This window comes from Nuphar pumila, chromosome 12, assembly GCF_984573655.1.
Source record: "Nuphar pumila chromosome 12, dmNupPumi1.hap1.1, whole genome shotgun sequence".
NCBI classification, from domain to species: Eukaryota; Viridiplantae; Streptophyta; class Magnoliopsida; order Nymphaeales; family Nymphaeaceae; genus Nuphar; species Nuphar pumila.
This window is the reverse complement of record NC_143260.1, coordinates 89,875,174-89,947,262: the sequence shown is the minus strand read 5'-3', so window position 1 is coordinate 89,947,262 and position 72,089 is coordinate 89,875,174. Positions and strand designations below refer to the sequence as shown.

At 37.9% G+C, this 72,089-nt stretch overlaps 1 protein-coding gene across 1 annotated transcript; it reads right to left on the bottom strand.

Moving 5' to 3' along the window:
• Window positions 1–24,485: 24,485 nt before the first annotated feature.
• On the bottom strand, window positions 24,486–64,653 carry LOC149821166 (beta-glucuronosyltransferase GlcAT14A-like). The gene is made up of 4 exons (XM_089983547.1): window positions 64,175–64,653; window positions 26,380–26,455; window positions 26,177–26,292; window positions 24,486–25,054 (listed from the first exon to the last, which is right to left on the bottom strand). Exons 1-4 carry the CDS (start codon window positions 64,647–64,649, stop codon window positions 24,534–24,536), a joined length of 1,188 nt encoding a protein of 395 aa, XP_089839673.1. The 5' UTR covers window positions 64,650–64,653; the 3' UTR covers window positions 24,486–24,533.
• Between the last annotated feature and the right edge of the window lie 7,436 nt (window positions 64,654–72,089).

Genomic DNA, 72,089 nt, shown 5'->3' with positions numbered 1-72,089 from the left:
AGATCCTCCTGCTTTTACGAGTAGGACAGACCCTGAAGTTGTTGAGTCGTGGTTACGCGAGATAGAGCGTATTTTCCGTGTTCTGGATGTCCCAGAGGAGAAGAAAGTGAGTTTTGGTACTTATCACTTGAAAGACCATGCTAAGAAGTGGTGGGACACTGTCTCTTCGGTCAAGTTCAAGGACATGAATGTTACATGGGACAAATTCGTTGAAGTTTTTAACTCTGCGTATTTTTCGAAGCACGAGCGCAGTAAGAAGATGCAAGAATTTCTGAACTTGCAGCAAGGAATGATGACTTTGTCCGATTATATTACGAGATTTCGTGGTTTGGAATCATATTGTCTGAACATTTACGTTGCAGATCATGATCGAGCAATGAAGTTTGCTTGTGGTTTGAGGCCTACTTTGAGAACTAAAGTGTTCACTAGCGGGCCTAAGTAGCTTAAAGAAGCTATTGAGGTAGCTACTCTGTTGGATGAAGACCAACCCGAGCATCAAGCTCAAGTTTTTGCGATTGTAGCTGAGAAGAAACCTAGTAGTGTGGAGTCCTCGCCACCTACTAGAGGGCGGAAGCGTCAGAAAGTGCAGCAGAATGTCCAGCGGAAACGACCCTAGCGGCCGGAAGTTCAGCGGAAGTGTCGGCAATGTGACGAAGATCACGCTTTTGGAGCTTGTCCTCGTTTCGATGGTAAGTGTTTCAGGTGTGGACAACCCGGGCATGTTGCCAAGTTTTGCCCGAAGAAGTCTTCGACAGACTTGGTTGTTGCTGTATAGGCGTTGTCAGATGAGATCTGACCCTTTTGTTGTTCCTTGTGGTTTTGTGATTTTGCGAACGAAATCCTTTTTAAGGAAGGTAGAATGTAAGACCCACGAATTTTCTGAGAAATTTACTGCTTACTTAGTGTGGATATGTATACTTTTGTTCGTTCATGAGAATATAGCACGTGATTTGATGTGAATTGAATGTGCTTTGTATTTTGGCCTTGTACGCGCGACCCGAAAATCGCGTAGTTTCACTGTGTAAGTAAGAAGTGCCAAATTCTGGACGAATTAGCTTCTGAAATTTTTAGGGTTAATTTATAGTATATTTTTATGGTTTGTCCTCAAATGTGGGACCTATACGACGTAAAAACCTCGTCAGTGCATGTGAATTACGAGTTTCGACCCAAGTTTGGACCTGAGTCGTAATACGCTTAATTCTCGCAATTGAATGAGAATTTTTTTGAGAGGCTTCGAGCATTTAGTATTAATTAAGGTTATATACAGCACTAAATGATTTGTTGGGATTAATTTGATATTTTAAGGCAGTAATTAAGCGTTGTTTTGAAACCTAATGCATTAGCGATTTTGGGTTTGGACCCGGATCACTAGAGGAGGACCCAAATCCATTGGGCGTCCTCCCTAGTGGACTTTTCTGTCCATAGTTGACCAGCTGGTCAGGGTTTGACCAGATGGGTGGCAATTTTGAAATATTTTGCATGGCCTTTGAAAAGAAGGCCACTATTGGCCAGTGTTCTTTCCAAAACCTCATAATGAAGCATTATGAGGGGCGTCTTTTCCTAAGAGGAGCATGGGGTTGGCGCCCCATGGCATTTATGCAAGAGTTTTGAATTATTTCAAATAGCCAAAACCGATTGGCTAGCCTTAACGGCAACCATTGTAATTCCTTCAACTTTTAAAGGCTCTTTCAAAACCTTTTTGATGGCACATTTGAAAACCTTTTTAGAAACTTCAAATGAGAGACATGCATTGGTTGTGGGCTGGCCATGGGGGGCGTGGAGCACCCCAGCCGTCCATCACTCCTCCTTCAATCTCAGTCGTCCATCCAATGAACCCTACATATTTAAGTTTCAACTAAGAGAGAGAAAGGGACCCTTGGACGATTTTTGTTGAGGAGCCTCTCTCTCCTCCCTTGCTCTTCTCCCTTGCTCTTCTCCCCTTCTTCTTCTCCAACGTGTGAGTGTGGGTGAGCACCTAGCTGGAGTTTCCCAACCGTGAGCAGCACCCTTGCAACCTCCTCCATCTTCTAAAGCCTCGTAGGTGAGACACTCCTACACCAACCCATGAAGGTGGATTTCATCTTTGGCATACTTGCAACGCATCCTTTTTGTTTGTTATGAAATGTGTTGCCTTTTAACTCATTTTGGGTTTTTCTCATTTGAAAATGTGTTGGGTTTTACCATTTGAAGTCATTTTGAGTTTTGCTCATTTCCATTGTTTTACATGCAAGGCATTGAACGAAATAGAGGTAAGACGCCATGAGTCAGATTCTTGTTCGTGCTTTTGCATTTGTCGTAGTGTGTTTCATGCTTTCGTTTCAATCTATGGATTTAAAGTGCATGTTGCATTGCATTGAAAAAACTCTTGTATTTGTGGTAAAATGTTTCATGCATTGGGTTTTCCCCATTTTGCCATCTAGCCGGTGTTAGCTTGTTAATGGTTCGGGTTTTTATTTTTTGGATGCATTGAGTGCACAAGCACGCATCGTGGATAGGTTTTAGGTTTTTGCAATGGCTGGAAGCCACTTCTGTGTTATGCGTTTTTCCCAGCTTGTTTGTTGGTTGGTTTGTTGTCAACCAGTGTTTTTCTTTTAAGCATTTTTGGTTGGCTGGGAAGCCCTTGACAGACCTTGCCCAACAGCTGTGCCGACCCTCTTTGGTTTGGGCCATGCTGGCCTGGGTAGGTCAGGCGGAGCCCTTCTTTTTTTGCCCCTCTTCGTCCTGTTGTTGGGCGTCCAGAAATTTCTGGACGCTATGTTGTGTGTGGGTGACCCCCAGGCCGACCACAAATGGGTCAGCCTGGGCGCCCTCCCTTGTTTTGGGTTGACATAACCCTTAGCCGAGCCCACCAGCTTGAGCTGGAGTGGGTCGGGCTCCTTTCTGACCGGACATGGTCTGGACCGAGCAGGTCTAGACCTGTCCCAGTGTTTGCTCCGAACAAGGTTCGATTGGAGGACGTCTCTCTTTCTCCCTACTTCAGTCTTGGCGCGGTCTATGCCAGCGCCCACTCTACACTTAGGTGGGCTGGACTTACTAGTTGGCCTAACATGGTCTGGACTGGGTTCAGTTCAGACCTGCTAGAGGCCCCTAACCGAACCCAATTTCGGTTAAGGGCTCTTTGTTTTGTGCTCAGCTAAAGGTTGGCGTTGTTTGGGTGTGCTGCAGCTTGGCTGCAGCAAGCGGGCGCAGCTGGGTGCAGGCCATGAGCCTGCACTTCTTTGCTTGGTGGCAACAGTGCCACGGGTTGGGCCTGGACGTTGGTCCAGACCCTGCTCTAGCTGGAGCAGACCCGGACCTCCTCCCCCTCGTTGCCTTGACCTGCTTTGGGGGCCTTCCCCTGGACCATTACCGTTGGGCGCTAGTGGTTGGGTCCCAGCAGCATGCTGGTTGCTGCCACATCTCGGCAGCACTGCCCAACCGGGCCTGCTGCATGCGCATGGTGCCCCATCGCACTGACGCGACAGCTAGGATGGTAAGGTAAGTTTTGGTCAACTCCAGCGGAAGTTGGACTTCCTTCTTTTCGCCACACGGTTAGCCTTGTCAGTGAGGTTTCGGGTTGCAGCATAGGCGGCTGCATGTGTGCTTTTGCAGCACGGGGTCCAATACCCCAAATGACGTGGTGGTTTTTACTTGTCGTATCATAAATGAACTGTGCTCATCGACCAAAGCAAATAAAATATTGCGTGCGTCGTTATGTTTTCACAATGAAATGGTAAGAACCAATGGAGCTTGTCCGATGCAATTAAATGTATTTATTTAAGAGTTTTAACACTTGGTTGCAGCACGGCTTTTGATGGTATTAGAGTGGCATGTACACGGCCACACACACTTTAATATGAAAGTGTTTGCACAAATGAAGGATATTACATGCTTTTGCTCATGAAACTTGAATGTACTATCACGTCGGCAATTTACTTGTGATTCCCTAAGCATGCGGGGATCTGGTGGTACAAGTTGGGATTTGGGTCCTTGGAGATTTAAGTATTAACTTGTAATGGTGTTTGATAGACTTGTACACGGCCACACACTTGAGCACGTAAGCTTTTGCTCAAATAAAGGTAGCCACATAGTCACTGTTATTGTGTTTGTTTATGTATTCCCATGATTTGCTCGCACTACTTGAAGGTATTAGTCACTTTGGCAAATGAATGGTTTTCCCTAAGCACAAAGGAGCTCAAGGCACTTGGATGATCGCAGTCTTGTGGGACTTATGCGACTTTGGAACTCCTTAGCAAGCTGGTTGTGGGCGATGGTCCCACTTAGCGAGATGAGCTCGCTCCTGGTTGAAATTTATGGTTTATGAACCTTGGCACAACTTGTGAGTCACGCTTTACGTGACAAATGCTTCTAACTGTCTCATCATAATGTGCTATGGTTTGTACCGTCACTTAGCTAGTTCTTGCACCTATGACATGATACACATACTTATCCATTTGTATCTGTGCACGATTCACGATTTCACATCTGTTTGCATGTCAGAGTCTTTTGTATTGTTACATTAGTAATTTATGTTCTGTGATGCATACCATGCTACAATGTTATAAACTGTGTAGAGTTTTATGTTCCTTGATGTATACCGAACTACTTGATGTGATTTGCTCATGTTTTGTCTAATTGCATCGATTCATGTTAGTTACACCCTCTTGTAGATCCATGTGTAGCTTTGTACACCTTCTTAAGATATTATTGCTCAATTATTGTAGTTAATCACGCTATGTCTTGTATGAATAGCTTGCTTTTGGTTTCCACATATGGTATATCGTGTTGGTTTGTCTCACCAGATCGAAAGAGTACTGACCTCGTTTTATGGGGATACAGGTTTTTACTTTGGCGTGCGATGGAGCTCGGTGTGCTGCAGCGAACTCTGAACCTCACTTGTTGGATCCTGGCAGCTTTAGTTTTGTATAAGGGAATGATTTGTAATTTTGTAAAATGATTAATAAAAGTTGTTTCATTCAAATGTTGTTTCACTCCCGTAGTGGCCGCTCAGGGTTTTTCTGCTTGCTGGCTCCCCTTTCGGTTTCTTCCGCACTTGCGCGCTTGTTTTCAAAAAAAAAAAGTTTACTCAAAATCCAAAGGATTTTCAAGTGGGAAATCTGGGTCCGCTACACTCTGTGTTGACACTTCAATCATTTTTGGGACTCATGAATTACTACCGCTGGTTTATTAAGGGGCATTCTCTAGCATGTGCCCCTCTCACAAATCTACTTTGAAAGGATTGAAGTTGGGATTGATCGGATGCATGTTAGTCAACCTTCGAAGAGCTAAAGAGGGTTGTTACCAATGATCTAGTATTGAGGTTGCCCGACCACACAAAGACGTTTGAAGTCCATACAAACACTTCAGATTTTGCAATTGGTGGAGTGCTCCTGCAGGAAGGGCACCCCATCACTTTTGAGAACCACAAACTGAAGGATATAGAGTGGTGATATTGCATGCATGAGAAAGACATGATGGCGGTTGTGTATTGTTTGCGGGTTTGGCATCACTACCTCTTGGGATCTCAGTTCATCATTAAGATGAACAATATAGCCACTAGTACAGTTGAGTGAGTCGTAGGATTGTTCGTGAAGCACGTTGAGACCAACTAGAAGATTCTAGAAAACATCGCCAGTGACTGCAACTCGCGCTTTACATGGAAGTTCTGGCATTAAATGTTTTGATTGTTAGGGATGGAGTTTCACTTTTTAACGTGCTTCCATCCCCGGACGGATTGCCAGACGGAGAGAACCAACACTCTCCTTGAAGAATATCTGCATCACTTTGTAAGCTCAAATCTGAAAGACTAGGTAAACCTCCTAGATGTCGCTCAATTCTCCCACAACCTACAGAAGTGTAAATCAACTAACCATAGTCTCTTTGAGCTGGTAACGGGTTGACAACCCCAGACATTATACACCATTGCGGTGAACTATAAGGGCAAGGCACCACTTGCCCACCGTTTTGCTCAAGACTGGCAGGATCAAACAGAGTTGGCTAAGGTATTCCTGCACAAAGCTACCAAGAGGATAAAGAAATGGGAGGCTTAGATGTGCCACCTTGCGGAGTACAAAGTTGAATACCTAGCATTGGTCAAGTTGTACATCGAGAGAACTAGGATCTTTCGGGGTCTCTATCAGGGCCTCGTTCGCAAATATGAAGGCCCTTTTCTTATCATCAAGCGAGGAGGAAACCTCGCCTACAAGCTTGAAGTTCCTCTGCACTTTCAAGCACATCTGGTCTTCAATAACCTCAAGTTGTTTCACACCGATAAAGAAGACAACAACCACAACCAGTCGACATGAGCACCAGCACCTCTCCGTACAACTGACACCAAAGAAGTAGAGTACATCATGGATCATCTGTGCAATTGTCAAGGATAGATCAAAGAGTATCTAGTCAAGTGGAAAAGATTGTCATAAGAAGAAGTCAGTTGGGAGAAAGTGAAGAACGTCTACCAGTTTCCCTCAGTTGTGGACGAGTATAAAGCATGGGATCTATCGTCGAGGACGTTGATAGCTTAGGTGGGAGAGAATGTTAGGCTTAAAACTTTTTGTGCAAAGTTTTACCTTATAATAGCCTATTGAAAGCTCTGTGTGACTCTTAAGACTAGAGGTTTTTCTGATAAAATCTTTCTGATATAAGACGGGAATTTATAATATGTTGCATATATATATATATATATATATATATATATATATATATATATATATATATATATATATATATATATATATATGTATGTATGTATGTATTGTGTGCTTCAGTGACGGAAATTCCTTGTGTGACTGCAAGAATTTCTCATAAAATTATGCATACTTGACTACACGAGACCTTAAATCACGTAAGTACAATATATGAATTAGAAGAGCACAATTCTGGATGAATTAACTTCTAAAAATTTAAGGGTAAGTTCATAATATATATTTAGTTTGTCCCCGAATTTGGGACCTATACGACAAAAAAACACTGTCAGTGCATGTGAATTACTAAAATTGCATATCGATAGTATGTTGGTCGTAACGAGAGCATTCTCGCAAACAATGTTAAATGTTTCAAAGGAGCTTTAAACATTGCATGTCAATTAAGAATTTGAAAATGAAAATATGTTGTGACAAAGTCAAATTTTATTTAAAAGCATTAAATAAGCATTATACGTAATATTTAATTATCATTTTGGATCTGGGATCCGACTATAGGCGACCCAGACCCATTGGGTGACCTTTAATATGGATGTTTTTGGTCTTGGTGGACCTGTTGGTCAATGGTTAACCAGCTGGGCGGTGGCAGCATGGTAAGATTTCTTAAACCTTTTGAATCCAAGTCGTGCATTGGCCAAGTGGGTGGCAGCCCATGGCATTCTTGCAAGATTTTTGGTGCAGCCTAAAGGGCGCACATGCATTAGCTGGAAAGGGGCGGCAACTTGGGGCTCCCCTTGTAAATTTTCAAAGTTTTAATGGCTCTTTAACACCCTTTTAAGTGGCATTTTTGAAAGATTTTTTATTCATTTTAAATAGAGGAAAATGTATGGTGGAGTGGGCGGCCATGGGGGGCATGAAAGCACCCCAGCCCTCCATCCAATCCGGATTAATTCTAGCCATTCAATTAAAAACCCTAAGTATTTATACCTTGAAGAAAGAGAGAGAAAGCCCTAAGGGGTGATTCTCTCTCTCTCTCTCTCTCTCTCTCTCTCTCTCTCTCTCTCTCTCTCTCTCTCTCTCTCTCTCTCTCCTTCCCCTAAACCGTGAGAGATGTGGGTGCTAAGCTCCATTTTCGTGGAAGCTCCCAGGCTTCCTCTCCATCATTTTGAAAGCCTTCGGAGGTAAGGTTTCGTTTCATCTTTCATTTTTGCATGTCTGCATTTTTCCCTTAAACGTATATGTATTGTTAGCACCTTCTTTCTTCAAAGGCATATAACCGAAATCCTTTTCTTTCATTTTTATGTTGTCTGTTGGAAGGTATAGCATGGGGGTAGACCATAAAGCCGAACCACCTTGCATCCATGGCATGCAAGGGGTTTCTTTAGTGGATTAGATGATTTTTGCTACTTATAATCTCCTTTTGTTTTTGTTTCTATCTCAATGTTGCGTTTTGGGGTTCTTTTTCCTGTTTCGGGTTTGGAGGTGTGGGAGTGGTCTACCGAGTTGCAGCCACCACTCTTGGTGGAAGGGCTGGCAGTGACCCTGCCCCTTTCCATTTGGTGAGTTCATGTGATGGTTTAGGCTCGCACATAGCCCAAACCCGTCACCTCTCTCTCAGTCTCGCTTTCCTTGGCCCTCTCTCAGCCTGTCTCAGTCTGAACCGAGTATGGTTCAGACTGGACCGGGGTACATTGGTCTAAGCACACGGCTCAGACTGGGGGAGGGGTGGTTTTTGGTGTGTCATGGCCAGCACCGAGTGTTGGACACGCACTCAGTTGGCATTGTGACGTTGGCACCTCTGTGGCAAGCGCTGCCCTACAGCGCCCTGCCTCTCTCTCTCTCTCTCTCTCTCTCTCTCTCTTGGTGCAGCCTGCACCTTTGCTGGTTTGGACATCACGATCTAGACCAATGCTTAGGACCCGAGCAAGGGCTCAGGTCTATACCAAACCCGAGCCAGACATTTCAGCACCTAAACCGAGCTCAGTTCAGGTGGTGCATGTTGAATGCGGATTCGGGCAAGTCTGGACCGAAAGTCCAAACTTGCTGCCGGTTTTCTAGGGACCATCGGGTCCAATGGAGTGGGTTTGGACTTCTATTCAGACCAGCGAACTGCAGGACCCAGAGGTGTGGCAACACCTTGCACGGGTCAGTTGGGAGGTGTCGCTCCCAAAAGCCTTGCCAGGTTCGTCGGCTGTGGTGTTTGGTCAGTGGCCTCGGCCATGAACGTTCAGTTCGCTGTTGGAGCGTGGCCATGGTGCAACCCACCTTGGGTTGTTGCTACAGCTATTTAGAGGTAGCATGCTGTTGGCCTCCATCCTCGTCATTTTTGTGGTATTTCTTATGTCATAGCCTCAATGGCCGTTTGGTTTAGTTGCACATCTCAAAGTACCACGACTTTTGCCATATCATCACTTAGCAAATGTTTTCCCTTGACGTCGTGGTAACGAATATATATATATATATATATATATATATATATATATATATATATATATATATATATATATATATATATATATATATATATATATATATATTCCATATGTGTGATGACATTTCACTTATGTCACTTACACGCAACATAGTTGGCAATTATGTGGTTGGCGAGGTACATGAAGCAAATTAAAGATCATATGCGATGTTACGAATCAAAGAAAAGCAAGAAATTCACGTGTTTAATGTTTTCGCACTTAATTGGGTTTAATTAGAATCATGGGATTAATAAATCAGGCATTATGTTTCCCATTAAGTGTTCATGCTACTCATCACTTGCACATTTCTCGACACACATTGACTTTTGGTTGTGCATTTATGATAACTCTCGATTGCAAATCACATGGGATAATGACATGTAGCATGATGGTTGATTATGTGTTAGATATGCCGATGATTTTTTTGAGTACGCATGTCATAGAGACTCGTGGTTGGTAGAACTCCTTGGCGAGTTAGTGTGGGCGATAGACCCACCTCGTGAGATGAGCTCACTAATGATAACAACATGACATCATACATACTTTTCCTGCTAAGTGCATCTCGTGCTATGTATTTCTAGAAAGGCCTTGCCTTAGATAGTCAGTTGACGAAATGCTCCTTATTGCAATTAAATATTGTCACAGCTACACTTGGCTCCCCTCTTCAAGATATGCTGAACTGCTTCACTACAATGCGCATACATGTATGCATGCACTGTTTAAGTTATTTTACCTGCTTCAGTTATGGTTAAGATTCATTGTACTGTTACTTGGGTTTAACACCTTGTGAGTCAAGCTCACTTGTGCTAGAGATACATAGTTTATATGATGTTTACACATCTCGTAGAGACGCCTTACCTTGGCTAAATGTTTCTAACTGTCTCATCCTGATGCACATTGTTTTGTATTGTTACATTGCTAGTTCTCGTACTTGTCATAACATGCACATATACGCCCACTTGTACATATGCATGGTTCACAATATTTTATCTATTTTGCATGATATATGCTCTTGCACTGTTACTCTGGTTAATTACGATATTGGATACATATCATGTTGTAAATGCTATGATTTGCGTAAATGGATTGTTGTGGATGATTTCTCACCAACTCGCAAGAGTATTGACCCCATTTTATGAGGATACAAGTGTTTTACTTCTCATGGTGCGATGGCGCTCGATGTGCGGCGGAGGACATGAACCCACACTTCTAGAACGTCAAAGATCTTGGCAGTTGGTTTTTGTAAAAAGGGAAATGGTGTATCATCTTGTAAAATGTGGTTAATAAAATATTTCATCTTGTCGTTCTCTGTAATTTGCCCAGAATTCCCAATTGTTTTTTCTTTTTGGTTTTTCTGCTTCGCACAATGTATTTAAAAAAAAAAATTAACCCTAAAAATCTTAAGGATTTTCCAAGCTGGGATTCTGGGGCGTTACACTTACCCACATTTCAAACTCATTTTTTGGATGACATTTTAGTGTTTGGTGATGCTACCGAAGAGGACATGTTAGTAATGTTGGTAATTTTAAGATGCTTTGGAAAAATTTCAGGTTTGAAAATGAATTGGCAAAGTTTTGGTATTCAATCATGATGACAATGATTCAAAGCAAGCTTTAGCTTGCCATACTTTTTATTGTGTGGCAAGTCATTTAACTTTCACATACCTAAGTTTGCCTCTCCACCTTGGTGTATCTAGTGAGTCTCATTGGGGTGGGATGGAAGACCGGATATGAGCAAGAACCCAATCTTGTGCCACTCACCTCTTATTTAAGGAGGGGAGAATCACCTTGGTAAAATTTAGCATCTCTGACATGATCCTACATTTTATTCAAATTTTTAAAATGCCAAGAAAGGTTGAAAAAAGGCTTACAAAAATTTTTACAAATTTTATTTGGAATGAGAGTTTGGAAGGAAAGGTGAAGGCAATGGTGGGGTGGGGTCATATTGCAAAACCATTGATCTTTTGGGGGTTGAGTATTCGGGACATTCGTAAGTTCAACCTGGCTCTTTTTGTTAGATAGTTATGGATGATTTGCAAAAGAGATATTATTCTTTCTACCATTTATGAAGAGAAATATAGTATTTTGAAATGTCCTTGAAGATATAGCAAGAGTTATAGGTGGTAAGGGGGATCGGGTATTTGAAAGGGGTGGACAGAAGTGATAGATATTTTTTGTCAATTCATTAAGGTGAGCATTAGCGATGGGGGGCACACTTTTTTGGCAAGGTGTGTGGTACATTGAGACCTCTTTGCATGACAAATTTTCTCAACTTTATCAAGTTGTCCAGAGGCATTATGCTATAGTAAAAGATTATTATTTACCAAATTCTAATGAATGTGAGTTAACTCTTAGAAGAGATCCATCGAAGGTAGTGCTGAGACAATGGAACTCTCTTATATCTTGTATCAATACCATCTCCTTATCTCAGCTCCCCAATAGATTGGTGTGGAAGCTTACAAAGGATGAAAGGTACTCAACTCCTCCCTCTACTTGTCTATAAATGACCCATCGGTCACTTGGTTGCCCAACTATGTGCTATGGAGGACTGGTGTTATCATTGCAAAATTTTACTTTTGCAAGTCAAACTGATCTTTGAAAAAAAAATTTGAAAATAACTCGCCTTTGTTTTAAAATACAGGATGATTCTGAAGAATGGGACTCGCATGTCGGTACGAGGTTCAACCGTTCCTAGCACCATAACCAGAGGTAATCAAACCAAGGATTAATCATGTGTTTTGCTTTTCTGAACTTGTCTAAATCAATGTTCTATTTCCTAAATGCACAAAGAATCAGGCATGTGCTATGAATTTCAGAAAATGCATATTGAAATCATGATGTATGTTGGAATATTTGGAAAATACTTGGAAAAATGACACTTTAGAAAATTGTGAATCACATTGAGAAAGTATTTTGAAGAAAAGGAAAATTGATTTCTGAGGAAATCTTTATGTTTGGAGAAAATCGAATTCTGAAGAAAACTTTAGAGATTTTGAGAAAATCGGTTTTTCTGAATTGAATTTATGAAATAGGTCAAAAGGGATGGGCGTGTAGCCCTGTGAAGTCCTCTTATGATGCAATCTAAACCTGGATGAATGAATGCAATTTTGTAAAAAATGTTTTCTGAAGAACTTTTGAGAAAATTATTTGAAAAAGCAAGTTTATGTGCCTTATAGAATTTCAACAAAATAGATTCGCCTCATATCCCTGACTATGGCCACATATATGAATTGAATCTAATCCATTTAATTCTAAAAGGAGAAAATATTTAGAAGACTTTGAAATATAAAATGGTTTTTGAAGATTGCCCAAGAGTGTAGGTCGATTGTGGCTTACAAAAAGATGACAAATCTGGGTTTTGTTCGTATTCTGACTATGGTCATAAATACAAAACCCACCGTGTTTATCAACTCCTTAAAAGCTAGTACACGTGCCATTCGTTTAGACCATGGTGAGTCCAAACATGCATGAATCATCATTCATCACACATTAACATTATTGAAAGAAATAAACTACATGCAATGCAGTCCTAGTCTAAGCAGGAAAAATAAATTCTTATTCCAAATTTATAATTAATTTACATCACAAATTGAATTAATTGAATTAAAATAAAGAAAAATAAAAAAAATGCAGTCTTTAATATCTTTGCAAAACTAGCAAACTTGTTAATGAAAATATATCGGCTTTTCTGGATTTATCTAATAATATCTAGAAATTACTGAATTTATCTGGATATAAGCCTTTTTTATGTTTTTCTAAGATAAACATAATAAAACATGATGTAAAATTACAGAAATAATAAAAAACAACTTTAAAATTCGAATTTTGGAGAAAAATAACAAAAATACCCCTGAAAATAAGATTATGGCCTTGAAATCAGGGTTTTCAGAAAATATTTTGGTAAAACTTTAGATTTAAGGCTCAAATGGATTCGAATCAAAACCAAATAGGGTATGAAGTACCCTAACATGATTATAAACATTATCAAACCCTAAAAATATGAAAAACATGCATAAAAATTCAAAATATCACAAAAAGAGCAATTTTTAATAGTGTTTTACTCGAACTGGGATTTCGCGGGCACCCTGTTTTCATGATTTAATCAAATAACATATCAAATAGACTCAAAATTAACAAAAATTAACATAGATAGTTTCGATAACCTTAAAATTAAATTGCATTTGAAAAAATATATTTTTGACATTATTTTAATATGAAAATTGAATAAAACTCTAAAATATGCAATTTTTGCCCGTGAGCATGTACCTATCACAGTGTCAGACTCGAATCAGGTATCAAATCACTATGAAAATTTATAAAAAAATACAAAGAGATACTAGACAGAAAAACAGAGATTTTCCTTTTTACAGATCAGAAAAATCATCTTCGGTTAGGGAGATATCATTTCGGTAATATATGATCAATTATAACGAATAAATAACAAGTTGAAATACATAGGTTTTGACCCGATTTGTTTGGATTGGATCTCCCCAATGGGAGATCATTTTCTAAATATATAAATTAATAATTTCTTCTCTGAATGTCTAGTTTATCTCTGCAAATTTTCAAAAACTTTCATAGATTTTTATATCTAATTCTGATCGAAAATCAGAACCTTGTCATTTTGCCTCATTTAGTATTTCTTAAATTTTATCTCAACGTGTTAGGATGTGATCTCTCTAATGAAAAAATATTTTTGAAATCTGGAAAAAAAGTTTTTTTAAAATTTTTATCTAGTTTATCCATGTTAAATTTTATAAACTTCTATATTGTTTTGACATTTCAAAACTGTCAAAAATCGGAACTAGTTACAGAATTTCAATCCATGTAACAGGTTCAATTCCTAAAATGAAACAGTGATTTTCTGAAGTCACCATTTTCCAATTCTGTAAATTGAAAATGTTTTATGATTGAATTTAGCAACGTCTTTCATAAATTTGGGAGAAATTGAATCAATTTAGCCTCTGAAACTCTAAAATTACAAAAATCTAATTGTCAAAATCTAATTTTTTTATTTCATAATATTTCAATCATATCTCAAGTTTTAAAAATGATTTTCATGATATGTAAAAAGGAAATAATTTCCAAATGAGTTATAAATACATGGGTTTATTTTTCGCTCAATTTGAGTTGTTTTAGACTTTTATTCATTCAAAATACTCTAACAGGGTCGGTTTGCACAACCTGATTTTGAAAAATCTTGTTTTGATTGGATAAAAACCTTAAATTCGGGTTTTTCTCCAATTGTTTTCTATATTTTTCGATTCTAGAACACTTCTAAGGTTATTAGGAATCTTCATGTCAAATTTTATAAATTTCTAACATGTTTTTGGATTTTTCCTTTATTTTTTGGAGCATAAAAAGGTTAAATTATGAATTTTCTTCAATTTTTCAATAATTGAAGAAAATCCATAAATGCCTACATTTATTTCTAACATGTTTGCTCATTTTGCAGGATTTTTTCTTTCTTTATTTTTCAATTACTATAATTCATTCAAGGGTTGTAATAATTATATTAATTAGAATTTTTATTTTATGATTAGTTTAGAATGAATGAGGATATAACTTAATTCCATGTTAATTGCTTGCATTTTATTTTTCTTTTATTTTTAAATACACTATAGAAAACATGAATGGCACATGCACCATCTAATAAAGGATAAATGACACTAAGTAAAGTTTATATTTTTGGCCCTAGTCAGAATGCGAATATTACCTAGAGTTATTATTCTTTATTAAATAAAAATTTGACCTACACTTTTAGGTAATTTTTTAAAATCATCATTTTTTTCATAAATAATTCATCTTTCTTCCTTTATTTGAAATAAAATAAAAATTAATTCAAAATGTATTTGTGGAACTAGTCATGAATATATTAAAATTAATTTTGTTTTAATTTTGTAAAGACACAAAATTTTTTCATTCTTTTTCTTTATTAGAATTTTAAATAAAGATTAATTTAAAGTATATTTGTGGCCCTAGTAATGAATATATGGGAATTAATCTTGTTTTTAATTCTATAAAGTATGAAACTTTCCTTAAAATTAAAATATATTCTTAAAAATAGTATATTCATTATTTAAGATAGAATTGCAGCATTTTTTAATTATTCAAGTTATTTTCAAATTTTCAAGTGATTTTTGAAATGATTTTCAAAAACAATTTTTATTTAAAAATTCAAAGTCATTTTCTATTTCCATTCGCAAATTCAAAGTTATTTTTTTCAATTTCATTTTCAATTCTGAATCCTATTTCAAATATCTATTTCCAATTTTCAATTTTCAATTTTCAATTTTCAATTTTCAATTTTCAATTTTCAATTTTCAATTTTCAATTTTCAATTTTCAATTTTCAATTTTTATTCAATTCTAACTTTCCATTTTCGAATTTCAACTTTGAATTTCATTGTCAAATATCAATTTTAATTTTCTATTTCTTTCAAATTCTAAATTTTGAATTTCATTTTCATTTCAAATTTTCCATTTTCAAATTTTAATTCTTAATTTCATTTCAATTTTTTATTTTAATTCCAAATCAAATTTTGAATTTCATTTTTAAAACTTCAATTTCAATTTCTTTAGTTTAAATTTCAAATTCAATTACATTTTCAATTTCAGATTCAAATTCGAATTTCAATTTCAAATTCAAATTCAAATCTAATTTTGATTTTTAATTTCAAATTCTAAAAATACCAAATACAATTTCAAAATTCCAAGTTTGATTTCTGAATTCAATTCTAAATTCAAAAATCAATTCTAATTTTGATTTCCAATTTTAATTAATTCAGATTTCAAATTTCAAAATTTGATATTGAATTCAATTTCATTTTGTCATTTTCAATTCAAAATTCAACTTTGAATTTCATTTCAAAATCGAATTCAATTTTCAAACTCAAATTCAGTTCAACTTCAAATTTTCAATTCAAATCAAATCCAACTTCAAATTTTTCAATTCAAACTCAATTTTAATTTTCCAATTCAAGTTCAAATTCTTCCATTTTCTAAAGGATATTTTCAAATCCATTTCAAAATCACTTAGAAAATCCAAAAATTTTTAAATATCTCTAAAAGCATACATATTTTTTAAGTTCAAATTCATAGCACAAGCCTGATTCAATGTGTATTTAGGACTTAGAATAATTTCTTAGGCAAATTTAGGCAAAGCAAAGGCATAAATTCGATCCTTGGTTCAATTACCCCTAGTAAAGGCAACAGGAACGGTTGAACCTCGTACTGACGAGCGAGCCCCATCTCTCCATTTTCCCGTATTTTTTAAAAACGAAGGCGAGTAATCTTTTTAAAAGGTCAAGTGAACCTTGCGAGAGTTTTTCTCTTTCCCTACAAAGGAAAAAAAGAAAATTTTTGCAACGATCACAACGCACCAGCCATAAGAGAGGGCCGCCAGCCCCCTCCCTATCGTGTCACCTCTCTGCTTAATTAGATGCCATCTCACTTGTGGCACCCTCCTTGGTTCTTCCCTCTTTTTAGTTTCCTACCCAACGGAATGCCACCTCACTGCCACCTTCCTCCCAACCGAACTAAGTAAGGCTCGACCCAGCCTTACTCAGCCCAGTCGAGTGTCAAAGGAGTTGCCTCCTCCTCTGCTTGTGACCATCATCGCTACTTGCTTCGCAACCATCACCGCCACCTCATTCCGCAGGCCTGCTTAGAAGTGTGAGATTGCGCACTTTTGTACTTTTGACATGGAACACAAGGTACTTGTTAGGCCTCACCTACATTTGGACTGACGTCGAGTGCAATCCACATCGCGTATCTCTAAGGGTATTTTTGGGATTTTTTGCTTCTCATAAAAACAACACAAAGTACGAGGTAAGGCTTTTTATGCTTTCTTACTCAAAATTTTTATAATATTAAAATATTTATATGTAATCAAAAAATATAAGAGAAATAATGACATATTAGAAATACAAGAATTTACATACAAAAATACATATGTATCAAAGTACGTAAAATATTGTTCGCATGCATATTAAATATTGTTTTACATATAAACTTAGCATACATATAAATTAACAATTATTTTACGTTCGAACTTTGCATGTTTATTATTTAATTGAAAAACTTTACAGTATGAAAAGTTTGTATGCATGCTTTACAATAAAATCTTACGTAAAATAGTTTACATGCATGCTTTTTAACAAAAGTTTGCATATCATTGTTCGCATGCATGCATTTTGATAAAATTCACATGTACACTTTTCAATAAAAGTTTATGTATAAGTTTGCATGCATGCTTTTCTATAATATTTTATATATGACAGTTCACATGCATAATAGTTCATTAAAATTTCACATATAAAATATACATGCATGATTAGTTTAATGAAAATTTTACGTACAAGTTCATATGCATGATAATTAAGTATAATTTTATGTACAATTCTCTCATGCATGATTAGTTTAATAAAAAATTTATGTATAAGTTTGTATTCATAATAATTAAGTATGACTTTAGGTGTCATCTTCGCATGCATGTTAATTTAATAAAAAAATTATGTATGAAACTTCGCGTACATATTAGTAAATAAAATGTTACATATAAATGCACATGCATGATATTTTATTGAAAGTTTACATACAGAATATCATGCATGAACTATTTGAAAAACTTGAATACTTGTGTTGCAAGCATGTTACGATGTATGATATTGTGATGCTAGACTTTTATACATAAAATCTTTATGGCTCATGTGGGAGCCTATGGTTTGAGGAACCAGACTATGAATTGATAATTATGGAGTACAATGACATGCATGTATGTATAACCGCTTTTAGGGAGCAAGGGATTGCTGAGAACCCAATTATGTGCGTAAGATGCACCAATTTATATAGCAAAAACATACACACATAATTAAAATGTCTATGACCTTCATAGGCGAGATGCTCGTTCGGTTTAGACACCCGAGCATAATCATGCACACATAATAATTGAGTGAGTATCGCCTTCACAAGTAAGATACTCATTCAGTTTAGACACCCGAGCATAAGAATGAGTTATTTTAATGAACTCAACAGCCTATTTAGTAAATTACTTACTTAGGAGAAGGTAAGGAGTATAACCTCGAGTGACAATCAATTGTCATTCTACGAGAGTGACATCCCAGATGGTCTCTAGCCACTCGTAGGTTATGAGATTGAGGCTATCAATGTGTCCTAGGTGATAGGTCCCTAACTACTATAGCTAGTCCTAGATGCATCCTATACTTTACGTTACACTATAGCAGAGTTTACCTCTTGATCATACACCGCGTGCTATGGGTCAGCTTCAGTCTGTCACCTGGGTAAAATGCAATTCTTGATTAATATACCTTGAGGATAGACTTGGTCGTTTACGTCGGTCATCCCCCATATTCCCCAGTGGATGGTAACAATTGAAATAAAAACCTTTTTATTCACACAAATGGTACTGAAATTATTCCCTGTCAATTCAATTAATTAAAGCATGATTATGATCATATTCTAAATATTACTACCTAGCATTTATAAGTTGCAAGTTTCATAATGTGTTCTAAACCTTTCATATCTGACATGCTTCATGTCTATCTGTATTGATGTATGTATTGATGTAATGATGAATTTAAATAGATACTTGAATGTTGTATAATTCTCTGTACTTTAGTGTATACCTATCAGGTTGGATGTAGACTGACCCTTTATACTTTCAGGTGATGAATGAAGTACCGAGTTGCAGATGGTGGATGCAAGGCATGGATTTATGAATCAGCACTTACAAGATCCTCAGGACATACATAGGATGTTTTATACTTGGTTTATTCCTAAGTAATTAGTTTTTCATTTTGATACATTGAAACTTTTTTTAATGGAATGGCACTTGCTCTTATTTACATACTCTACTTTGTGAATGGTTTGATTAATATTTTTTAAAATAAAACTCTTACTTTTGAACCTGAATCCAAGTCCTAAAGAGAAGTTGAGTTTAGTCCTACATAGTCGTTATCATACCTGTAACCTGCCCAAAGTCTATAACCCATATTATTTAAAAATTATGTTTCCGCTGTGTATTAAAAAAATATGTTTTTTTTTTATTAAGATTTTGGGATGCTACAGATCTGGTATCCGAGCAATTGTAGTAGATTGAAGATCAAAGTCTAGGTTGGAAATACTAGTTCAAGTTACGTCATGCACCCAACATCGCACAGTAAATATGATTCTAGCTTAGAAATTTTGTTTCTTATAGTAGTTGATTGTTTCTGAATTATTATAAGAACTTAGTATGATATATGACACCTTATAAACAGTTTAGAAAACTTAAAGAAAATCCATAAAATAGATTCATCACAACTAGATTTATCTATAGATGGCATGGGTAAACAAATGCAACGACATTCTTGAAGCACTTCATGACCTATCTAGAGTCATACAACAATAAATGGCTACCATACAGACCATAAAAAGTGACTTACATCAACTAATTCAAGAGAACACCTACCCAAAAGGGTTTGGGGAAGTGCTATAATGCTAAAAATATCATTAGGTACATATAGGAAAAATATGCCCTTGGAAAATAGAAGAGTGCCAATATTGTGGTGAAAAGCGTCATTCTATTTATTAATGTTAGGTCAAACAAGTCAATGATAGGAAGCTACTAGATGCAAAAAATCTCTCTAATAAGGTCTCTGAAGTACAAGGAATAGTGGCACATGTTCCTTTAGACCAGATTGCTGAAGAAGCTTTGACGCCTCCACCAAGGCATAGAATTATGAGAAACATGAGAAACTATCTCTAATACTACTCAAATGATCCTAAATAGGCACACAAACTCTATCGAGGGTCAAGTTGTTGAACTCCTAGTAGTTAAACTCTGTTTTGCATAATTTACCAGCAGTGCTGAAATTTTGAACAAGTACTATTGCAAATTGTAGTAATGAATATGCATTAAGCTTCTTTTGAATATATGTGACTTATTTAATTTTGCAACTTTTTGCCAAACACCTTACATGTTATACCCCACATGAAAGCTAGAACTTATTTAAAATGTTTGTTAGATGGTGTGGGCTGGACATTGCAATAACATCATGGACACCCTGAACAACTTGGCGAGTGTCGTGGGTCAACAAGCCGAGGCCATGAGAGCCATAGGAGTCAACTTACAGCAGGTTGTCCTAGACCGACTGCATGTCAGCAATTTGCTTAATGGATATGTTATCCCGCATTTACTAAAAAGGCAGGAATGAAGGCAATAGGGAACTAGGTCCAAAAAAATGAAAGGATTTTCTATGTACTTGAGGTCCCAGATGACCACAAGGTCACTTTTAGGACACACTGTCTATATTGTCTAAAAGAAAAATGTTTTGTATCAAATCTGTAAAAAGGGTTTATTAAACTTTTGAGTGAAGTCCAACATATAATAAAAGATTGTGTAAAAAAGGTTTTGTCAAAAACATTTTCTATAAATTCTAAGAAAATCATCAATCTGATAAAAATTTTGTAGTTTACAGATTCTGGATTATAACTTTATCAAAACATGGTTCAGTAAAAGAATTTTAATTATTTTTCTGCTCATTATTTTAAATATCAGTTTGTTGGGTTGTATTCTTAATAGGTAAAGGCAGCCATAATAAAAATATGAAGATTTTATATGCAATCTGTAATTTTTGGTGGATTTTGCAAAAATGAGTTATTAGGGATCCAAATTTTCCTCATGACTTATACTTGTGATTAGATAGTAACATATTTAGACTTGTTGCTTCACTATTTTTGTCATATTCTGCATATTATCAGTGTTAAGACATCTTACTGAATCATGAATAAAAAACCAAATACTAGGAAAGATCTGAATTCGAACTGAATCATGAACAAAAAACCAAATACTAGGAAAGATCTTAATTCGAATTTGTGCAAGTTGTCAAAGTTTGACTGTTATGCGAATTAACTGTTTTGGTTTGTTCCAAAGAAAAGTATTTCCATATATATGATTGTGTTCAAGCTTGTATAGCTTGTTAAATAACTGAAATCATGCCTGACTTAATGGAAATTGAATGATTTGTATTTAAGAGAATCAAAACCCTGTTTCTCATAAATCGATTTAGGGTTTGGGTGCTTTCTTGGAATTTGATTCCTATAATTGCATATGCTCTTGAGATTTGATTTTTCTAAGTTATATGCAGCATGAACTGAATTAAATTATATGTATTTACCTTGGATAAGCTTGGCTGCAACTGAACATAATTAAAAACATGTGTGCCTTCTGATTTGGGCTTATGGGGGCCTGGACCAAGAAAAATTGAATTATGTGTTTTTTGTTATGAGTTAGTTGGACTAAACTCATTGATTCAATCTGTTATCATTAATAGTTTAATCAGCTCTGATATAATTTGAAGTACTGAAAAATCAATACATTAAGTGGAGTCATGTCGATTTGCTAGATAAGGGTTTATGGGAGCTCTTATCGGGAAAGTCAGGTTTCATGACTCTAATTATGTTTTAATATTTTTTTCAAAATTTTTATAAATTAGTTTTAAGTTATATCAGATCTAATGTAAATATTTATTACAGAGATAGAGGTAAGTTAGATCACGATCGGTAAGTTATGGTTTTGATGTAAGGATGCCCTATTTCAAAAAAATATGCTCATACTTAAATTCTGATTAATATTCATTATCTAATTAATTCATGACAGCTTAACTATATTTATTTTCATGATAAATTGAACATGATCATAATCTTATTTGCAAAGAATGTGACTTATGAATCTGGACATATTTGATTGCATTGTGATTTAAAAAATGATATATAATTATGATAATGATGCATAATGATTTCTATTTATTAAAATTAGGTGATATTGCATGAATATTGAATAGCATGTTTATATGATTCATTGTTTATGAGAATCCATGTAATGCTTTGAGATACAGTATTTGTGAAATGCATGCAGGGTGATCGAAATCCCACTGGGGTATTGGGAGTTCAATAAAATGCTGAATTAAAGTTTCAAAGGTAGAACAATGAGATGATAATGCACTAGCCTAAATGGTAGATACATTTACATATGACCTAATTAATAAGATAACCTTAAGTAGGATTTCATGTATGCCTTTATCGAGGTATGCTAAGCCAGAATGGTCATTGGTCTACCTTAAAGAGAGTAGGTGGTATAAAACTCTCTAGACCCTTTTCTTTTTATGTTGCGAAGGACAATGCCTCGACGGCCCTTCATCCCAGAGAATTTAGGGGAGGCAGAACTGTCTCTTTTGTCTTAGGTGGGCATGTCCCTAGGTCTTATGCATAAGTGAGTGATCGATCACCATATGGTGCTAAGCTATTCTCCAGACAATGTCTCTCGGTGCGCGCCACTATATCTTACGGTCTGACTTCGCTCCTGGGGGATGACTCAGTCAGTTACTCAAAAGCTTAAAATATATAGCATAATAAACACCTGAGTAGTCTAAGTATGTTTCGTAGAGGGTCTACGCATACCCGATAGGTTTTTTGGTAATCAAGTAGAAACTTAAAATACATACTTTACTTTCTGCACTTTTATATATGCTCATGTGATTAGGTGGATGCATGCATATGATTAAATGTCTTATTTGAATTATATTGTTGTTGTGCATGATTGAATTTGTGATATCATGCTTATGCATATTTTGAAAATTATGAATTCATAAACTTTACTATTTAGTAATTCATCCGCATATTAAATATTGAATTTTGTATAATATGATTAATATATGTTATGCAAGCTTAGTGTGTTGTATATTTGTGTTATATGTGTGAATCTTACTGAGACTCTTCAAAGTCTCATGTTTTTAAAATAAAATATTTTTCAAGTAATATATGATCTGATGAAGCGAATGCTAGATGTTGCGAGTGTGTTGTGTGAGACTAATGATTTCGAGATCCCGGAGGCTATCTGTCAAACTTTAATTTGATAATTATTTGACTATTTAATTATTGATTTTTGGACAGATGCTTGAATGGTTTGTTAATTAGAATAGACTGTTTAATATTTTAATTAATTTCTTTTATGGGTGGTTGAATGAGTATGTTTCAAAATGTAATATGTCTGAGAGGTTTAATAAAAAATCCAGCATGTTTAATTAATTTTAAATCAATATTTTTTGTTGTGTTTTCTCAATATAAATAATGATATTTGGGTTTTATCATTTGGATGTCTTTATCTTGAAATTTGTTCTAAGGTGCTATTAAACGTCGGTGCAAACACAGGCTGACTCTTTAGAGATTAATTCGGTTAAGGCAATGTCAATGATGAAATAATTAAATTAATGATTCCTTTATTTAATTGTTCAATCGGCTTGTTAATGGTGGTTCCGTACTAGATTTGGTACTAAGGCTAAGACGTGCTTGCGCTCAGGCGGGCTCGTCTAGTACTTGGTATGGTTGAAACGTGTCCGTTGGTGAGACTGTTGCATTATTATAAAGTAGAAAAAAATCACTGGTATTTTTTAGTTGAAATCTATCAGAACGTTATACTTCGAAATACAAGAAAACGATTTTGGCATCTTGAAAGGTGATACTTTTCTCTTCCCCCTGAGTCGTTCAACATATACAGCCAAACTGGTTTTACAAAAGCAGCCAATCCCAACAATTTTGAAGCCACTGAAACATTTAAGCTCTGTTTGGGAGAAGGGCACCGGATGAGTTGGGACGGTGTTGGAGACAGTTACATGACGTAACAAGGTCTAAATGGATTTAGAGTGTGTTTGAGAAAAGGAAAGTGGAGGAAAGCATAAATATTGGTTGAGAGTCAGCCCAAATACCAAAATTTTCAAATTTCAACTTTTCTAATAAAGAGGAGGTATTTACAATTCCTTGAATCAAGATTCATAAATTTTTGACATATTTTTTTACTCCATCTACCTCAATAAATCATATATTCACCTATTTTACCTCATTATCAAGTGTTGACCCAGCTCATTAATGGACCAAGCCAATGACCCAACAGCTCGGTTCAAGCCGACCCGTTGGAAAAGCCTCTGCACACAGCCCACCCGTTATGCCCGTAGGCCTAATCGGGTCAAGTTGGGCTTATTGTATTATACATATTATATTATATAAAGCCTGAATCCTTGAAAGAGTTAGTTGTGCTTTCAAACAATAGAGGGAATCTAGCCTTTAAAAAAAATAGAGAGAATCCACAACTCATTTAAAATTCATTTCCCTTGAAGTTCATTTTTTGTATTTTCTCGAACTCCTCGCGAATCCCTCACTGGTTCCCAAACATAGCCTTAACAAAATTTCTTCCCAATGAGTGCTTTTTTTTAAATGATTATCACTCTCTTTAATCGGTTTCCATATGCAGTTAGGCCAATAATCTAGGGCATAAGTTAGGGTTGTCCAAAAAATGAAGCTTCCAAACTCAGGAATGTCGGTATGATATGAAGCATACGAAAGTCTCTTTACCCATTCAATTGCTAGACAGAATCAGTAGTGGGGAGTTCATTTGTACACGCATTGATTAGAATGGAAGCTCACATTTGACATGAGTCTCAGCAAGAGCTTCTCCAACATTTTAGCACCAGGCCCAGGCCTGAGAATGTTTCTATCACCCCAAACCCGGCAAGGATCCCTTCCCCACCCATCCCCCCCAATGCACCACCCACCCGGAGCAATTCTATCACGGCCACAATGCAAGATCTCATTGTCGATCTTATCAAGGACAGGGTCATCTTGAAGAAACTTTCCAGCGAACACAGATCCGCTCTGCATCATCCTGCTCAGGTCCCAGAGCTTAGGGTTACGCGGCTCTTCTCTAGGGGGGTTGTCCCATGCGACAAACCGCAGATTGGAATTTATGGCAGTGTGACGGAAGTCCCTGGAGTTGCACAAAAGTGTGTGGAAGTAACCATTGTGTGAGGATTTCATGTTGGAGAAGTAGAGGAGCAGTGTCCTTGGCAAGTTGTCCCAACCAAGGATGCTGAACTCAAGCAGCTTGCGACTCAGGATGACAGCAGATGAACCTGAAGAGAGAGAGAGAGAGATTTTAAGAATAAGCTAGAACAATATTAGCAACAGCAATTTATGAAATAACTAATGAATCCAAGGGAAATCTGGAGGAATTTGGAAAAAATGCTTCAGAAAAAACTTGAACATGACTAACAAAAATACAGAATAGATTTGTTACTAGTTAGTCGAGATTCAGTCGCACACACATGTTTGCTTAGGGGAGAGAACTAATTACAGCACGAAGTATCTCAGAGTTACTCTGTGAGCGTGTGGATGTACATGTATTTCTTTTGGACAATACAGCACCTGTACGGTGATTTCTTGGAAAGGAGAAAAAACATGAGTAGCTCAACCTATAGCATATACACTAGCATACTGGTGGAATTTACTCCAGCTCTGTGAATCCATGATTTCTTAGGAAATGTTAGCAATCCCCTGTTTAAAAAATCAAAACACATTACTCTTCCAAACACCAAATGTGCCTCATACATAGGATGGGCATCAGGCTGGGCAGCATGATGAATTATGGACCCAATTCGGGAATGAACCGAACCAAGTCCAGCCAGGTAACCTAGAGGACCAAGCACATTCAAGCCTCGCCATGGGTTGTAGGTCCATCCTGATGTCAATCCCTACTCGTATGCAAATGCGCCCGTGGTTTTGCACAAGATAGATTCTCTATCAGGCCTTTGAAGTAAAACAAGAAAATGTTACGATTGCAATATTTCCAATATATAGAAGTTGGGGATTTGCAGGCTTTCATCTAGAACACAGCAGCTGGATCAACTCATCTGATCATTATGATTCTAGATGAACAGGTTCCTTAGGGTCTGCAGTGCTCCCTATTGGAAAAGATACACTGCAGTTATTTTTAAGTTTTTAACATATACCCAATTTGACCAAATAATATGAGCACTAATATTGATGTCCACTCCAAGTGCATTTTAGAGTGAGATTATAAACATGCGGATTTCATTTTTCACAACCACAGAAAAGGTCCAAGTTGTCCTGTACAAGGATAATACACTGCTGGTGACTAGTAAAAAATCAATGGCTAATGCATTTATTCAGAGCATCAAAAAATATTATTGTATAAATAAATATCCTACTGCATATTCAAAGTTGAAATACTAAACCTGTGAAAAACCTGTAGGCACGAGGCATGTTACGCTTCTCGGAAGCATAAAATATTTCACTTTCAGAAGCAAGGTATAGGCTTGGATCTAGAATGATTGGCCTTATTCTCTGATACCTGAAAATTAATCAAATTGAATCATCAATCAGAAAATGAAACGACATAAAATGTTATTTAAGGAGGCATCAAGAATTGGTGACATACTCTTTCCAGCCGATATCACTGGAGTGCTCAATAAAATTAAAATCCCTTGGCACAAAAGATAGAACATGGAGAAGATCTGTAACCAACACAAGTTTAATCAGGCTTCCCAAAAGAAAAGAGTAGGCATAATTAAAGGTTAGATCATGATCGCTCAGTAAACTAGCTCTATTCTAGACACATACACGTGTATATGGAGATATATAGTATACTTAAGATGGCAAATGCACTTTAGCTTCTAAAAGGTGTGTGCAACACATGCATAAACACACATACACATACACACACAAAACATATGATTATGTATTTTCCCTTATTTTAGGTCCAAACAATCCACTGCCGTTTTGGCACCAATAAAGACAGACTGGTGAATTGTCACATGGACATGGCTGCAGATACAAGGATATGACCATTTTTATGGAGACACGAATGGGACTCAAAACGTATCTGTATGACATAGCAGATGATAGATGGCATCCTGCTACTATCCAACCTTGCTGATGACAGGATGACATCAGCAATGAGATAGCCATGCAAGCAACTTAACCCTCTTTCCAGTGAAATTTCACAGAATACAAGCATTTTTAGTAGTCTCATTTGTCAGGAGACTAGAAACTGGTTGAGCAGGTGCTGTTCAGGCATGGGCAGCACTACCTGGAAGTTTATCAGCCTGTCTACAATGTAATGGCACCTGAAGGGAAGAGTAGCACAAACTAATTGCTTCTCCTATTTGAAACATGCATTTCCCATATCTAAACTGAAATTAACCCAGTATATTGCAGTGAGCACACAAAAAGCACCCCACAATGCACGAAGGCAAGTGAGCAGATCACATAAGACATGGGAAGGCAGCACAAACTCATGGACACAGATTTCACGCTCAGTGTTATGATTTTCACGAGTTAAAATGGGGGGGGGAGTAAAAGCAACAAGAATCAACTTAAATTTGGAAAACTGTGTAATATTGTAAAACCAAAAAATAAAATAAAATTTGTTGAACCCAGGTCGGATCCAGATTTGGACCCAACCCGGACACAAAAGGTGAGGCGGTCGGGCATAGACTCACCGCCTCCCTTGAGTCTTCTAAAGACAGCGAGACAGGGGGGGTTCAAATATGAAACCCCTTCCCCTCTCCTGCTCTCTCGTTCTCTCTCCCCGACACTCACTCTCTTCCCTTTTCCCCCCGACTCTCTCTCGTCGGTGACGGCTCCGTACCCGACCCCCATACCCTCGTGCCTCTTCGGTTTCGCAAAGGAGCCCCAGCGTCGGAGCTCCCTCTGCTCGTTGGGGACCCCCTCCGCTGCTGTCGCCGCCAACTGCCTTTGTTCCCTCCGTCCTCGCCGACGGCGGCAACTTCCAGGTACGCTCCTCTCCTTATCCCGTTTTCTCTCCTCTCCCCCTTTTCTTCTCCTCCTTTTCAGTCGGCAGGCCGACAAGGGCGACGCCCCCTGTCGCTTGTGACCGACTGGTTGGCAGGGGGCGATGCCCCCTACCGCCTGTTGTTGATCGATTGGCAGGGGTTTCCAGCCCCTGCCCCTCACTCTCTCTCTGTTGCCTTTGGCCGGTAGGGGTTGTGGCCCCTACCTGTCATCTTTTGGCAGGCTGACAGGGGCATTGCCCCTGTCGCCTAAAACTTTTGGATCGACAGGGGCTAAAGCCCCTGCCTGTCATTTCTAGTAGGTCGACAGGGGCGGCAGCCCTACCTGTCCTTTGTCGACAGGGGCGACGCCCCCTATCGCCTGCATATCATAGGTCTACAGGGGCCTTGGCCCCTGCCTCTCATTTCTCGACAGGAGCCGAACCCCCCTTGCCTCTCTCTGGGTCTACCAGGAGGGTGGTGCCGAGCACCCCTCCTAGTTGTCTCCCTACTCTCTGCCTTTATTTATCGCAGGGAGGGGCTCGAGCCCTCCCTACCTTCAATCTTCGCAGGGGAGGGCTCGACCCTCCCTGCCTTCGTAGTACGCAGGAGGGGCCGAGACCCTCCCTGCTCCTTGTTACGGTAGGGGAGGGGGTCGAGCCCCTCCCTGCTCCTTGTTGCAACAGAAGAGGGGGGTCGAGCCCCTCCCTGCACCCCCGTTGTTCAGGGGAGGGGTCAAGCCCCCTCCCTGCTCCCTCTTTTCGGGCGTTAGGCAAAGACTTCACCCCCTGCTTGTTTACGTGTTCGACAGGCAGGGGCCAAGCCCCTGCCTCTTTGCGTATTCGGCAGGTAGGGGCAAAGCCTCCTGCCTCCCCCTTTGTGCAAACGGGTAGGGGCTTGGTCCCCTGTCTCTTTGCTCTTTTGGCAGACTGGGTGACGCCTTGGCCTCCCTCGTTGCCTTCACAAGGTAGTGGTGCAGCCCCCCTGCCTCCTCGTAGTTTGCTGACAGCAAGTCAGTAGGGGCTCGCAGTCCCTGCTTCTTGCGCTTGTAGCAGGTGCGCAAGGGCACGATGCCCCTACCTCTACTTCCCTTACGTCAGGACGGCGATAGTGCCCCTGACCTTCTATTTTTAGTGTTAGCTTGCTAAGATCGTCACTTTTGCAGCTCGTACGACGGATCCCGCTTGCGCTCCACGACCCGAGCCGTCTAACGTTTACACCCGCAGACACCAGCAAGCTTGCAACTCTCCAAGGTAGGGGAAGATTGCACAGAAGACTTGGACAATTGAATTGAGTTCAATTAACTAAAAAAAACAATTAAATAAATATATATGCATATATATATCATATATATTTATACGAGTACGCATGTAACTCAAGGATGCAGTTTCGCGATTCTTGTCCTTTACTTTCTTTCGAGTCTTTGCTTTGCCGCCGCGCATTACGCAAAGGTTTTGCGTTGCACTCCTGCTTTCGGTCTTTTCTATGTTGTCGCGCTTCGTGCTCAGGCTTTGCGTTGCCCTCCTACTTACAGTCTTTACTTTGCCGTCGCGCTTTACGCTCAGGCCCTTGCTTTTGCATGTGTTGTTACTGCCTTGCTATTGCAGATGACGCTCAGGTTTTCGCTTATTGCATACGCTTTAGAGGCATCCCCGTGGAGGATGCAAGGGGCATTTACCACTCTCTCTCTTGCGACGAGAGTTGAGTTGGGAGCTGGCAATACATCTTCGTATAAGGAGAGGGATACCTCGCAAGGATCCTTGTTCTTCGTGTACGCAGTCCTGCAGAGTCGACTTGAGATTTTAGAGAGTTGCGCAAAAGCATCAAAGATTGCCCAAATCGAAGCATTTGGAAGGATGTGATTGACTGGTTCTGTTGAGAAACCCGTATCCCGTCTATCGAGGCCGGTGTCGAGTCATGTGAGGCATGTAGATACCCCGATAGCGGATAAGGTTCGAGATAATCACATGCCAAATGTTGGCATAAGCTGCTGGCTGTTTCAAAAGACAAAGAATGTCAAAGTATAGTTTAAGAAGCATTACATCTTTGTGAAATACTTCTGTTGAGGTTCCTATTAAGAAACTACACCCCTTTCATCCTAGAGTACTTGTAGTCGTGCACTACATGCTAGTACTGCGATGATCGGATGAGACTGTCGTGCGACCTCGAATAGTGTTAAATGCACAATGCTGTGATCACATAAAATGACCTCACATTCGCCTTCATAGGCAAGATGCTCGAGTGGTTTAAAAACCACAGCATAGGATGGGTTGTTAGTTAAGCAACCCCTAAGGCACGCATTCGCTTCTTGTTGTCTGTCAAGGGAGAGGACAGAGCGGTACAAAACTCCAATGGACAGGTTGTTAACAATCACCCCACGGGCAATGATCTGGCCTCCCTAGTCATTGGAGTTAAGAGAAAGGGGCTACAATAGTTAGCTCAACACTTCTGCAGAAGTTGGATGCATCTGTGGCATTGCTTACCTGCCTTTGGAGAATCCTCTCTCGGCTAAAGTCATCCCTTTAGGAGCGGACTCAACTAGCTATTCGGGTTATTGAAAATACATAGAATAACAGACGCCCGAACTAGTCTCAGTTGTTTCTACGTTTTGCCTACACGTACTCGTAGGCCAGTAATATCAAAACATAAAGTCTGTTCACACTGGTCGATTGCTTGTTTGCTCGGTAGTTCAGTATGCTACTGTGAAAGTATCTCTAACAAGATACTAATATCAAGACCTTAATATTCTTGATATTGAACCCACCACGAAAGCACAATAAGAACACTTTAGAACACTTGTGCACAAAAAGCACAACCCACAAATAACTCACAAATGCACAAAGGCATAAAATAATGGAATCAATTTATTAAGAACTTGGGCTTTGACTCAAAGCCATGAAGAAATACAAAGGGGAGAACCCCTATTTATAACATCACTAAAGGGGGCCTTGGAGGGGCTCCACCCATAGTCGTTGGAGCCCCTCCAACGGTCACAAATGTGACCGTTGGAGAGGGCCCAACGACTATGTTGGTGGGCCCCCCAAGGTACCTTTTTGGTACTCATCCAAAAGAAATAAAAAGGAACAAAAAGAAAAATAAAAATAAAAGGAAAATAATTACAGTCACATCCGAAAAGTGAATGTGCGCAAAAATAGGGAAAAGACTAAACTACCCTTATGACAAAACAAATAGAAATATATATTTTATATATATATTTGAGTAGATACATATACATATATATTAATATATGTATATGTATTACCATATATATATATAAAATATATATATTACATTATATGATTATGTAGATAATTTAACACCCCCCCTCAAACTTAGGGCAGGATGACCGAGAGTTTGCTAAGAAGGAAGTTGAAGCGCGGAGCACACAAGGCTTTAGTGAAGAAGTCCGCCAATTGATACTCGGACGTGACGTATGGAAGGTCAATGATTCCTTGGAGATACGCCTCCCGAACATAGTGACAGTCCATCTCGATATGTTTAGTCCGCTCATGAAAAGTGTGATTTTTAGCAATATAAATCGCACTTTTGTTGTCACAGCAAAGCTTGGTAGGCCCTTCAATTTTGATTCCCATATCTTCCAGCAACTGATGAATCCAAACAATTTCCATGGTAGTAGTCGCCATGGCACGATATTCAGCTTCAGTTGATGATAGAGATACCTTTTGCTGCTTCTTGCATCTCCATGAGATCAATGAGTCTCCTAAGAATACACAAAAACCAGTGGTGGAGTGACGGTTATTTGGGTCACCTCCCCAATCAGAGTCAGTATAAGCAATTAATTTTAACTCAGAACAGGAAGACAAAAAAACTCCCTTATTAATAGTGTGTTTTAGGTATCTCACGACACGCAAGATAGCACCCATGTGAACAGAAGTTGGTGCATGCTGAAATTGACTTGCTGTATGCACCGCATGTGAGATATCTGGTCTGGTGATACTTAGATACATCAACGAGCCTACTAGTTGCCTGTAGGGAGTAGGATCGGAGAGAGGAATACCATCATCAATCTTCATTTTTGCTCCTACTATAGCAGGAGTTTCACAAACTTTATCATCTGTAATACCTGACCTGTCAATAATCTCAGATGCAAGCTTAGTTTGAGACAAAAAATACTCTCTATGAGAGTATGCAACCTCAATACCCAAAAAATAAGTTAAGAAACCCAAATCAGACATTTCAAACTTATCCTTTAATATGGACTTTATGCTTTTGATCCCTTTAGAATCACTCCCAGTAATAAGCATGTCATCCACATATAGCAACAGAATAACAATCCCTGCATTAGACTTTCTAACAAACAAAGCAGTATCAGTAAAGCATGATGAAAAACCATTATCTAGCATCACAGAGTTAAACCTATCATACCAAGCTTTGGGAGCTTGTTTTAAACCATACAGTGCTTTCCGAAGACGAAGCACTTTCCCTTTAGGATACTCCATTCCAGGAGGAGCATCCATATATACTTCTTCGTTTAGATCTCCGTTTAAAAACGCATTCTTAACATCCATCTGATAGATGTTCCATTTGTTTATTGAAGCAACAGTTATAAGACATCGGACGGTGACCATCCGAGCAACGGGGGCAAAAGTCTCCTCATAATCAATCCCATATTTTTGACCATACCCTTTTGCAACCAAGCGGGCCTTATATCTCTCAAGAGACCCATTACTCTTAGTTTTGACTTTAAACACCCATCTACACCCTATTGCTTTCTTATCTTTAGGAAGGTCTTGAAACTCCCAGGTTTTTGCTTTCTTTAGGGCTTCAATTTCATTGTTCATAGCAACTATCCATTCTGGGTATTTTCGTGCTTCCTCAAAATCTTTAGGTTCTATGTACGAATGAATGGCGCTTAGACAGGCTCTATATTTTGGTGAAAAAGACTCATATGAGATGAACCTAGAAGGGGGTTTTCTTGATCCTTCGGTCCTACGAAGATTTCCTTCACTTGAAGGGGTAGACTCACTATCATATCTTTCGAGGGCACTTCTAAAAGTACTCCTATCTCTATGAGAGTAGGTTATAGGATCTCTATGTGGTTCTTCATTAATGGATTGATCAGTATGAGTTTCAACATTTTGATTTGTTTCATCATCGCTAGTATCATCATCTTCAGTTAATAAATCAAACAGAAAAGAATAATCTATATTCTCATCATTAGTTTCAAGTTTTTCGAAACCACTACATTTTCCAAGAAGCTTACATTTCTGGAAACATAAAGTTTATCACTCTTAACATCATAACAGCGAAAACCTTTATGAGTTTCAGAGTAACCAAGAAAGGCACAAGGAATGGCCTTAGGGGAGAGTTTGTCATTTTTATCAGTAAGGACAAAACATTTACATCCAAAAACCCTTAACCTGCTATAATCAGGTTCTTTTTCGTATAATTTTTCAAACGGGGAAATCTTGTTCAAGTTTTTAGATGGAAGTCTATTTATGAGATAGACAGAGGTAAGAGCGGCCTCCGCCCAGAGTTTTTTCGGTATATTTTGAGAAATGAGCAAAGTTCGTGTGGTTTCAATAATATGCCTATGTTTCCGTTCAGCCAACCCATTCTGTTGGGGGGTTTTGGGACAAGACTTTTGATGAAGAATTCCATAGTTTTCAAGATAGCTTTTAAATTCATTGGAAAGGTATTTGCCACCCGAATCGGTTCTAAAAATTTTCAAATTTCCATTGAATTGATTTAAAACCATCATATGAAATGTTTTGAAAGTTGAAAAAACTTCATATTTATGTTTAAGAAAATATATTCAACTAAACCTGGTGAAATCATCCACAAAGATAACATAGTACGAAAAGCCTCCCTTGGATATCACCGGAGCTGGACCCCATACATCGGAGTGAACGATTTCAAAAGGTTTTGTTGTAAACATGGATCTTTGAGGAAAAGGAAGACTTCTCATTTTTCCAAGAATACATTCATTACAAACAAAATTTTCATTACAAAGATGCTTAATAAAAGGCAAATAAGAGATTTTAACAATGTTGGGATGACCCAATCTCTTATGCCATACATGAATATCTTTGTTTTGAGCAACATTACAAAATTGATTCTTGGGAATTTTAAGAAAATCAACATAGTAGAGGTCTCCTCTCCTAGAGCCTTCCCCAATCAATTTCCCGGACTGGAGATCCTGTATCCAACATTTATTAGAAGAGAACTTTATATTGCAACCATAGTCCGAGAGTTAAGAAACGGAAAGTAAATTTAAGTTTAGTTTTGGAATAAGACGAATTTTTGGAATAAAAAAATCTTGTTTTTCAAAATTACTCATTCCTTTAATCTCAAGAGGGGTTCCATCCGCGGTTGAGACAAAAGATGGAAGGCGATTTTCAGAATAATTAGAAAGAAAACAATGACTTGGAGTCATATGAAACGAAGCACCAGAATCAAGTAGCCAAGATGTCTTACCAAGAGAGGAAGAAGATGACATGGCGGCTCCAGAAGTGCCTCCTTTAAGAAGAGGTTGAAGAGCATCCATAATTTGATGAAGCGAAAGAGGTTCATTTGATGTTGAAGGCCGTTCCTCCGATTGGGATGCTAAAGCCGCGGCGAGGAATTTCTTCCATTTAGGACAATTGGGTTTAATATGTCCCGGTTCTTTACAAAAATGGCAAGTTAATTTGCTATAATCTCTCTTGCCATATCGATCATTTTGCCCTTGATTTTTGAAATGGGGCGGTTTGTAGGTCTTCAAATTATTACCGGGTCTTGACACGGCATTGACCACTTCATAGTCATTTTGAGAAGGTGTAGCAAGAATGCTTGGGTTATTTTTACTAATCCCCATACGTGTTTCCTCACCACTTAGCTTGGTGATGACATCTTCAATAGATGGGGAGGTAAAAGCCGATAGAAGGGAGGACCGAATTTGCTCAAATTCGGGTCTAAGACCATTCAAGAAGTTGAAGAAACGATCTTCCTCAAGTTGTTTGTGCCTTAACTCAATAGCTTCTCCACTCCATTTTGGTTCGAGCATGGCAAGCTCGTCCCAAATAGATGATAATTCGGCAAAATATTCCCGAATAGATAAATCATTTTGTTGAAGAGTCAAGGCTTTCTTTTGGATGTAGTATTTGTGAGACAAGTCTCTTGACGTATACATTTTTTCAAGGTATAGCCAAGCTTCGAAGGCCCTTTTAAATTTGATGATGTTGGCATTGATCTTGGTTTCAACGGACGAAAAAATCCAAGACAACATTTTGAAGTTCTTCATTTCCCACTCATCATGCCTTTTGGAATAATCTTCTAAGGCCTTTTGTCTATCTTCTCCTTCAAAAATTTTGATTTCCCCTTTCTCTATAATAGAAAGCTTGGGTTCGGGTTCCGATATGGATCCTTGAACATAACCCCAAAGACCTTTCCCTTTAATGTAGGCTTCCATGTTGCCGGCCCAAACATGGTAGTTTGAACCACTAAGTTTAAAACCAAGGGAGAAGTGGGAGTCTTTTTCACCCATTATGGAGAAGAGAAGATGAAAAAATAAAGCGTACCTTAACGGATTTTCAACCTTTTCTTGACAAAAGTTGCTTCTAAAATATTGCCCGGAGCAAGTGCTTTACTCAAAAACTTCACTAGCTTGAGGGCACGATTTTCGAAGTGCTTCACAAGAGGCGAGATACACGATCTTCTTTCTTCCAACGAGGCTCTGATACCATGTGAAAGTATCTCTAACAAGATACTAATATCAAGACCTTAATATTCTTGATATTGAACCCACCACGAAAGCACAATAAGAACACTTTAGAACACTTGTGCACAAAAAGCACAACCCACAAATAACTCAAAAATGCACAAAGGCATAAAATAATAGAATCAATTTATTGAGAACTTGGGCTTTGACTCAAAGCCATGAAGAAATACAAAGGGGAGAACCCCTATTTATAACATCACTAAAGGGGGCCTTGGAGGGGCTCCACCCATAGTCGTTGGAGCCCCTCCAACGGTCACAAATGTGACCGTTGGAGAGGGCCCAACGACTATGTTGGTGGGCCCCCCAAGGTACCTTTTTGGTACTCATCCAAAAGAAATAAAAAGGAACAAAAAGAAAAATAAAAATAAAAGGAAAATAATTACAGTCACATCCGAAAAGTGAATGTGCGCAAAAATAGGGAAAAGACTAAACTACCCTTATGACAAAACAAATAGAAATATATATTTTATATATATATTTGAGTAGATACATATACATATATATTAATATATGTATATGTATTACCATATATATATATAAAATATATATATTACATTATATGATTATGTACACAATTTAACAGCTACTTGTTGAGTTATACCCGCCTATCGAGGCGTTACTCTAATTTGTTAAACTGTTTACGCAGTTCTTTGCTAAGTAACATCTAGCTTCTCATACTAGTTAAATGCTTATAATAATAGCATTATGCCAGTTGCTACATATTAACATGTGACTTGCTTTACCCCTTGATCAAACTATTTGGTGCTTATTGTAATGTAGCACGTTGGCTTGCATCTTTTATGATTGATGTGATTGCATACAGCTCGTAATCTACGAACTGGTGGCAACTAGGATTGATGTGGCCGCTTGTCTTATAAGTTGCTTACATATTGTGATATAACTGTTGTCGTATGATTGCTTATCATGTATAGCTTATGAATGGCTTGCGATGCAATGGTTTATGCCATACGATTAATTTAATTACTCGTTGATGGACTGAGTCATTTGATGGTAATTGTATGTATTACGAGCATTGTTATGAGTGTTTGTCTTATTCAGTTGTTTTGTTTGGCTGTCAGATAGAGTTAGTTACTCTTCGCGTATATAATCAACTGGATTGCCATATCTATGTGTTCTCATGTGTCGTTTACGCATGCTTTGAGGTCCTATTTGAGGATTGTAATGTTCCTTGTGGCAATAATACGATGCGTAGGATTATATGCTTCTGTGTGATGTGATTGTTATGCCACGTGATAAGAAATGTTGGAAGTATGCGATAATATGTTCATGGTTCATGGTTCATGGAACTTTATTAGAGGAATGGGTGATCGTGTGTTTTGTTTTACCATGTGGAGTGATACGATACATATTGTTGATATACATGCTTGTGCCCATATTGGTGGCTACTGACCCCAAGAGCGGTCAATTGTTCAGAGCAGTCGATTGTATTGATGCATGTATCACTGAGTGTAGTATCTGTTGAGGACCTGATCTCCAAAGGATTATCTGCGAGGGCGTGTATGATCAAGACCAGGTAACCGGCTAGAGTGGTAGATTCTCTGTGAGGATGTACATTGTCCACGAACGGGTAGCCGCAAAGATGGTGAACTCATGTGAGGAAGTGTATGGTCCAAGACCAGGTATACCATCTAGGGCGGAATTCCTTGTGAGATTATACATTTTCCAGACCAGGTGATCCGGTGTTGATCTTGTTGTTTGTAATAGTGGCTATCGACCCTGAGAGCGGTCATTTGTGTTGATGTGTGTATCGTAATAATTTTCATTGTATATGGTATTTGTTGAGGATAGAGTTCTCAAAGGTTTCTCTATAGAGTATGTATGATCAAGACCAGGTAACTGGCTAGAGTGGTAGATTCTCTATGAGGATGTACACTGTCCACGAACGGGTAGCCGCAAAGACAATGAACTCTTGTAAGGAAGTGTATGGTCCAAGACCAGGTATACCATCTAGGGCGGAATTCCTTGTGAGGTTATACATTTCCAAGACCAGGTGACTAAGCTCGGCTGGTAGATTCTCTATGAGGATGTACACTGTCCATGAACGGGTAGCCGCAAAGACGGTGAACTCCTGTGAGGAAGTGTATGGTCCAAGACCAGGTATACCATCTAGGGCGGTGTCTTCCCTGTGAGGTCGTACTTTTTCCCAAACCTAGCGATCCGACGTAGATCTTGTGATTTTGATTACCATAAAAAGTTATTGTGAGTTGTGATGATCTTCCGAAATTGTTTGGGATAGCCACTTATGAATTTATAGTTTTGGCTTTCTGCTTTAGCATGATTACATGTTGAACCCTGGTGTGAGAATCAGATCTTTAGCGATTTTAGATCATGATCATGTTTTGGACCTTCTATGGAAGGGTGGGTTTTTCTAAGAAAGTATGACGCCTTAGGTGAGTCATAACCGGTGACAGGTGGTCGCGTAAGGCCTTGAGAGATGTGAATAGTTTAAGGTTGTTCAGGACAAAGAGTTTGTTAGAAATAGTGAGAGCAACAAACGATGTCCTGATAATGATTAAATGTAGAGACCCCGTTCTAAGAACGAGAACAAGCTTGTAGCGTGGTAGTTCATAGCTTACGATCAAATGAATCGTCTTGCTACGTTTTGACAGTTGCGCTGCTTACTTGCTTTGAACTGCTTACCTGCTTGCACCGCTCACCTGCTTCCACTACTTACGCGTTTGCACTACTTACTCACTTGCACTACTTACCCGTTTGCACTGCTTACCTGTTTAACTGCATATCTGTTTTAAACTGCTTAGCATACTGAATTAAATGTACTTAATTCAGTTTCCTGTAATTTCTCTTGTGCACCTACTAGTTTTTCGCGAAACTAACCCATTCTATAGGTACAGGTGATGTTTAGGTACACCACGGGCGATGGCGCGATGACAAGATGGCTTCAAGACTTCTTCTTGCTCTTAACTCGCGTCCTGGACGTTTTGGGTTTGTAACGGATTTTCCTTGGGATATCCGAATTTCTTAGTTTTGGTTCTTTTAGCTAATGTGCCCAAAGTTGTCAGCTTGCCTTCTGAATTAACAAAAGAATAGTCTTTCGTTGATTCTATAAACAAATTCTGAAGGAAAGAGATTTTTTCTAGTCTCTTGATTGTTTTCTGAAAGGTTCGCAAGTTTGAAATTTTGGGGCGTTACAAGCATGGTGTTTGTATTATCTAACGTATGAAGGGTTAAAACTTAAAAGTGGAAAACAGAACAATGATCGCTTTTCATTTTCAAGGACAGTTTAAAATGCAATTAATTGACACCATGTTGCATGAAAAGGAATATCTAATAGCTAGTAGGCATTGTGAAACAGTGAAAGGGCATTTGCCTAATCCCAGGCTTGGTGAAAATTTCTTTGGGCTCTTGAAATATGCACCACAAATTTTCCAAGAATGTCCCTACAAATTTGGGCTTATAAGCATCATTGAAGTTTCGGTACCACTTCAGAGTAGACTCCATTAATCTTTTCAAGATAGTTCAGCATTAGGGCCATTAAAGTTTCTTTTCCCACTCCCAAATAAGTTAAAAGCGTCATGAAAATGAGGAGAAAAGGAAAACAAGAAAAAGAAACTATAATACATGACAAATGAAGTTAACAATAATAAAAGCAATCGCACAAGAAAGGAAAGACATACTACAGAGAAAATAAAAATAAGGACTCCATATAAGAGAAGAGATACTGATGTAAATCAAAATTCACCATGCACAGAAAAAGATATAAAAGGGAAAATGCAGCACCAAATATAGAATTTGGAAGAACATTTCGACCCAAAACCCCTTTTCAAGAATGAAGCCCAAGCCTAAGTCTTGGTCAATCAAAGTTCACCACTATTTACTAACACACACAGAAAAACTTACACAGAAACTCTTGGTCAGTGTGTCCATCACTGTGATGTTTTCAAGGAAAACACCCACAACCTTCCGATTTGCTTTACAATCCTTCACTAGTAGAATCTATCCCTTCTTAAAGTTGTAATGAAATCAAAGTGTGCACAAAAGCAATGCCACTTAAGGGCTACAAGATAACAAAGTGTACACAAACACAAAAGCCACTAATGGGCAAAATACAATAAGCCACAAGGGCATACACAAACCACTAACAAAGAGTGAGAGAGCATAAATAATAAAAAAATATTTTATAAGTGCTTAAGAAAAGCATGGTATGGAATAGGGACAAGAGGTCCCTTTATATACAACGCAAAGAGCCAAAGGAGCTCCCAACAACTCTATGGTCTAATGATCATAGAGCCCCTAGTCTTTATCAAAAAGACAAAGAAATAAAAAAAATAAAGAAAAAAGTCAAAATTGTCCCTAGAGGGCAGGACATATTACAAAATTAAAAAAGACCAAAATACCTCTAGAGGGCATTATCTATTACAATACCAAAAAATATAATATATATACATATAAATGTATATATACTCATATACATAATAAATATATATATTGAACACACACACACACATATATATATATACAACAACAACTACGCCTTCATCCCAAAACAATTGGGGTCAGCGATATGAACCAAAAAAGAAATTCATTTTGGGTCTTCCACATGAATCCTTTTCCTCCAATCATTTCTATCCAACGCCATGTCCTCGGTGAGGTTCAAAGCATTCATATCCTTTCCTATCATCTCCATCCAAGTCTTCCTAGGCCTACCCCGACCTCTTTTAACTAATATATTTTCCCATTTCTCCAAAATTCTAACTGGAGCATCATTAGGCCTTCGCCGAATATGTCCAAACCACCGTAAACGATTCTCTCGCATCTTATTTTCAATGGGTGCAACACCTACCTTCTTACGTATCTCTTCGTTCCGAATCTTATCTTTTATTGTATTTCCACACATCCATCTAAGCATCCGCATCTCAGCTACACTCATTTTTTGAATATGATGTCTCTTGGCAGCCCAACATTCCGTACCATATAGTAAAGCGGGTCTAATAGTCGTCCTATAAAACTTTCCCTTCAACCGCAATGGCATTCTACGATCGCACAGCACTCCAGTAGCACTTTTCCATTTCATCCACCCAACCTTTATCCTATGATTTACATCAATTTGAGGGGGGTGTTATATATATATATATATATATATATATATATATATATATATATATATATATATATTTAACACCCCCCTCAAATTGACGTTGAGATTTGTAAATCAGCGGATCTTCAACACAATACAGATATAAATCTGTATCGCACTCAAGACAAAGGAAATAAGTGCACTAAGGACTGTGTATTATTAACAAAAAATAGAAAAGCTTCAAAGAAGCAATGATATACAAGAAGGCCAAGAGGCCCTTAAATAAGAACAACATGAGATAGTTGTTGGAGTCCCCAACGATTAGAAAACTAGCCGTTGGGGAGTCCAACAGCTCCTATAGCTGACACAGTCAGCAAAGGAAATACAAAAAAAAAGAAAAAATACAAAATACAAAAAAGAGATACAAAAATACAGGACAGCAACATACATATATATATATATATATATATATATATATATATATATATATATTTAACACCCCCCCTCAAACTCACGGGTGAAAGACCGAAAGTCTGCTGAGAAGGAAATTAAAGCGAGGAGCCGCAAGAGGTTTGGTGAAGAAGTCAGTCTGCTGATGCTCAGATGTAACAAATGGCAGCTCAATGAACTTCTTCAAAAATTCTTCCCGGACATAATGACAATTAATCTTTATATGCTTGGTTCTTTTATGAAACGTGTGATTGTTGTCAATGTAAATAGCACTCTTGTTGTCGCAGCATAATTTTGACGGAGAATTCAGGCCTACACCCATATCTTTTAGGAGACTTTTTATCCAAATAAGTTCAAAAGTTGTAGTAGTCATCGCTCGATATTCTGCTTCGGTTGACGATAAAGATTTTTTTTTTGTTTCTTGCACCTCCATGATATCAATGAGTTTCCCAAAAAGATACAGAAGCTAGTAGTAGAATGATGATTATTAGGATCTCCTCCCCAGTCTACATCAGTATATGCAATGAGTTTCAATGATGATGAAGAAGACAAGAAAAACCCTTTGTTAGAGTATTCTTGATATATCTGACAATGCGAAGGACAGCTCCCATATGAACTGTAGTTGGAGCATGTTGAAACTGACTGACCGTATACACAGCATGAGAGATATCTGGACGAGTGATAGTAAGATATGAAAGTGCTCCGATGAGTTGTCGGTAAGGAGTGGGATTTGATAGTGGTTCCCTATCATTAATCTTCATTTTTACACCCAAAGCTTCGGGGGTATCTACAACGATCAATAATACTAGACGCAAATTTAATTTGAGATAAGAGATAGCCTCTGGGTGAGTAGGTTACCTCAATACCAAGAAAATAAGTCAGAAAACCTAAATCTGACATATCAAATTTTTGTTTAGGAATATTTTTTATTTCAGTAATCTCATGTTTGTCACTTCCAGTTAATGATCATATCATCAACATACAATAGTAAAATCACAATTCCTTCTTGAGATTTTTTAACAAAAGAGCAGTATCAGTGTAACAAGATTTGAATTGAAGTTGATCCATTATCTTACTGAATTTGTCAAACCAAGCTTTAGGAGCTTGTTTCAAACCATAAAGAGCTTTCTTAAGTTGAAGAATTTTTCCTTGAGGAAGATTCATACCAGGAGGAGGGTTCCATATAAACAGTTTCATTAAGGTATCCATTTAAAAAGGCATTTTTAACATCCATTTGATAAAGAGACCAACCTTTAATGGAAGCAATAGAAATAAGAGTTCTAACATATGTCATAGAGGCTACAGGAGCAAAGGTTTCCTCATAATCTATCCCATATTCCTAAGCATATCCCTTCGCTACAAGTCTAGCTTTATATCTCTCAAGACTTTCATCACTTTTAGTCTTAACTTTATACACCCATCGAGACCCTATAGGTTTTTTGTCCTTTGGAAGGTTAACAATCTCCCAAGTTTTACACTTTTCAAGAGCATTCAATTCACATTTCATAGTTTCCTCCCATTCGAGTTTGCCTTTGGCATCATTGTAATTAGTGGGTTCAACAAATGCATGTAAAGCTATAAGACAAGATCTATGTTTTGGAGAAAAAGAATCATATGAGACAAATTTTGTAGGTGGCCTAGTCATTCTTTGAGATCTTCTAACAAACTCTTGTTCATTTCTAATAGGAGAATCACTAGTAGACTCATTCAAATCAGAGGGATCATCAATGGATTCACATCTGATAGGTAAAATCTCTACATTTGTGGTTTCTTCATCAAATGGATCATGAGTATTAGTATCAAAGTCATCATTAGTCAATACAGGTATATTTAGAAAAGAATAATCATTGGAGTTTTGTGAGATACTCTTATCAAATCCATTTTCATTTTCAAGAAAGGTCGCGTTCCTAGATACATGAAGTTTGTCATTTTTTAAATCATAACATCTGTATCCCTTTTGGTTTTCAGCATACCCTATAAAGACATAAGGAATAGCCTTGTTAGAAAGCCTGTCATTTTGATCTGTTAGGACAAAACATTTACATCCAAATACTCTAAGACGATTGTAATCAGGTTCTATTTTCAAAAGCTTGTAAATAGGAGATATATTTTGAAGACATGAGGAGGGCATTCTATTTATTAAGTAGACAGTCATAAGAGCAGCTTCTGCCCAAAAAAAAATTGGAACATTCCTTGAAATAAGTAAGGTTCTAGTTGTTTCAATGATATGTCTGTGTTTTGTTTCAGCTAAACCATTTTGTTGAGGAGTTTTAGGACAAGACCTTTGATGAATAATTCCATTTTCTTCTAAATAATTTTTAAATTCATTATAAAGATATTCTCCTCCTGAATCAGTTCTTAGCATAATAACATTAGCATCAAATTGATTTTGAATCATTTTGTGAAAAATCCTGAAGTAACCAAAGACTTCAGATTTAAACTTGAGGAAATATATCCAAGTATACCTAGTAAAGTCATCAACAAAAATTGCATGATAAGAGAAGCCTCCTTTAGAGACCACGGGTGTCGGTCCCCATACGTCCGAATGAATTAATTTAAAAGGTTAAGCAGAAAGAAAATTCCTTGAACCAAAAGGTAGAGCTTTCATTTTTCCCAAAAAACAATCATTACAGACAAAATTTTCCTTAAAAAATTCCTTAGCAAAGGATAAGGTAGACAGTTTTTCTACGTGGGGATGCCCTAATCTTTCATGAAGAAGATTTATATCAACTTTCTTCATGGAATTACAAAAAGCTTTTTGGACTAAGTCAAGAAAATCCATGTAGTATATTAAAATACATGTAATCAATATATATTTATATATATATATATATAAATATATTTATCCACCTACCCGATAAAGGGTATTTCTGTAAACTCGCCCAATAGGGGCATTGTAGTCTTTTTCCCTTTTCTTCTTTTTTTCTTTTCTTTTTTCTTTTTCTCTTATTTCTTTTTTTTGTTTTATTTTTTGTCTTTTTTGTGCATTAAATGCACACCCATTGGGGGTCCCAACAAAGAGTCGTTGGGCCCCCAACGGTCACAATTGTGACCATTGGGAGCCCAATGACACCTTGTTGGGACTCCCAATGGTGCCTCTCTCTCTCTTTTCTCTAACTCTCTCTCACTCCTCTCTTCCCTATAAATAAGTGGGGTCTCCCCCTTTGTAAGGTGTGGCTTCTTCAAGCCTCTTTGTTCCTTTATAAGATTTTATGCTTTCAAGCCATTATTGGCTTTTGTGTGTGTCCTCTTTTGGACTTGTTCTTTGCTTTCTATGTGTGAATGTCCATTGTAGGACATATATTTCTTTTCCGCGTATTTCATTACATGGTATCAAAGTCTTGGTTATGCTCTTGATTCATATAGCTAGTTGACTAGTTATACCTCTTTTTTTGTTTATCCTCCATTCTTGAGTCTATGATGGAAGGAGAACAAAAGATTGATCTCTCCTTCAAGCTTAATGGTACCAACTACATGATGTGGGCCGCCGCCATAGAGAACAACCTCAAAGGTAAAAAGCTTTGGGGATATGTTATGGGCACCATTAGGGAACCTCAACTTCAACTTACAAAAATGGATGGTGATCAAGAAAAAACTCTAGAAGGAAATGCTCGCATGAAGGCTATTGAAGATCACCAATCTAAAGTCGAAGATTGGGAAAGTAAACATGCAAAAATTCTTGCATGGTTCATGAACAACGTGGAGCTCAAAATTTGCGCCAACATTGCTAAATTCCGCCTAGCAAATGAAGCATGGTTCTTTATGAAAGGTATGTATACTCAAAAATACCTTGCTCGTCAATTCTTTTTCCAAGAAAAAATCTGTACCATTAAGAAAGGTGAAATGAGTGTAAGAGATTACTATAGCACTCTTGGACCTTTATGGGATGAGCTATCACTTCTAGAACCAAAATGGGTGTCTAGTGAAGATGTGGAAATGAGAAGAGAACAAATGGAAAAAGAACACTTTTTCCAATTTTTACATGGGCTTAGGCCCGAATATGAACAAGTTAGATCCTCCCTTCTTCATAGATCTAAACCTCTTCCATTGGAAGATGCCATAGCCAAAATATGCCAAGAAGAAACACGTCTTGGCATGGTTAAAGGAGGAGATGAAGTTCTAGCCGTCTAAACCCGACAATCATATAAAAGCCTATAAGCCTCCACACTTTGGGAGACAAAATAACTATAATGGCAATTATAGAAAAGCCATTTGTCATCATTGCCAAGAACCGGGTCATATAAGACCTAATTGTCCTAAGATAAATGAACCTCCAAAAGGTAAGGTTGTCATTATTGAAGAAACCTCACAAAAGAAGGAGCCAATGAAAGGGAAGGAGTATTTTCCCTTGCTCAACTATCCGAAGCACTTCAAATTCTACTCAAATCGCCATCAACTTCGGGAGCCGCCATTGCCTCTTCTTCTCCTCCAGGTATGTCTTCTTGGATTCTTGATTCCTGAGCATCCTTTCATATGACCCCTGTTGAAAATGGACTATCCAATTTATGTAACAACTCCAAAAATTCTTTTGTTTCCACCGCCGATGGTACCTTTTTACAAGTTAAAAGTTTTGGAACTTTAGACTTTTCGAAAGATTTCTTTGTACAAAACGTAAGGGTGGTACCTCAACTTAATTTAAATCTTTTGTCTGTCTCTCAAATATGTGATCATGGATGTGAAATCTCCTTCTCAACCAAAGATTGCTCTATACAGGATCTCCAGTCAGGGAAGCGGATTGAGCAAGGTCATAGGAGGGGAGATCTATACTACATGAACAATTTGAAACTTCCCACTAACTCATTTTGTAATCATGTCCAAGATAAAAATATTGAAACTTGGCATCAAAGACTTGGACATCCAAGCTTCTCAAAAATGTACTCCTTTCCCTTTGGAAAGAAATTTTCTAATGAGAAACATTTTGTTTGCAAGAATTGCATTTTTGGAAAAATGAAATCCACTCCTTTTCCAAATAGAACATGTGTCCAAAAGACCTTTTGAATTAGTCCATTCGGATGTTTGGGGTCATTCTCCGGTCATATCAAAAGGAGGATACTCCTATTATGTTACTTTCACTGATGACTACACTCGATATGTGTGGATCTATTTTCTCAATCTAAAATCCGAAGTCTTTAATTTCTTTTAAAAATTTCATATGATTGTCAAAAATCAATTTTCAAGTAATATCTCCATTCTTCGATCCGATTCCGGTGGAGAATATCTATCAAATGAATTTCAAGAATACGTGGAAACAAATGGCATTTGTCATCAAAGGTCATGTCCTAGGACTCCTCAACAAAACGGTCTAGCCGAAAGAAAGCATACACACATTTTGGAAACCACTAGGACTCTTCTCATTTCCAAAGAAATTCCAAAGTGCTATTGGGCCGAAGCCGCCTTAACTTTCACTTATTTGATAAATAGAATGATATCCTCATCCCTACAAAGTATATCTCCATATGAAAAATTATTTGAAAGAACACCTGATTTTAATAGATTAAGAATTTTTGGGTGTAAATGTTTTGTCCTTACACATAAAAGAGATAAGTTATCTCCAAAAGCTATTGAATGTGTGTTCTTAGGATACGGAGAAAATCAAAAAGGTTTTAGATGCTTCGACCTCAAAAGCAACAAACTATATGTATCCAAAGATGTTATTTTTTTAAAAAATAAAAACGGCTTTGAGAAAAATAAAGATATTGATGAAAGCGAATATGCTTTCTTATTTGATCTTCTCTCTCAAGAAGATGTGACTCCTCACGAAGAGGAAGTTTCTAATGATTTAGAGGATATTCCTCTTAGTAATGTTGAAAATGAAAGTAATAATTTTGAAAATAGGTCAATTCAAACCTATGCTAGGCGTGGTCAACAAGTTCCCATAAGTGCTTTAGAAAAATATTCTCAAGACTCCAACATAGAAGAAACCTCTTTAAGGAGATCTAGCTGAATCTTCAATCCTCCTAATAGGTTTGTTTCCTATGAGTCCCTAACACCTAAGTATAGGGCATGCCTAATTGCATTAGGCTCTTATCATGAACCATCACACTATAATGAAGCCAAAAACATTCCTCAGTGGGTTGAAACCATGAAACTAGAAGTTAGTGCCCTTGAAAAGGCTAAAACTTGGGAAATAACTTCGTTACCCACTGGGAAGAAATCTATTGGATGTAGATGGGTCTTTTAAATTAAAACTAAAAGTGATGGGTCATTAGAACGTTATAAAGCTAGGTTGGTAGCCAAAGGATATGCTCAAGAATACGGTATAGACTATGAAGAAACCTTTGCTCTCGTAGCTAGAATGACTAGTGTTAGTACTCTTATTGCAGTTGCATCTGTTAAAAAATGGCCTATCTATCAATTAGATGTTAAGAACACATTTCTTAATGGTGAATTAAGTAAAGAGGTTTATATGGATCCTCCACCAGGAGTATCTATTGGTGAAAATAAGATTCTTAAACTTAAAAAGGCAGTGTATGGTTTAAAGCAAGCTCCAAAGGCTTGGCATGACAGGTTTAGCAATCTAATGACTAGCATAAATTTTCGTTCATGTTATACTGACACTGCGTTGTTTGTAAAAAGTGCAGGGTCCTCAGTAGTTATTCTACTACTATATGTTGATGATATGATCATCACTGGAAGTGATGAGCAAGGAATCCATGATATTAAGAAAATTTTAAAAGAAAATTTTGACATGTCTGACCTTGGTTTCTTAAGATATTTTTTAGGTATTGAGGTAGCATATTCTCCCCGAGGGTATATTCTCTCTCAGATGAAACTTGCCGCCGACATTTGTTCCAAGTCTGGAATTTTGGATGATAAGAAGACAGAAACCCCTGAGGTTATCAATGCAAAGTTAAGGCTGGAAGATGGAACAATTCTCGAGAATCCTACTCCCTACCGTCAACTTGTTGGGTCCCTGACATACTTATCCATCACTCGGTCAGACATAGCTCATGTAGTCCACTCTGTCAGTCAGTTTCAACATGCACCTATAACTGTGCACATGAGTGCAGTCTTAAGAATAGTCAGATATATTAAAGACACCATAACTAAGGGAGTTTTTCTTTCTTCTTCATCATATCTTGATTTAATTGCTTATACTGATGCTGATTGGGGAGGAAATCCCAATGATAGAGTCTCAACTACTGGTTTTTGTGTTTTCTTAGGTGACTCTATGATTTCTTGGAGATGCAAGAAGCAGCACAAAGTGTCATTATCCTCAACAGAAGCGGAGTATCATGCAATGGCCACTACAACCATGGAGCTTGTGTGGCTTATAAGTCTCCTCAATGATATGGGCATATTCATCTCAACTCCTTCGAAGATGCGTTGTGATAATAAGAGCGCTATTTATATTGCAAGCAATCACACCTTCAATGAGCGTACTAAACACATAGAGATGGACTGCCACTATGTTCGAGATGAATACCTAAAAGGAACCATAGCACTGCCCTATGTCACATCCGAGTACCAGTTGGCGGACTTCTTCACTAAAGCCCTTGCTGCTCCTCGTTTCATGTTTCTTCTCAACAAGCTTTCGATTGTATCCTCGTAAAGCTTGAGGGAGGATGTTAAAATACATGTAATCAATATATTTATATTTATATTTATATTTATATAATTATATATATATAAATATATTTATCCACCTACCCGATAAAGGGTATTTCTGTAAACTCGCCCAATAGGGGCATTGTAGTCTTTTTCCCTTTTCTTCTTTTCTTCTTTTCTTCTTTTCTTTTTTCTTTTTCTCTTATTTCTTTTTTTTGTTTTATTTTTTGTCTTTTTTGTGCATTAAATGCACACCCATTGGGGGTCCCAACAATTGTGACCGTTGGGAGCCCAACGACACCTTGTTTGGACTCCCAATGGTGCCTCTCTCTCTCTTTTCTCTAACTCTCTCTCTCACTCCTCTCTTCCCTATAAATAAGTGGGGTCTCCCCCTTTGTAAGGTGTGGCTTCTTCAAGCCTCTTTGTTCCTTTATAGATTTTATGCTTTCAAGCCATTATTGGCTTTTGTGTGTGTCCTCTTTTGGACTTGTTCTTTGCTTTCTATGTGTGAATGTCCATTGTAGAACATATATTTCTTTTCCGCATATTTCATTACAGTACAAATCTCCTTTTTTATGGCCTTCCCAAATCCGCATCCCGAACTGGCGATCCTGCACAATGCAATCTTTGGATGAGAAGAGGACATTGCACCCATAATTGATTATTTGTGAAACAGATAAAAGATTTAAATTCAGTTTGTGAATGCATCTAACATTAGGAACTTTAAAAAGTTTGAGATTTTGAAGGTTCTTTTCAAGTTTTCCAATACTTTTAATTTTTAAATTTGTTCCATCGGCCGTAGAAACATATTTGTCCAAGTAGATGGGTTTACATTCGGAAAGAATAATTTCATTGGGAGTCATATGAAAAGAGGCATCCGAGTCTAGAAGCCAAGAATTCATACCTTGATTGGACGAGATGGTGGCTCCGGTGAAAGAATTTCCCTTGATCAAAGGTTGAAGTGTTTGAACAAGTTGAGAGATAGAAGCTTGCATCCCTCCCATAAAAGCTTGAATGTCACTTAAAGAAGATTCTTCCCTACTTTAAATGGCGGCAACTTTCTTTTCTTCCTTCCTTAGCTTGGGACATTTAGGTCTAATATGTCCCGTTTGTTTGCAATAATGGCATATAACATTTTTGTAAAAATCTTCATTGCTTTGCTTGTTGAAGTGCGGAGGTCTATAAGGCTTGACATTATATCCCGGTTTAGACATGGCAAGGACACTATCATTCTTGAGATTTTGACTTGTCAACCTTGTCTCTTCCATTGTTAACTCGGCAAGTGCTTCTTGAATCGTAGGAGGTCGTTCTCTATGAAGAAGGGTTGTTTTTACTCCATCAAACTCCGGTCGAAGGCTATTAATGAATTTAAAAAGTTTGTCTTCTTCTAATTGTTGCCTTCGAAGAGCTAAATCAGTTGTCCATTTGAGTTCACATAATAAAAGTTGATCCCATAATTGCATTATTTCTCCATAAAATTCCCTAATAGTTTTGTCTCCTTGTTGTGTAAGCATAATGCCTCTTTGGAGATTGGCCTTGTGAGCAGCATCCTTTAAAGTAAAGGTTTCCTTTATATAATCCCAAGCTTCATAAGCTAATTGAAAATTGGATATTTGAGCTTGTGTGGCCAAATCTACACCCGCTTGAAGCCAATGAATGGCCTTATGATGACCACACTTCCAAGCTCTCCATTTCTTATTGTATTCATCAGTGTTGTTAAAAACGTGCCTCAAGGCTCAAAAAGCGCGCCTCGCCTCGAGGCGAGGACCTTTGTGCCTTGAGGTGCAGTAAAAAAGCATAAAAGCATATAGGCGTACGCCTCATGCGCCTTGAGGCGTACGCCTTGAGGCGAGACGCGCCTCACCGTGAGGCGCACATTAAAAAAAAATCACTTAACCAGCCTCGGTTTGGAAGAAAGCCTGATCCACCGCCTTATTCTCCAATCTTCCTGTCAGATTCATCGCTCCCACAAACAGATTCATCGCTCCCACAAACAGAATCAGTATCCTTCATTTCTTTTGGGGCGATTATGAATTCCATTGAGTGAAGAGATATAGCGGTGTTTGAGGAAGAATTCAGAACTCAACCTCAGCCTACAAAGCGTGTCCACTATCTCGCCAAGACCGTCCTCAAGGGCAGCGCCATTCTTCACGCCGCTCATGGTCGCATTCGCTCCCCCAAAACCTTCAATATCATCCTCGGCAAGGTGCGTAGCGCATTCTGGTTCATTTTTCGTGGGGTTTTGGTGGTTTAAGATTCACAAATTATTTCTTTTTGATAAATACTGAATTTTGGCGTGATTGTGCATCGAAATACGAGTTCCTGTGTGGTTGAATTGATCTAATTGACTGGTTCATTTCAGAATTTTAATGGTTGATCGACGTAACGATGATTTTATGATTTGTACCGGCTTCTTTGATAGTTGGCGAGCTTCTACACGCTTGAATTTTTGAGAATTGATGTAGTTCGATAAATTCACGGTCACAGTTGTTGATTGATACAATTCTTTAATTTCTGTTCTATTGAAATTGGACAGTGTTTTAGGAAGCTGAATCAAGTTCCTTTTGCGTCCTTTTGTTTAAAAAATATTGTGTTTGGCCTTCTGCTGGGTAGGAACCTTGCTAGAAACAGCAAGAAATATGGTTCATGGGGCATGTGGCAAATGATTCTTAACTAAATGAAGCATCTCCGAATTTCCACTTGCACAAACAACATTACAATATCACATGAGTTTCATATACCCTTGAATTTTTGTTATCGATATTGAGAATGATGCTTTCACACCTTCGCTAAGCTCTGCAAGTAGCAATGAATGAAGGAAATGGTGATTCTTAAATATTCAAACCTTCATCGGATGATCGCTCCAACTAGGTTTGGGTTTAGTCTTACCGAATTCATGCAACAAGTAACAAAGTGCATTCACTCCATTGTTCAGTCCAGAGTACTGTTATCAATGCTCCGATTAATATGGTTATCTACACAATGCATTCGCCGTATGCATTTCTTAGCATTTCATAGGACCTTCGTAGGTACCTGCATTTGTTACCTATATTGCAAACAGTACACACACACCTTCACTAAGCACAACTATGCACATTGTTCTCCAAGTAGCATTTGATTAAGAAAATAGTGATATCTAAGTATTTCAAACCTTTACTGAACATCACTCCAACTAGGGTTGTGTTTAGTCTTGCCCAATCTACGCAACAAGTGTCTCAGGGCATCCACTCCATTTTTCAGTCCAGAATCTGTAACGCCCCAAAATTTCAAACTTGCAAACCTTTCAGAAAAACAGACAAGAGACTAAAAAGAAATCTCTTTATCTCAGAGATGGTTTATGAAATCAGCGGAAGACTATTCTTTTGTTAATTTCAGAAAGGCAAGCTGACAACTTTGGGCGTGTTAGCTAAAAGAACCAAAGCGCACAACCCATGCTACTTGCAAACACTTGGAAAAGCCACTTTCATTTAAGAAGTTCTTCAAATAGTACAAAATTCGGATATCCCAAGGAAAATCTGTTACAAAACCCCAAACATCTTGGAGTCATCTTGCTATCGCGTCATCGCCTGTGGTGTACCTAATCATCACTTGTACCCATAGAATGGGTTAGTTTTGCAAAAAACTAGTAGGTGCACAAGAGAGACTACAGGAAACTGAATTATGTACATTTAATTCAATAGGTTACGCAGTTTAAAGCAGATATGCATAAACAGGTAAGCAATGCAAGCAGGTAAATAGTGCAAATGTGTAAATAGTACAAGCGAATAAGTAGTGAAAGTGAATAGGTACTGCAAACGAATAGGTAGTGCAAGCGAGTAAGTAATGCAAGCGAGTAAGTAGTGCAAGCGAATCAGTAGTGCAAGCACTTTATGTTTCGATATTACTGGCCTACGGGTACGCGCAGGCAAAACGTAGAAACAACTGAGACTAGTTCAGGCGTCTGTTATTCTATGTATTTTGAATAACCCGAATAGCTAGTTGAGTCCGCTCCTAAAGGGACGGCTTTAGCCGAGAGAGGATTCCCCAAAGGCTGAAAAGCAGTGCCACAGATGTATCCAACTTCTATAGAAGTGTTGAGCTAACTATTGTAGCCTTTTTCCCCTAACTCCAATGACTGGGGAGGCTGGATCATTGCCCGTAGGGTGGTTGTTAACAACCTGTCCATTGGAGTTTTGTATCGCTCTGTCCTCTCCCTTGACAGAACAACCAGAAGTGAATGGGTGTGTTAGGGGTTGCTTAACTAACGACCCATCCTATGTTGTGGTCTTTAAACCACTCGAGCATCTTGCATGTGAAGGCGAATGTGAGGCCATTTTATGTGATTACCGCATTATGCATTTAGCATTATTCGAGGTCGCACAACCGTCTCATCCGATCATCGCAGTACTAGACGTGTCGTGCACGACTAAAGTACTCTAGGATGAAGGGGGTATAGCTCCTCAATAGAAGCCTCAACAGGAGTGTTTCACAAAGATGTAATGTTTATTAACTTTACTTTATCTTTTGAAATAGCAGTACCTTGTGTCAACATTATGCATGCGATTTTCTAGAATTTCATCCGCTATCGGGGTATCTACATGCCTCGCATGACTCGATACCGGCCTCGATAGACGGGATACAGGTTTCTCAACAGAACCCCTGCTAAATAGTTCGCTCGAACCCCAACTCGTCTGCATGACTGCATACTCGAAGAGACAGGATCCTTGCAAGGTATCCCTCTCCTTAGACGAGGATGTAACGCTAGCTCCCAACTCAACTCTCGTCGCAAGAGAGAGAGAGTGGTAAATGTCCCTTGCATCCTCCACGATGATGCCTTTAAGGTATACGCAAAGAGCAAGAACTTGCACGTCATCTGCAATAGCAACGCAATACCAACACATATGCAAAAGCAAGAGCCTAGGCGCAGAGCGCGACGGCAAGTAAAAATTGTAAGCAGGAGTGCAACGCAAGATCTCGACGCGATGCGCGACGGCAAGTAAAGACTGATAGAAGGTAAAGGGCAAGGGTCGCGAAACCGCGTCCTTGAGTGAAGTGCATACTCGTATAAATATATATATTTGTATATATATATATATTATATATATATATATATTCATTTAATAATCATTTTTAGTTTAATTGAACTTAATTCAATTATTCAAGTCTTTGGTTCAATCTACCCCTACCTTGGAGAGTTACGAGTTTGTTGGCGTCAGCGGATGTACACGATTGATGGTTCGAGTCGCGGAGCACGAGTGGGATCCGTCGTAGCTGCAAATATGCGATATTAACATGCAACCCAGACAAAAGCAAAAGCAAGAAGAAGACTCGACTTCTCCGATACATAGGGCCGGGGCCAACCGTCCCAATTGACTCAAAAAAAAGATGGGGCAGGACCAAATGACCCTTGACGCCAAAAGAGAGACGTAGTCAATGCGAGTTGATGACTCACGCTTACTAGGAATTCCTCGTTGAAGACCAACGATTGCAATGATATATCCCCATCACGATATAGTTTCTGAAGATTACCTAGGCCTGTTGGCCAAGGGTATAGACTCGTGCACAAAGGGCAGGGGGGCATCGGCCCCTGCTGGAACAGAAAAAGGAGCAGGGGCCGCCCCTGCTGGAACAATAAAAAGGGGCAGAGGTCGATGGCCCTTGCTAGAACAGAAAAAGGGGCAGGGGCCTTCAGCCCTTGCTGAAATAAATAGGGCAGGGGCCGATGGCCCCTGCCAGGAAAATGAGCAAAAGGAAAGAGACGCAGGGGCCAACAACCCCCCTGCGGCTTTTGAAAGCGAAGGCAGGGGCCAAAGGCCCCTGGTCGACATGCTAAGCAGGGAAACGAGACAGGAGCCAAAGGCCCCTGTCGGTTTCTTAGAGGAACAGGAAGCAGGGAGGAGGGGCTCGGCCCCTCCCCTGCTAAAAGGGGGCACAGGGAGGGGGTTGACCTATCCCGTGGCCACACAAAGAGGTGAGGGAGAGAGAGAAGAGACAAGAGAAGAGGGGAAAAGAGGGGAGAAAAAGAGGCGGTGGCGTATCAGGGGGGGTTTCGGAGGAAGCTCGCCAGAGAGGAGCTCGCCGGAAGGAAGGGGGTCGCCGAAGTCGGTGGCAGCGGGTTGTCGGGGGTCGCCGACGTCGGTGATGGTGGACGAGCGAGAGGGTAATGGAAAGAGATGAGAGAGCAGAGGGGAAGGCGGTGAGGGGGGTTTCGTAACCCTCCTCCCGCTTGCCTCGTTGTCTTTAATGACAGCGAGAGGCGGTGGTTCGGGTCGGGTCCGGATCAATACAATTTTTTTTGTAGTTGTTACATAATCCAATTCATTTACCATGTCAATGCTCCAACTAGTATGGGTTTTTACATAATGAATTTTAATTTTTACAAGGATCAGGCTTTCTTCCAAACCGAGGTTGTTAGTGCTAATATCTATGTCACATGGGTGCGGGTGCGGGTGCGGGTGTGGGTGCGAGTGCGAGTGCGAGTGCGGGGATTCGGCACTTCCAAAAAACCCGAGTGCGGGGGTGCGGCAGGGGCAAAAATGTAAATATATATATAAGGGGGTCTGGGGGTTCCCCCAACGCGGGTTTTTCAAATTTCATTTTATATACAGTTGCACGATAGCACACCCATCTCGTCAGGAGAACAGTGAATACTAATAGTCAGCAAGGCTACTACCATCATTATCATTTATTATGGAGAGAGAAAATCCTTTACGAAAAAGAAGGATCAGCAAGGCTACCATCATCATTATCATTTATTATGGAGAGAGAAAATCCTTTACGAAAAAAAGGATCAGCAAGGCTACCACCATCATTATCATTTATTATGGAGAGAGAAAATCCTTTACGAAAAAGAAGGATCAGGATTGAAAAGGTAGGAGCAGCAGCAGCTGTCAGCAGAATTTAAAAAAAAAAAAATTTGCAGCCCATTTCATAGGACAAATTTAAAAAAAAAATGGACCTAAATGATCCTGGGTGCGGTCAACGCACCCAGGATCGGGTTGACCGCACCCGGTGCCGCACCCGCGTCAAGTCGCGTCGACGCGGGTGCGGCACCCTGCTAGTCGAATCCCTGTGACAGGCTAATATGCATTTTTGTGTTAATGTTAGTTTTTTATTGAATGAATGTTCATATTTTATTTCTTAGATACTTACATAGATCAAGTTGTTGCATTAATGTTACTTTTACATGTTAATCTCATGTTTTTTCCATATTTATTTGAGATTTTTTATTTCGTGTTGGTTGGTGCTTCATCAATAAAGCATTTCTTATTTATTTATAATTTTAGATAATTTTTATAGTTTTTTGAAGTTTAAAAAAAAAATTGAGGCTTACGCTTTGCGCCTCGAGGCTTACGCCTCGCCTCAGATTTTGGTGGAGCGCCTCGCTACACCTCAACGCTTTTCACAACACTGGTATTCATTGAAAGCCTTTTCTTTTTCATTTTCATTTAACTCCACTTCTTTCCCTTCAACTTTCTTTGTGAGAAATAGTTATGGTTCCTCATCGGATCCATCTATATATCCCCAAAGATTTCTTCCCCAAAAAATATGTTCCATAGAAGAGGCCCATGTTCTATAATTGGTAGAAGAAAGCTTGGGAATGGTAGACAAGAAACTGAATTCTTTCACTTCCATTTCAACAAAACAGAATTTAAAATACGAAGAATCACACCTTATAGATTTGAAGAAGAGTATGACTTTTGAACACAAGAATGCCTTTGAAATGCAGCAGTCTTCAAAATTTCAGCAATACACCAATGATGACAGCACAAGATTCTTCCGCAGCAAAGTTGGTTGTTGCAGCACTTCAAACAGCAATCTGTCGCAGCAGATTTGACAGCAACAGATTATGCCCACAGCAGCAGCGTAAGAACAGAATCAGATCAGTCACTGATCTGCCTTTGATCAGAGGCAAAACACCAAACAGTTGGTGTTCAGAAACCAGCAAACCGAGGTGCTTCAAAACAAGAAATAGCTGTTTACAGGGAACCTGGCTCTGATACCATGTAAATCAGCGGATCTTCAACACAATATAGATATAAATCTGTATCTCACTCAAGACAAAGAAATAAGTGCACTAAGGCACTGTGTATTATTAACAAAAAATAGAAAAGCTTCAAAGAAGCAATGATATACAAGAAGGCCAAGAGGCCCTTAAATAAGAACAACATGAGATAGCTGTTGGAGTCCCCAACGGTTAGAAAACTAGCCGTTGGGGAGTTGAACAGCTCTTATAGCTGACACAGTCAGCAAAGGAAATACAAAAAAAATAAAAAAAAGAGATACAAAAATACAGGACAGCAACATTATATATATATATATATATATATATATATATATATATATATATTAACAAGATCACCAAAAGTTTGCCTAGAAGGAAAGAAAAACGAGGTGATAGCAAGGGTTTGGTGAAGAAATCCACAACTTGATATTTTGATGTGACATAAGGGAGTTCAATAGAGACCTTCAAAAATTCTTCTCGAACATAAATAGCAATCCATCTTTATGTGTTTTGTTCGTTCATGGAAGGTGTGGTTTCTAGCAATATAGATTGTGCTACTATTGGCGCAACACATCTTTGAAGGAGTGGAGATGATAACACCCATATCTTCTAGCAGACTTTTCAACCAAACAATTTAAGTAGTAGTAGTTGTCATCGCCTTCAGCTCCAGTGGAAGATAGTGACACTTTCTATTCCTTCTTGCGTCTCCATGATATAAGTGAATCACTAAGAAATACACAATATTCTGTAGTAGAAATATGATCATTGGGGTTGTCACTCCAATCGAAGTCTGTATAAGCAATTAAATTAAGAGATTTAGAAGAAAATAAAAAAAAACATTTTGTCATTGTCCCTTTTAAGTATCCAATAATTCGCATGTTTGTTACCATACGCACTTAAGTAGGAGCATGTTAGAATTGACTTGCAATGTGAACCGCATGTGTTATATCAAGCCTGGTGATCTATGTCACATGGGTGTGGGTGCGGGTGCGGGGATTCGGCACTTCCAAAAACCCGGGTGCGGGGGTGCGGCTGGGGCAAAAATGTAAATATATATATATATATATATACCGTAGGTTCCCCCGGCGCGGGTCGGGGGTCCAGTTTTTTTTGCTGGTGTTTGTTTGAAGACTTGTTACCCACGTTCTGCTTGTTGTGTACTTTGGCGCAACGGGACAAAATTGATGAACCGAAAGGATTGGCAATCTGATCGACCCAACCTGCTGCGTTCTGTTGACTGTCATGATTCAATCATGTCTGAAGCTCCAACAAAAAAAAATATTAGCAAAGGTTTGATGTGGTTTGTTGAAGAGACCACTAGCAATAATAACTCTACTAAATTGGTTATACCAAGCCTTTGGAGCTTGTTTGAGAACATAAAGAACCTTTTTAAGTTTGAGAACTTTACCCCTTTCAATGTTAGACCCAAGCACAAGATACATATAAAGTTCTTCACAAAAGTCATCATTAAGAAATGCATTTTTGACATCTAACTGATAAATAGGTCATTGTTTGATGGATGTTAAGGCAATTAAGGTCCTAACACTAGTCATCCTAGCAACACGGGCAAAAGTTTATTTATAGTCAATACCAGAGTTACCAGAAGCGCCCAACCTAGTGGGAAGCGTGCTTCCCCAAAGCGTGTTTCGGAAGCACGAAACATCGCGCTTCCGAAATGCATTGGGGAGCACCGATTTTTTTTGGAAAGCGCATTTTCCTTTTATGGGAAGCGCGTTTTCCTTTTATGGAAAGCACGCTTCCCCCCTTTTTCATTTTTTTGTATTTTTATTTTTATTTTATTTCTTTTCTTCCCCTTCGCTTCCAGTTCGCTTCCTAGGTCGTTTCCAAGACGATTCTTGATTCACTTTTAAATTGTCCCATGCTTCCCGCTTCCTAAAATTTTAAAAGTGTCACGCTTCCCGCTTTCGCTTCTCGTATCACTTTCCGCTCCGGCTTCCTCGACTGGCAACCATGGTCAATACCATATAACTATGAATACTCCTTAGCCACTAATCTAGTTTTATATATTTTCAAAGAACCATCACTTTTGGTCTTGACTTTAAAAAACCATCTATAACCAATAGCCTTTTTTCCTAAAGGTAGATTTACAACTTCCCAACTTTATAAAGAGCTTTTAACTTTTCATGGCATCTATCCAATGAAAATGTTGTTTAGTCTCGTTGAAGTTGGAAGGTTCATGGTAGGCATATCATTAAGCAAGTCCTATATCTTGAGGAAAACGATTCGTAGAACACAAACTTATTAGGAGGCCTAGAGATCCTTTAGAGTCTATCTAGGTAATAGTTCTACTATAGATTCTTCTAATGGTTGACCTTGTGAGTATTTTTCAAAAGCATATTTTGAACTTTCAACATCGTGGCAAGTATAAACACAAATTTCATTACAAATCTCATTAAGGGAGTTATCCCTATCAATATCAAGAGAAATTTCTTTATCAACACATTCAATATTATCGCAATCATTTGATACTTCAGTATTCTTCCTAAGCAATAGATCAAAAAGAAAAGAGTAGTCAACTTCCTCCTCAGGTTCACTTTAAATTTCATTTTGATCTTTCAAAAAAGTCACATTTCTTAACATATATAGTTTATTATTTTTTAAATCATAATACCTATATCAAAAAAGTCACATTTCTCAAAAACAGTAAGCAGAAAAAAGAGAAGTAAAAGAAAAAGAAGAAGGTACTTATTTCTCTCTCTCGTTGCTCACTCTCTCATCTCCCTCCTCTCTCGCTACTCCATCCTCCCTCTCTCTCATCTCTCATCTCTCGCTACTGGTCTCTCACTCTCTTGTCTCTCGTGTACTCAACAGAAAAAAGGAAGACGCAGAAGAAAGAGAAGAAGAAGAAGGTACTTCTTTTTTCCCTCTCTCGTTGCACACTCTCTCATCTCTTCTTCCCCTCTTCTTTCTCCCCATCTTCATTTTAATATAGTGTTTGGCTGACCCTTTTGATATAGTGTTTGATGAAGATAAGTGGATTTTAGAGCTTTAAATTAGGGGCTTTTGTGTGTTTGTTAATATTTTTGCATTCTTTTGTGTGTTTGTTAATTTTTTGGCATTCTATTGTGTATATACATGCAAAAATGTGTTGGCTGACCCTTTTGATATAGTGTTAGGTGAAGATAAATGGAATTTAGGGCTTTAAATTAGGAGCTTTTGTGTGTTTGTTAATATTCTTGCATTTTTTTTGTTAATTTTTTAGAATTCTATTGCATATATACATGCAAAAATGTGTTAGTTAAGCCTTTTGATATAGTGTTTGGTGAAGATAAATGAATTGTTGGCATTTATTTTATTTATTTATATTTTTAGATATTTTTTAAGTGTTTTTTTAGTTTTAAAAAAAAAATGAGGCTTACGCTTTACGCCTAGCCTCAGTTTTTGGTGGAGCACTACGTTACACCTCAATGCTTTTCACAACATTGTCTGACTCATTACAAAAGTAGCAAATAATTTTCCTTGCCCCTCCATTGTTATAGACCTCCCAAAATGAGGAGGCTTATATGTCTTCAAGTTGTTTTTTGGCCTTAAAATGGCATGAACTTCATCAACCTCCTTGGTCATGGATAAGCGAGTCTTTTTTTGACATAGTTTGGCAAGAGTGTAATATCACGTATTTTAATACTTAGTCATTTTCAGGTTTTCAAAAATTTGGCTAAGTATAGAAGAAATAACGTTTGAACCTCGATCTTAAACTGATGCTTTTGAGTCTGGGTTTGGCCCAGGTCTCATCAACTAGGTCTAAACGAGCCATTTAAAACGTAAGAAAGAATTTTGTTTTTGACCTTTAAATTCAAGCAAAATCCAGGTTATTTTCAGGCAAAATTCAGAATTTGATATTCGTGTAATATGTCGTTGGGTGTGTCTCGAAATGTCGAGTGCAATGGTATTTACTTTTTCAAATTTGGGTTTCGGTTGACCCGAAAATCTCATTTTTCCAAAAAAGAACAGTTTGTCTGTTCGGATTCGAATTTGGATCGGATTGGATCCAATGGATTTGATCCAAATTAATATGGATCTAGACTCTATCCAAGACCCATATCAATTTGGATTTGGTCCAGTCCAAAATTTTATTTGAATTTTCGGAAATGGATTTGGATCTTAGATCCGAATCCAAATCCATGCTCAACGATTTTATAGCTTTAAATTCATTTAAGAACTTTAAATTTGAGTTAATTAAGGTTAAAAAGCCTCCCTAGTTAATTTGGCTATTTTTGAAAACTTTTAAATAATTATTAATTATTTAATACTACATAATTAATTAATTCCATTTAATTCTGAATTTTTATTTTAGGGTTGATTAGGACTCTTAAAAGAGTCATTTTACATGCCTTAGAGGGCTAAAGAAATTTTTAGAAAGAATTCTAAAGCAAATTGAAAACTTTCAAAAAAAAGTCAAACTTAAGAGTTTTGGAAATTTAAAAAAAAAAGAGAGAGAGAGAATCCTCCACGGAGGAAACTCTCCTCCAGCCCATCTAGAGAGGGTGGGAGAAGGGGGGGTGTCACCTCCCTCTCACTCTATTTAAGCCTTAAAAAAATTAAGAAAGAAAGAAGAGAGAGAAGGAGAGGAAAAGAGAGGGAGGAGATCAATTTCTCCAGTCGTCCGGTTTTCCACCATCATTTTCTTATTCTTTTACGATCTAAGGTAAAAGGTATGGGTCTCCTCTCTGAAAATAAGTGAGAAATCGAATACCGATTGAATTTTCATGCAATGTTTTGGTGAAAATCCATGGTTAAAGAGTGAATCTATATGTTCACTCTAGAAAACATGGATGAGGATTCATGGATCCTCTTCCATGTGTGTATTTTTTATTCTTTTCACTTTTTCAAAAGAGTAAATTTTTTATATGCTAAAGCAAAAATTTTATTTGAGGTAGATGTGTTGTTTAGAGTTTCTTCTTGATAAATATCGATTTCCATGGATGTGTTTTGGTTTTATTCATCTTTTCACAAGCAAGACTTTGCATATGCTTATTTACACGATAAAACAGAAATTTTAATGATGTTAAAAGTTGTTCAATACGTGTTTGTTCCATGGTAAATTGATTCCCATGATTAACCCCATGTAAAGGTAGTTGGATGTATTCATTTATGTTTGCATACTTAGATAAAAGTGCACATGCAAACACGTTGAGGGTGATCATGGCCATGTGTGCATAGTTGCTTCTTGAATCTGTGCATGCATGCTAATTTGGATGGAAAGATGCATGTGAGTACATGTCTGAAAGATAAAAATTCTGCATATACATGCAACTTGAATGCTTATTATGTTCATACATGCAATATCAGAGTTAAGCATGAGTTTATGTGCATTTTTAAAAGCATGTTATGACCTGGCACGCCTATACATTCATATCCCCTTGTTTGTTTGATCTCACCTTTTTTTGCAAAAATATTGCCTAGCAAGATCTCTTTGGATGTAAATACCTTTCATGAAAATCCAAACCTCATGGATTTTCTAAATTTAGCAAGGTTGGCACAAATCTTGAGCTCAACATTGCTCATGAACCATGCCAATATTTTGGCATGCTCATTTTCTCAATCTTCCACCTTCGTTTGGTATTCTTGGATGATCTATCCTCTTTCTTCTTCATTAAGGGTCTTCTCTTGATCTCCCTCCTTGGTGAGTTTAAGTTGTGGTTCAGGATCGTGCCACAAACATAAATCCAAAGTTTTTTTTTCTTTGAGGTGATTTTCTATGACGGCCGCCCACATCAAATAGTTGGAGTCATTTAATTTGAAGGAGAGATCGATCTTTGAGTCCTTCTCGGCCACGACGAAAAAAATAGAGATAAGAGAAAAAGAAACGTGAAAGAATGTAGACGAGCATGATCACCACGAGCACTTCGAACACTTGAGTATCACGATCAATAAGGCCCAAGGGTGCAAACACCAAGGGGCCCTAAATCTGATAATGAAATCAAAGTGTGCACAAAAGCAATGCCACTTAAGGGCTACAAGATAACAAAGTGTTCACACACACAAAAGCAACTAATGGGCAAAATACAATAAGCCACAAGGGCATACACAAACCACTCACAAAGAGGGATAGAGCATAAATAGTAAAAAATATTTTATAAATGCTTAAGAAAAGCATGGTATGGAATAGGGACAAGAGATCCCTTTATATACAATACAAAGAGCCAAGGGAACTCCCAATAGAGTCATTGGGAGCTCCCAACGACTATAAATGTAGTCGACTCTATGGTCTAATGACCATAGAGCCCCTAGTCTTTAGCAAAAAGATAAAGAAATAAAAAATAAAGAAAAAAAGTCAAAATTGTACAGGACCTATTACAAAATAGAAAAAAGACCAAAATGCCCCTAGAGGGCATTACCTATTACAATACAAAAAATATAGTATACATGCATATAAATGTATATATACTCATATACATAATATATATATATATATATTGAACACACACACACACACACACATATATATATATTTATCAAAAACTTCCTCTTCAACTTAATTAACTTTCTCAATAAATGAACTCAAGATATTCGAGTATGTTTCATTCTTGAATTTTGCTCGAACTTTGTCACTATATTATGTGAAGCCTCTACATTGTTCACTGTCTTATCCATTACTATCATAAATAGCACCACTATGGATATTATATGTGGTTGGAATTTCTTCAAAATCAAGTTCAAAGATCAAAAAACACAAAGGGATACAGTTTCTAAATATTCTCCACAAGGCAGGAAATAATCAACAATCATAAGTTACAATTCAGCTTCCACGGGCATGCCTCTTAAAGTTGGCAGCCTAAGTCATGAGATTCATTATCTTATCCATCTTATGTTACATTCTAAAAGATGATTCCTGCATCTTCGAATAACCACTGAATTTCCCATAGGACCGAGCACTTTGGCACTATCTGGCTTGCCAACCCATAAAATAAACAAAAGATAGGATTTTAATATAGGCAAAGGACGGCAATTCAAACTATGTTTTGAAGCTCCATCCAACCAAAAACGCTCATACTGCACAAACCTTATTTCCGGCTTCATTTTGTCAAATTGCAACCACCAATGCAAAAATTGTACGAAAAAACATTTCAACCATTAATTCAAATAGCACCTGCAACCTGCTCCATTTCTTTCCCTCTTTCACAACTGAGCGTTCCCTTCTTTTTGCCTCTAATCGATTAAGAATTCCCCAAGACATAACTTAATAACAACCTAACAATAGAAAACAAAAACAAAAAAGAAAGAAAATAAAAGAACATATAACCATACCAAAGAGAACCAGAATTACTGCAGGTCATGGTCACCATTTATCGGATTTTTCCCCTTTTTTAAACGAGGATTATATTTACAAGTTTTTTGGGATGTATGCAAGTAATCAACAAATTAAAGCAACAAGAGTTGAACACGTACATTAAGACCACAATATTCAAGCTCAAATTTACATTCTCAAACCCTAAAAACGAATATACATTTCACCAAATAATCCTCCAATTAATTAAAAATACGCTCTAAATTCTTATAAAATCAAAGAAAAAAACGGAAGCACGAAACGATAGTAAGTTCAAATAGGAACGATCCAAATCACTAAGTACAACAAGAAAGTAAAAGTTTAACCAATATCACAGAGTATCGCGCTAAAAGAAGAATCAAGAACAAGGAGAAGAAGAAGAAAGAAGGAATCACCATCCTGAGTAATGAGAGGATAGTCGGACGCCTCCAGATTGACGAACCAATCCCAGTCCTCGCTGAACCGGAGCAGCACGGCGGCACCGTGGAGCGTCGAGGCGAGCGCCGTCGATCCGGCGCGGTCGACCCGGTCCGCCCGCTCGATCACGTTCACGTTGCCGAAGGCTGCGAACGCGCCGACGGAGCGGACGGTTACAGCGAGGCCGTGCCGCTGCTCCGGCGGCGCGGCGAGGTCCAGGTGGAGGAGGTACTGGTTGCGCGGGTGGTAGATGGCGCGGAGGAGGCGGAGGATCCGCGGCGCGTCTCCATCGGAGCCGGTGACGAAGTAGGCGATCCTCGGTTGCGGGTGTCCGAAGAGGCGCGAGGCGGTGGCGGTCCGGCCGGTGGAGGGGGAGTGGAGGGCGTGGAGGAGGAGGAGGAGGAGGGAGAGGAGGAGGGCGCCGAGGAGGAGGTTTGGGTTTGGCCTCTGCATCTCTGTGGAGGGGGAGAGCCGGAGCGGTGGCGGGGGCGGGGACGGCGGTGCCTTTCGGCTGACGGATCATCTCCTGGCGGTGTGGTCCCCGCACCTGTCGTCATCATTATGGTTTCCCTGACGGCTGCAGCTAGGGATGGCATTGGCAGTGGACCGGGGTTTGGGCGGGGACAATGTCTCCACATTTCTGCACGGGTTTTAATTTTAACCTTCATTACCTTCATTTCCGGTTCAAACGGAGCGAGACTTGGCGAGCCTCATTTTTTTTATCGGTCCACTGTTATTCTTAAAGAGTATTTTAGCATTTTACTAACGAAGATCGAGGGTGGAGAGTAGGAAAACATAACTTCATCACGGGTTTTGATTTTAATCTCAATCACAATTTTATGTCATCTATCTCCGGTCCAAACCAGGCAAGGCGGGGTGGAGCCCGTTTTTGCCTGATCCACTGTCATCCGTGGCTGCAGCTACTTTATTTTAAGCAATAAAAGTGGTCAGATTTGAATGGTCTGGATTTGAATTCGGATGGCAGCTCAATCCTACAAATGATAGCTTTTGAAACTTGAAGTTGGCCCGGTTCCTACTCTACGTTGTGAACATGCAAAATTTTTCCTCTCGTTCCTCTTTTCCTTCCTCTTTGTCTTTCTAGCATCTATTTCTTTTTTGGAGGGGAATAAAAAACAGAAAAGAAGAGATAATGAGAAAATAAAGAAGAGAGAGGAACTCTTCTGCAAAGTCTCATCTGACCATTTTAAAAATTTGCGAGAAAATGGAGAGACGGGATTCGCTCGTCGGTACGAGATTCGACTGTTCCTGGTGCCTTTACCAGGGGTAATCGAACCAAGGATCAAATTTATGTCTTTCTGCTTTGCTAAAATATTATCTATGAATTTATTCTAAGTCTAAAATGCATAAATAATCATATTTGTGTGAATGCAAGGATGTATGCTCTTTTTAAAAAAAAATGATTTGGAAGTTTCTAAGTATTTCTGAGATGAACTTGATAATGGAGTGAATAAATGGTTTTTGAAAGTTGAATCTAACTTAGAACTTTGAGATAGATCTCGGGAAGATATTTGGAGTTCTAAGTCTTAAAATAATCAGAGTTGAAGAAATCAATCTTGATTTAAAAATAAAGAAAAGGGGAATTTTGAAGCTGAGATAGAAAAAAATGAAGTTTTTAAAGTCAAAATAGATTTTTAATTTGAATTTTGAAACTGGATTTCGAAGTAGAGATGGAATTTTGAAATGAAATTAAATTCCAGATTTTAAAGTTTGAAGTCAGGATGGAATTTGGATTTGAGAAATCCAGATGGAATTTGAAAATAGAATTAGATTTAAGAAGTCCAGATGTGATTTGAAAATGGAATTGGTTTTGAAATCTGGAATTCGAGGTAGAATCTGAATCTAAAGTCTGAATCCTAAATGGAATTGGATCCTAAGTCTAGGATCCAAGATGGAGTTGTATCTGAAATCTGGGATCCTAAAATGGGATTGGATCCGAAGTCTGGGATCCAAAATAGAGTTGGGTCCGAAATCTGGAATCCTAAATGGAATTGAATCTGAAATCTGAGATCCAAGATAGAGTTGGATTCGAAATCTAGAATCCTAAATGGAATTGGATCCGAAATCTGGGATTAAAAATGAAGGTTGGATCCGAAATCTGGAATCTAAGATGAGATTGGTTTTGAAAATCTGGACCCAAAGTGGAATTGGGTTCTAAATTTAGAACCCAAGATGAAATTTAGATTTTTGAAGATCCAAATGGGACTTTGAAGATGGATCTGAATTTTGGAAATCTAGATTTGGATCTAAAAGTAAAACTTTAACTTTACAAAAAATCGCTTTTTGAGACTCAGAATCAATCTCAAAACTTTGACTTTGAATTGAGAATCAAGACTCAATCTTTAGATAGAACTTTTGAAGATAAAGAATAAACTGGATTTTAAAGTTTGAATCAGAAGATGAATTAGAAATTTTGAAATTGAATTTTGAGATGTTGAATTGAATTTGAAATTTAATCCTGAAAATGAATTTGGAATTTCAAAGTCAAATTAAACTTTGAAATTTAATTGAATTTTGAATATAAAATGAATTTGAAATTTCAAAGTCAAATTGGACTTTGAAATCGGATTTTGAACTTTTGAAATGAGATAGAATTAATGAATTGAAAACAGAAATTGAAGAAAGATATACTTGGATTTTGAAAACATGATGCAATTTTATCCTAAATGATGACATGAATTGAAGAATTTAAAATTGAATTTGAAAAGCATATTTCATTCTTTAAATGAATTGAAATAAGATTGAAGATATAATACGTATCTGACTATGGTCATAAGATGTATTATATAATAATCGTATTTAAGTTCAAGTGAAGAATAAAACACATTTTTGATGCCTTTATAGAGTTTAGAATGAAATTAACTCTCAATATATCCTGACTATGGTCATTGATATATATTTTGAGTTAATTTTAATTTAAACTCTGATAAAAGAAGAAAATATTTAAAATATGATGATTTTGGAAAAAGAGACTGAGTGTGGATCAAATGTTATTCCATAAAAGATGAAAATCCTAAGTTTTGTTCACATCCTGACTATGGCCATTGATGCAAATCATCAACTTAGGATTTAATCACCTTTTATAAAATGGTGCACGTGTCATTCGTGTTCTCATTTGTGAATTTTTGAGAAATAAAGGGGAAAGTAGTATGAAATAAGCCATTCATGGTATTTACAATGCTCATTCATCCTATCTAATACAGAAAATGAAAGTTTCTCATTATAATCTAATTATTACAATTCTAAGATTGAAATTGAGATTACAACTTCTAAACCAAGAAAAGAAATGACATTTTCTATTTTCTGCAAAACAAACAGAGTTAGTAAAACATCATACATGGAAAGAAATTTAAGATATTAAATTGGAACCAAGATGGATATGCTGATAAACAGGATACCTATATAATATGTTAAGCAAATGGGACAGTGGAAATAGCATGCTTTTTATGAAGGATTCTAGTGCCAAACCAGCAAAACAGGGATCGGTTAGCAAATATTTCAATTGCTACAAGACATAGTAAACGATTCCAATCTCACTAAATCCTGCATAGGCTGCCCATGTTATAACCATAATGGCCAAATGAAAATCTTGATGTATAACCAAGGACATCCTTCACTGGAGCATATATTGGTGGCCGTGTAAGGCTAGGTGGTTGTGAGATGAAGGTTGACTGTATTGTGTAACAAGTAGGTGATGGAGGGAGGTTTTATGAAAGTGAAGTATTAGTGAGTTGGGGAAATGAGTGTAGCAGGGAAGACATCAGATGGGTGAACAGTATGGTTTGCAGAGGAGTGTGTGTTGTGTAGTGGTGTGACAGATGTGCACGGATGCCGCCTTGTAGTCTGGTACAGAGGCACAGACAGTGATGCGGCTGCAAGAGGTGATCAATGTGTTTATGGCTTCCCCTTTTTTTTATTTATCGTCAAATGATAAACACATTTATTGCCTTCGATCTGGCAGTATAAGACCATCGAAAGGCCGATGCACAAAACACAGTATCATCATGTACAGTGTGTAACTGGTTGTTCAAATGTGATATTTCTCCACAAACCTAGATCTAATCCCAGATCTTCTGCAGGGAAAGACCTCACTAAGTTCAACGTGAGCTAAAACACAATTCATGATATAAACAGGATATAGTTAAGGGATTGTAATAAGATGTAGAAAACGTCAATGCTGTAAAGGGGAAAATGTTAGGGGGAATCATTACACTCGCCCAACTGATTTCAATAAACTTAACAAAAAGTAATATCCAAAATAATCAATGATGAATAGAGCAAAGCAACAGGGTTTTTTAGTTGGACTTAACATCAGCTTCAACATGAAGAAATTTCAGCAAGATATTAATTGATACTAACTTCTTGACAAGAGAAAGTATATCCAACTTCAAGTTTAAACAAAGAAGATGGATGAAACTTAACTGATGAAAGAAGGTCCTAGGTATGCAACCCTGTGAACAAGTTCCAGCAGTCAGATATACATGGTGATCCAGAAGTAATGAAAAGAAGAAAAAAAAGAAGAAAAAAATTGAGATAACCATATATTACAGTTACACCCTTAACAACAAGCATCTGATTGACAGAGGTTCACTATAAATAGAGGGGGATGACCTTACTCCCTGAAATTTTAGACATTCAAATGGTTAAAGATGCAGTTGAAGGGAGAAAATGAAAGTATATTGTACACGTAATAAAGAAATTTTAACAATGACGATTTATATATGTGCCACTAACTAATGACAAGCCATAATTAACCACTAATATAATAATTCATTACAGGTGCAACTACCCTGGCAATAAACCCTTGGCTAATAGCTTGAAATGGTTGGCCATGCAATTGAAAGGAGAAAAGGAAAGTATGTTCCATATTCAGTAAAGCGAATTTATGAGCACCACTTTGCATAACAGATCCCACCAAATCATCTGACAACTAGATTTACTACATATGGCCATCCGATGAATTGAAGGAAAAAGAAAGAAGAAGAAAAAAAGAATAAAACAAACCAGATACCTCATCTCACTAATTTGGATGACGTATTTTCACCAACTGTTGACATAGCAATATATCCTTTTCCTGAGCATATTTGTTCAAGAATGCCAGCTTTGTCAAACACTACCAAAAGTGCAGCAGAAGGACCTGATGACATTGCAATGGTGTATTTGCACTTTTTAGTCACTGCTGCTAGGGTCTCTCCCATCGAAGCACCTTGCCTTACAAGTTCTTCATACTTGGAAAATGTGTTGTTCCCCACGGTAACCTTGAAGCCATGTTTTTTTTTGTATGCCTAGGCCTAGAAATCGCACCTTTATCCTCTCTCCCTTGATCCCACCAATTTAACCAACAGACTACGATAAGTCTTTATTTGTAGGTTTTAATGAGGTGATAATGAAACATCTTGACAGAATGTAATGTGTAAGTATAGGTGTTGGGATTTGTCCAAGCTTGGTCTATGCAGCTCGGCTTTTTGTGATGTGGAAGCAGGGTGAATGGTGGTGATACACAGACACTGTGTATGATGGGTATGAGACAAGAATGATATAACGATGCATCAGAAATGAAACCAACGCTAAAATCCAACAGAGGATGAGGTGATGTATGATGAAGATACCGACAAAAGCAAGATTTTAAAACCAAAAGAGTATTACTCATGAGACTAATAAGGTGTTTGGGATAAACCAAAGGGGATGTAACTCAGATCAACAAAATTAGATGTAGAAAAGGACTAACACTCTACTCCAGAGGAATGAATCAAAATTGGGTTTGCTTTTAGCCAACCAAATCTAAATCATTCTTAATCTAAAGCAACCAATATACCACGATGAATGTTGAGACTCTATAGAACGTCGATGTGAGACTCAAAGCCTGTGTTTACGCTATAGCAAAGCGTAAACTCATACTCATATCGAGACTCAAATGACGATGAATTATGACAGCACCTTTACTAAAACTAGCAAAGGAATAATAAAACAGGGAAAGCAATACACCAAGGGAAACAAGAAACAAAATAAAAAAATAAAAAAATAAAAAAATAAAAAAATAAAAAAATAAAAAAATGCAAATAAGGATGTACATTAAACGGATAATGAAGACAGGAGCAGGAACAAAATCAAATAAAAAAAATGAATCGATGGAGGTGATCTTAATCATGTTGCAGAGGAATCACACGCAACCGCAGGGCCACAGATAAACTGAAAAACTCATAGTAATAAAAAAAAATGTTGGAATACATGTATTTCATTGATATTGCACATTTACATAGATTGATGTTTGCTTATAGGCAAAATCAATGCTATGTGGGTGCTCTATTAAGGCCAAAGAAAATAGGAAAACAAAAAATAGCAAAGAGTAGTGATAGAAGGTGCTTACCGGGATGTCTTATGCTGCTGGGTGGATGTAGAAAGGCTAATAATCTTGGACGATCCAGAGATTGACGATGAAAGATCCCTTCAATCCATCGAGAGAAACTGATTGACTTCTCTTTTCTGCAGAGTTTTCTTCGCTCAATCAAAGGGGATGAGAAAGGAAGGGGTAACTCTCATAGTGAATGATACCAATGGAGATTGAGCTCGGATGGAGGCTGGTGATGAAGTCGATGGATCTTTTACAATTGATTGTTCCTTCAGCCGATGGGGAGAGCCAAAATGGAGATGATAGGAAGGAGAAGAAGAAGAAGGGTTGTGGAAGGATTGAGAGCGTCGATGCCTTGGCTTTTCTTGCGTGCTCCTTTTTAAAGAGGGAGCACAAGGATCTGGAACAGGAACAGGCCGTTGGAGATGAACGGGATGAGGGAGGGTGGCCATCAATCGAAGTGCGGGAGAGGAGGAGTTGGAAACAGTTGAAGATCAGTGGACGAGGCATGAAGGAGGCAGCCGATAGAGGGTAGATCGACCGAGAGCTTCTGGGAGAGGGAGAGCGTGGTTCGTGATTGGGGAAGAACGAGAGACCTTGGTGGGTTTTTAGAACTTTTCCAAAACAGGGTCTTAAAAAAAGTTTTATTAAAAGGGGTTTTGAAAACTTTCTTTTGAAAAATTCTCTTTATGCTTTGAATTTTTCATTATTTTTCTTCATATTTTCTACAAATTTTTTTATTTTTTGGAATAAAATTCTAAAGTCTAGGCAAAATGAGGGATTTAAAAAAAAAATTTTATTTTTGTAAAAATTAAGAATATTTACAAAAAGAAGGCTTTCCGAGAATTCTGGTTTTATCTTTTAAAATTTCTTCGGAAAATGAGTTTTTTGACCTGAGTTTTGAGAAAGTATTCGAGTTTTTGACCTCAAATCAAGAAATATAGAGCAGTGAATCCAAACGGATGCCGGATGGACCGTCCGAGCCATTAAAAAAAACTATTTTGGTATTTTTGTAATTTTAATTTGAAAACTGGACAACGGGGTTCAGATTTAGATTTTAAATTGGATCCGGATCCGAAAATTGAGTCAAATATATAAAATGGACCTAATTCCAGTAAATCCGAGAGATGAACCGAAATTTGAGCGAAAATGACTCAATTTGCTCAGAAAATGGGGGTCCGAGGCAAAAAGGGAACATTTACAAAAATTTTGAAAAATTTTGGGTGTTCACATACGTACAGCCAAATTTAAGAAAAATATGAAAATAACCTTTCAAAAGCACAATTAACATAACATAGCAGTTAGCTAAAAAAGTTGTTATTGACTACCACATTCTATAATATATATATATATATATATATATATATATATATATATATATATATATATATATATATATATATACGGGGACCATTTAACAAAGAAAAGGTTTAAAATCTCCAACCAATGATAATAGATTAAGTTTTTTATCTACCGATCAAGTTTGTCATCGATCGGACTTTACATATTAGATTTTTATCATTCAT

Bases quoted from the DNA above. Each gene is read 5' to 3' on its own strand.
- LOC149821166 (XM_089983547.1), bottom strand. From the start codon at position 64,649: ATGCAGAGGCCAAACCCAAACCTCCTCCTCGGCGCCCTCCTCCTCTCC. The intron at 26,456-64,174 runs GTGATTCCTTCT...TGTTGGTTACAG, and splicing joins TCCTCTCATTACTCAGGATG to ATCTTCTCCATGTTCTATCT. The intron at 26,293-26,379 runs GTATGTCACCAA...ATTAATTTTCAG, and splicing joins AGTGATATCGGCTGGAAAGA to GTATCAGAGAATAAGGCCAA.